General features: G+C 45.1%; 2 protein-coding genes across 3 annotated transcripts in view; both read left to right on the top strand.

Moving 5' to 3' along the window:
• Positions 1 to 16333, top strand: part of MOGAT2 (monoacylglycerol O-acyltransferase 2) — a 30022-nt gene extending 13689 nt beyond the window's left edge. The window contains exons 2-6 of the mRNA XM_015632220.2: positions 290 to 468; positions 10153 to 10357; positions 11779 to 11953; positions 12099 to 12298; positions 14251 to 16333. Of these exons, the coding sequence (XP_015487706.1) occupies positions 290 to 468; positions 10153 to 10357; positions 11779 to 11953; positions 12099 to 12298; positions 14251 to 14405 (914 nt within the window). The 3' untranslated portion in view covers positions 14406 to 16333. The remainder of the gene's footprint in view (positions 1 to 289; positions 469 to 10152; positions 10358 to 11778; positions 11954 to 12098; positions 12299 to 14250) is intronic.
• Positions 16334 to 33381: 17048 nt separating this feature from the next.
• Positions 33382 to 56957, top strand: DGAT2 (diacylglycerol O-acyltransferase 2). 2 transcript variants are annotated; one of them, XM_015643723.3, is made up of 8 exons: positions 33382 to 33490; positions 40901 to 41020; positions 42006 to 42113; positions 42882 to 42952; positions 50421 to 50625; positions 53748 to 53922; positions 54611 to 54813; positions 55531 to 56957. In XM_015643723.3, exons 1-8 carry the CDS (start codon positions 33451 to 33453, stop codon positions 55683 to 55685), a joined length of 1077 nt encoding a protein of 358 aa, XP_015499209.1. In that variant the 5' UTR covers positions 33382 to 33450; the 3' UTR covers positions 55686 to 56957. The 2 variants fall into 2 exon arrangements, with proteins under 2 accessions (XP_015499209.1, XP_033374070.1); XM_033518179.1 differs by lacking the exon at positions 33382 to 33490 and having other exon boundaries at positions 40792 to 41020.
• The last annotated feature ends 3991 nt before the right edge of the window (positions 56958 to 60948 follow it).

Genomic DNA, 60948 nt, shown 5'->3' on the forward strand with positions numbered 1-60948 from the left:
AGATGAAGAGCTGATCCATGAGAACACTGTGAATGGAATGAGATTTCATCAGTCTTTTGGGAAGAGGGGGACATGGTGGCTACAAGGGAGGTGACTGGTGTCTTTTCAGGTTCCTGGGGCAGGTAGAAAACAAACCAGTTCTGCATCAGAGGTGCCTTCACACTGATAAATTCAGCAGCAAGCCCAGTGGAGGCTCCATCCCAGGACCAAAATGCCTCTCCAAGTGAACCACTCCTCTCCCAAAGTCTACATAACCCAACTATCAAGTCACTGCTGGCTTTTCTTTCAGCACAGTGCTGTACAGTTGCCTTCATCGCCCTCCTCTTCACTCGTTTTTGGCTGGTCAGTGCCCTCTATGCTGCATGGTGGTTAATAGACAGGGAGAAACCCAGGAAGGGTGGGCGGCGGATCCACTTCTTCCGGAACAGCATCGTCTGGAGGTACATGAAGGACTATTTCCCTGTCACGGTAAGTGCCACCAATCCATTGGCTTTTCAGTGTCTCAGGGACCAGCTTTGTCCTTGGAGTCTAAATACAGTCTGGGGCCAGCAGTCATGGCATGGGGTGCTAGGAGTTTGGTGTTGAAGGATAATATTGCCAGCTCCCAGATTACTCAAAGACACAGTAAAAAATGAGGATTACCATTTTTAAAAACTGGGTCCTTCAATCAGCTGTCTATTCTGCACCTTTTTAACCTTGTTGCACTCCAGCTGTTAGGGAAATCTCACCTTTGTTTTCCATGTCTATATTACAACATTCCTGCCCTCCAGTGTTGGTCAGAATTTACCCAGTGGGCACAGGGCCAAGTTTTAACCAAAATCTAAGATATCCTGGGTGCCTTGCAATGTCAGTATCCCATTCTGCTGAGGATGGGCAGAGCTGGGGGTGCACTGGGAAGTCTCACAGAGCTGCTGTTCTCTTGAGAGGGACATCTGAGACATTCCCTGATTTACTTAATGTATGTGGCTGGCCATTGCCCTTACTTTGTTATCTGGTGTCCCTTTGGCATGGTATGGATGCATGCAGCAGCAGCAAGTCCTGCCTCAGAGCCATCACAAGTTGGTATAAATCTGAGCAAGGCAGCAGAAGAGCTCATGGGTTGTGCAAGGAAGCTTCAAGGGTAGATCAGGCAATGGGAATTTCTAAGGTAATTCCTTTAGGAATATATTAGATGGGATGCACCCAGCTGGCCAAAGATCACCTAGAGTCAGAAGCTGAGTGCTACAGTCCAGGATAATGAAGCTGGGAGCCCAAAAAGCCAAAGAACCTACCAGCCCAAAGGCAAAAACAACCCAGCCTGAGAGTCCATTCTGCATGGAGTAGGGGCTGGGATAAGGATTAAGGGGAGCCAGAGCAAAGTGAAGACCAGAGATGACATGCTCATCAGCTTTTGCTCAAACAGAAATAATCCTTTTCTCTGCTCTCATAAGATCACACCTGGAATACTGTGCACAGTTCTGGTGCCCCAATGTAAGAAGGTTGAATGGCACTTCTGGGGCAAGTCCAGAAGAGGCCACAAAGTTGATAAGGGGACTGGAGCACCTGCCATACAGAGATGGCTGAGAAAGTTGGGGCTGTTCATCCTGGAGAAGGTTGTGTGGACACCACACAGCACCTTCCAGTATCTGAAGAGGCCCTAGAGGGAAGATGGAGAGAGATTGTTCATCAGGAGCTATAGTGATGGAACAAGGGGGGATGGGTTCAAACTGTAAGAGAGTAGATTTAGATAGGATATTGGGAAGAAGTTCTTGGCTGTGAGGGTGGTGAAGCCATGGCACAGGTTGCCCAGAAAAGCTGTGGTTGCCCCATTCCTGGAAGTGTCCAAAGCCAGGTTGGGTGGGGCTTGGAGCAACCTGGTCTAGTGGAAGGTGTCCATTCCCATGGCAGGAAGTGGAATTTTAAGGTTCCTTTGATACTGAAATCAGTCAGAAAATAAACTTTCTAACACAATTTGAAGTGTTTGAAAGCAGGCATTCTTTATCTGTGTGGGACACATTGCAAGGATGTCTCCTTTAATCTAATGTGGTTGGTGAGGCTTTACAACATTATAATCATGTGTATTCGTTAAAGCGTGACTCTTAGCTAACACATAAACATCATATTTCCTAGAACTAATTTGCATGCACCTGCCTTCTATTGGAAATCACTATATGATCCTGGAGTGATCTCTGGTGGTCCTATTCAGTGAATAATTCAATTTTAAATGTGACCTTTCCTTGAACTTTTTCTTTGAGTATGTGCTGTTGGTTCTTGTTACCTAACTTGCAAAAAAAACCACTGTAGCCCTCTTTATCTGTTCCTCAACTGCTAAACTACATTTATCATCCAGTGTGCATACCTTTACATAATTTAATCTTTTTTTTGCTAGTTAATCTTTAAGCTCTTGCAACTTCAGCAACTTCAGGGGAACTGAAAATTTATATTCTCTATTATTTATCACATTCCAACCCAAACCATACAGAAATTCAATGATTTATGTGCCTGCAATAACTATATGCAAGATATATTCTGTAAATTATTTGTATTAGGCGAAAGCCACCACTTGTGAAGTGTTGGACCAATCTCTCTGCTGAAATTTAGCTGCCATCTCAGCCCAGCGACGACCTTTCTCCTCTCCCTTTCTAAAGAACATGGAACCCTGCTCCTGAATGCCTCACTGCGTTCTGTCTGTCCTTTCTTGTATCAGGACCACCAACACCAGCAGAGGGAGCATGGTGTGGGGTCTGGCTGCAGCTCCCTGGGTGAGGGACCAGGCGTCTCCACAGAACCTTTCTCTCCACTTTTGTGGGAAAACACAGAGGAAGTTTCACAAAAGGACAGCAGAAACATTTAAAAATATATAATATAGAGAGTATTATAACCAAGAAATCACATAATACTGTTTCTCCAAAATATTTTCTCAGTCATAGAATTGTAGCTTCAAAAAATGTTTTGGGTTGGAAGAGACCTCAATGATCATGCAGTTCTAACCCCCCTACCATGGGCAGAGACACCTTCCACTAGACCAGCTTGCTCCACTCCAAACCCTGACCAATTTGGTCTTGAAAACTTCCAGGGATGGGGCAGCCTCAGCTTCTCTGGGAAACCTGTGTCAGGGCCTCACCACTCCCACAGACAAGAATTTCTGCCCAATATCCCATCTAACCCTGCTCTCTGGCAGTGGGAAGCTATTCCCCCTTGTCCTGTCCCTCCAGGCCTTTGCCCAAAATCTCTCTCCAGCTCTCTTTGAGCTCCTTTAGCAGGAGACTAGAGCCACTGGCAGGGGCTCTAAGGTCTCAGCTTTTCTTCCTCAGGCTGAACAACCCCACTTACCCAAAGTGCAAGTGCAAGGGACACAAGGAAGAGAGATCTGGGGACACAGACTGGGTTGGCATCCAGGACTCTGGGTTGTATTTGTGTGTAGATGGAGTTTGTTAAGCCCTGGAGAATTAGGCTTTCTGGGAAGATTAAGTATGACTCCTAATCCTACCAGATCCCAGCAGCAAACTTAGTATGGTCAAGTGTTTGGGGGCAGCAAGTGCTGCCTGCTGTTTTATTTTAGGAAACAGCTTTAAACACTGCTTTTAAGGGATCCCTGTGCATGTTTGCTGTCTTGGAAGCAAAGGGAGGTTGGGATGAGCATCTGCTTTCCAGGAAGTGTGAATTTGTAGTGTGCTGCAGAACATGGAGCATGCCAGTGCTGAGCCAGGCCACCACAAGGTGTGCAAGGTGCACCTTCTGCACACTCTTCCACTTCACCACCCTTGCACAAGTACCACTTGTTGTTGGATTTATCCCCCTTGGAACTGACTGCATTTTAATTAATGATTTGAAAACGAGAGTCAGGCAGGACTTGAACAAGCTTGAGTGTTTTTAAAAGGGGGATAAGAAAAACTGCAGTGAGAAACCAAATCAGGGTCCAATGCATTGCCAAGGGAAGTTATTTCTGCTTAATTTCCCTGCATTTTAAACCTATTCTAGTCTGGATTTGTTTTGTTTATTAAAATTTATTTATTTTTCTTTTAACTAATTAATTTATTTTTGAAATATGCTCTCATTATAGCCCTTCAATTTGCCTGGAATTGTTTCAAAATTGTGTAGATGTGGCACTTGGGAACATGGTTTAGTGGTGGCCTTGGCAGTAATGGTTGGACTTGATGGTCTCAGAGGGCTCTTATGACCTAAATGGATCTATGATTCTTCATTTCCAATACATGGCTGAGCTCAGCTACATTATAATGTTGTGAAAAATACACCAAAAGGTTTTAAATTAATCTGTTTGAGCTAGAGTATGTCAGATAACCTGTGATGCCTGCTGTGTTGATCTTGCCTACAGAGTGATTTTGGATGCTGTCAACTGCTCTATCTATGCTATGTTCAGAAAGAAGTCAGTAATCTGTCTGCTGCTGCCCAAACCCTGTCTCCATTTTCATAATGCCTTCCTCATCATTTATCAGTGCATCTTTACGATGAAGGATACACCCAGACTAACAGTAAAAACAAATTCTGTCCCCATGCCAAGTGAATGGACATCGCTGCTTTTTCTCCCCAGCCCCATCCTGTCCTGTCACCATCCTCCCTCATACAGACAAGGTGCTGTGGTAACCTCAGATGAGGAAGGTGAAATGGGGAAAGTGTAAGCATAAGCTTGACAAAATCTATCTTTACCACAGTCATCAAACAGAAGTCACCATCTTTCTCACTGACTGAAAATTGGGGCTGGATGTTTGGCTTAGACAAGACATCTCACCTTTGGATCACACAACTTGAGTTATGAGTCCATTCTAGCAAATAAAGTTCTCAGATAATTTTGGGGACTGTTGTGGTTTTTTTAGGCTTATCAGTGGATTTCTTCCCGTTGTTATCAGGGAGACGCTGGAAGGGGGTGTCTTTTTGGGTGAATAGTTAGGGATCAAGACACAAGAAGAAGTCTCCTGGCATTCCAGTGGAGTTGTTGTGGGGTTGGGGAGTTTTTGGCTGGGGGAGTGGGTTTTTCTCTTCAGAGTTTTTTGGGATTTGTGGCGTGATGTCACCACAAGTTGTGAACTCGGACTGGAGTTGTGGTGGGGGTGAGGTCTTACCTTCCCTTCCTCCTTTCCTAAGGGGATTGAGGAGAGCGGTCGTGCCGTGCTGCAGAAGTTTGTGTACTCAGCTCCAGGACTTCGCTGCGCTGCAATTCGGCACTACCATCCAACCTGCCTGCTTCCCTTGCTTCTGCCACCTGCTCCTTGGTAGTGCCGAGTTTGAACGCTGCCCCTGAGTTTGCAAAAGGAGCAATTTCCTTCCTTCCCTCACGCCGCCAGCTGAGGAGATCGCTCTGCCTTGCTAGGGCGGCCAGCAGCCCCTGCCAGCTGTGGTCATAACTACACCATGAGGAAAAACTCCAGTTGGAGGGTTGGAAGCTTCTGTTACAGAATGACAGAATGACTAGGTTGGAAGAGACCTTCAACATCATCAAGTCCAGCCCATGCCCTAATACCTCAACTAAACCATGGCACCGAGTGCCACATCCAGTCTTTTTTTAAACACATCCAGGGATGGTGACTCCACCACCTCCCCATGCAGACCATTCCAGTATTTCATTACTCTTTCAGTGAAGAACTTTTTCCTAACATCCAACCTAAATTTCCCTTGGCGCAACTTGAGGCTGTGTCCTCTCGTTCTGTCACTTCTGTCAGTTGCTGTCTGGTGAAAGAGACTGATCCTCACCTGAGAATCACCTCTGAGTCTCCTTTTCTCCAGGCTAAACAACCTGAGCTGTTCCTCACAGGGTTTGTGTTCCCAGCCCCTCACCAGCCTCGTTGCCTCCTCTGGACACTCTCCAGCATCTCAACATCCTTCCTAAACTGAGGGGGCCAGAACTGGACACAGAACTCAAGGTGTGGCCTCACCAGTGCTGAGCACAGGGGAAGAATGACCTCCCTGCTCCTGCTGGCCACACTATTCCTGATCCAGGCCAGAATGCCATTGGCCCTCTTGGCCAGCAGGGCACAGGGCTGGCTCATGTTCAGTCGGGTGTCAACCAGAACCCCCAGATCCCTTTCTGCCTGGGCACTGTCCAGCCACACTGTCCAGCCACACTGTCCCCAGCCTGTAACGTTGCAGGGGATTATTGTGACCAAAATGCAGGACTCGGCACTTGGACTTATTAAATTTCATCCCATTGGACTTTTCCCATTCATCTAAACGTTCCAGGTCTCTCTGCAGAGCCCTCCTACCTTCCAACAGATTGACACACACTCACAGCTTAGTGTCATCTGCAAATTTGAAGGACTCAATATCCTCATCCATGTCGTCAGTAAAAAATATTGAACAGACCTGGCCCCAGCACAGCCCCCTGAGGGACACCACTGGTGACTGTCACCAGCTGGATGCAGCACCGTTCACCACCACTCTCTGGGCCATCCAGCCAGTTCCTAACCCAGCACAGAGTGCTCCTGCCCAAGCCGAGGGCTGACAGCTTTTCCAGGAGTGTGCTGTGGGGAACACTGTCAAAGGCCTTGCTGAAGTCCAAACAGACAATGTCCACAGCCTGTCCAATATCTACCTGGTCATAAAAGGAGACCAGGTTGGTAAACGTGACCTACCTCTCCTAAACCCCTGCTGGCTGGGTCTGATACCCTGGCCATGCTGTAAGTGCTGTGTGATGACACTCAGTATAAACTGTTCCATTACCTTACCAGGTACTGAGGTCAGGCTGAGTGGCCTATGATTATCAGGATCCTCCTTCCCACCCTTTTTGTGAATGGGTGTCACACTGGCCAGCTTCCAGTCATCTGGAACCTCCCCAGTGAGCCAGGACTGCTGGTAAATGATGGAGAGTGGCTCCACAAGCTCAGCTGCCAGCTCCTCCTCACCCTGGGATGGATCCCATCTGGTCCCATAGATTTATGAACATCCAAGTGGCTCAGCAGTTCTCTGTGTGCCTCCCCTTGGATAACGGGGGGACCATGCTGTCCCAGGAGGACAGTTGTCCTGAGGACAAGCTGTCTTCCCACTAAAGACTGAGGCAAAGAAGGCATTAAGTACTTCTGCCTTCTCCTCATCTGCAGTTACTAAGTTCCCTCCCTTATCCAATAAAGAACAAAGTTTGGTCTTCCCTTTTCTCTTGCTGTTAATATATTTGTAAAAACATTTTTTATTGTCCTTTACAGAAGTTGCCATTTTAAGTTCAAAGTGAGCTTTGGCCTCTCTATTTTTTTCCCTACATAATCTAGCAGCCCCCTTAAACATTTCCTGAGAGACCTGACCCTCCTTCCAAAGATGTCAGGATGGAGGATAGTCCCACTCCTTGACACCTCAAATCCAGTTCCATTAGGCAGTTTGGCTGGACAGCAGGAGGGGGAGGCTGTGCAGAGTCACATTATTAACTTTCCCAGAAGTTTGGGAATGGACCTCTGCCAGGTGGAGAGAGAAGGAGTGAGACAGTGAGAACAATCCAGAAGAGAAGATGGAGTTTCTGTGTTGAAGAGTTTCCAGAGGGAAAATGGTAGTGTAGGGTCTAGACCTATGGTTTAAGAGACTTTGCCCAAGTTTCTCCTCTGCTACAGATTTCCTTCTCAGTTTTGTACAAGCTCTGATTTCTCAGAGTTTTGGCCAAATCATCCAGATGTGAGAAGACTCTGTGATAAAATGAGGACTTTCTTTCCTAAGGCTACTGCAGGGAACAGCTCTTGCAGAAACATTATCCATATCCACCAAATCCTGAGGGACTCAACTATTACCCTCCAGCTGCATGGTTTAGAGCAGGGAGTCAAAAAACAAGATTCAAAGACAGGGTGACATTGGAAGAGAACTCTAGAGGTCAACATACCCAACCCACTGCTCAAGCAGGGCCATCCAGACCCAGGTGCCCAGGATCATGTCTTATCACAGAATCACAAAATGGTTTGGGTTGGAAGGGGCTCATCCTTGTTTGAATGAGGACACCTTCCACTAGGCCAGGTTTCTCTAAACCCTATCCAACCTGGCCATGAACACTTTCAAGAATGGGGAAGCCACAGCTTCTCTGGGCAACCTGTGCCAGGGCCTCACTATTCTTATCATAAAAATTTCCTCACAGATAGTCTCATTGAATATTCCTTGTAGCTTAATTTAAAAGCATTCTACCTCGTGTTATTACTCCAAGCACTATCCTTTGTTATTTCCTTTCTGCTCCTCCCTCTTCTTTCACTGGGATGAGCACCAAGATAGCATCTGGATGTTTCCTAGGGAGTGTTTTTACAGATGTGTGGTGTCTTATGAGAGGTGAACTCTCCCATCAAGGCAATCTGACCACTCAGTGGCTGCCTTCTTACACCGGCCTTCCCCCTTCTTGTCTCCCTGTACACACAGAGACAGAAATGTAGCAGTTTCCAACAGGCCTGAGAAAGGTTGTTTGGAAGCTGAAGATGAATGCAGGAAACATTGATGCAAGCTGAGATTACTCAAAAAAGAGCAAATGGTGGAAGGGGCCTTGGGCACTTAGTGATTCAGCCATCTGCCTCTCTTCCTGCCTGGAGACCTCTGCACCTGGGCAGCAGTGGGACTTTTGTTTGTCCATTCCCTTCATTAGGAGCAGGTGCTTGAATGGGCACATGTACAGTCAATAGTGCTTTCAGACAGGTGGAAAATGAGTCATGATGGAAGAAAGTAAAATATATTCTCATGGTTAACCTGCAGTTCTAGTTGCTTCTAGGAAAACACATGCACCATTTACTGCACCGAGTGCAGATGGAATCAGGGTATTTGGAGGGGTGACACCGAAATGCATAGGGCTTTGGTCTTGTGTTCTTGAGCACAAATGCCTTTGAGTCATCTGGAAAGGCGTGGTGGCTCTGTGATAACAGAATCACAGAATTGTTCAGGTTGGAAAAGCCCTCTAAGACCATTGAGTCCAACTGCTCCCCAGTACCATCACAAACACCACTTAATCATGTCCCCAAGTGCCACATCATATTTTTTGAACAATTTCAGGGATTGTGGTCCCACCACTTCCCCAGTCATCTTGTTTCAATGTCTGACCACCCTTTCAGTGAGGAAATGATGTGATGACTAACCTTGGAAAGGTTCATCCTTCCTTGCTACTGTGAGGGTCCTCAGCATCCACAGAAATGGTGCAGAGATGTCAGCACTCAGTTTTGCCTGCATCTGCCTGGGCTGTGCACATGCTGGCTCATTGCATGTTGGCATGCGAGGTCTTCTTGGTGCCAGAGCTGGAGGGTGGCTTTGTCACACCAGCTCCTCTCCCCTGGGCAGCCCATAACAAGTGTAATGGAGCTCAAATCCCAGTTGTCCCTTATCTCCCTTTAACCATTCCCTCTTCTTCTGTTTGGTGCCCATTCTCCCATGTAGTATATCTGAAGCTTCAATATCACTTTCAGATCGGCTGAGGGTTTTAACAAGCTGCTTAGCCAGCCCTCAAGGGCAGGCCATGAGCTGCACTGTATCTGCAATCCATGCTGCCCATCCCTAAAATGCTTGACATGGGCATTCCCCATTCCCTCCTGCTAAAGTCACAGCAGCCTTGGACAGACATCCATTGCTCTTTGATGGATCTGGGCACCCAACACAGGCACAAACAGCTGGCATCCTGCAGGCTTTCCCCAGTGGGAAGAAAACCATCAGCTTCTCAGTTAGATGTCTGGGAATTAGATTTCAATTTACCATGTGTGGAAACATCCTAGAATCACCTGGCACGTGCTTCTGGACAGGATAAACCTTTGATCCACACCAAATTGTTGGGTGGGACATGTGCTTGCACTGTGTAGTAGGTCTACCAGAGTGATTATGTACTCCCTCTACAGTTCTGGTTGTGGGATCAAGTGGTACTGTGTGAAAGAAATCACCCTTTTCTCACTTTTTTCCCCTTATTAGAAAATGTGTTGGAGGACATTTTAAACAAAGTTGGTTCCCAACAGCACCTAGACCAGTTCTAGGCTACATAAGGAACTCTGCCATTAGAAAAGTCATTTTAGGCCAATGGGTAGGAGGAGATGGAAATATGGGCAATGAAATACATCTCAGTTGAAAATGAGGGAATTGTTCCAGTTGACTTTTTCCAATAGAAAAGCATGGTGGGTGCAAGACACTGCCCTCCAGGAATGCCTTATCTGCTTTGCATAGCCAGTGTTCCACCCTGCTGAGATTACAGCACTAACTCTGGCCCCTTTTTGACTTCATCCCTGACTCTAGTTGGTGAAGACAGCAGAGCTGGACCCTCGGCAGAACTACCTGCTGGGATTTCATCCCCATGGAGTCCTGGCAGTTGGAGCCTTTATCAATTTCTGCACAGAGGCATCTGGCTTTTCCACACTCTTCCCAGGCATCACCCCCCACCTGATGATGCTTTCCCTGTGGTTTCGCTTCCCGTTCTTCAGGGATTATTTGATGAGTGGAGGTAAGGAACATGGGCAAGCAGTGGTATGTGTGGGTGCTTTTTTGAGGAACACAGAGTGAAGATGCATGGGGAAGAGGAGTCAAGGATCTGTTTTCCCCCATCTGGAGCCAACTGGATCCCATTCAGGGACACAGCTATTTGAGATGGCAACCCAAAACCTCTGAAGTTAAAAATTGCCCTCCTTGCTTTTATCTCTCTTGTTCAACTTCATAAATGGTCTCTGTGCTGAGGGCACCACTGTGCCAGGTGCTGTGTAACAGCAAAATGCAGAGCAAATTGTGAACACAATTTGTGAATTGTGAAATGCTGAGAGCTGCAGGCCAGGATGTTTCTGTATTTCTTTCCATAAAAATTATATTCAGGCTTGAAACTGTGAAGAGAAAACTCTTTTTCTGAAGCATCTGCTGCATCCAGGGAAGCAGTATCTAGGGACAGAGGATGAAAATAGTAGCTCATGCTGCTGCAATGGAATGTGGCGGTGGAGAAGATGTAGTGAAAAAGAATTCAAAAAGGGATAGGTAAAAATTAAACAGAGAGAGGTGAAAAGGGAGTTTTGAGAGAATTTTGGACACCAGCAGGATGATCTCCATCTCTCATCAGTGGGCTTGGCAATTCAGCTTCTCCAGCTGACTGTGGGCAGAATTCAATAGGCTAAACTTTGGCATCCAGTTCCATCTGATGTACCCCAAGGCATCCATTACCCTGTTTCCCACATAAACTCTTGTTCCTGCTGCTAGAGCATTTATGTGGAGAGTGAGAAATCCAAACAGTGTGATATATGAGAGACCTATGACCCAGGTGAAGGAAGGTTTAATTACTGTAATGTGGGAGTTGGGTGCATAATGCTCAGGTCAATTGAATCCATTTCACAGTGAGGTTTTAATATGCAAATTATTTTAGCCCCTGAAACAAGGGCTTTTCTTTAAAATAGTCAAAACAACATTGCTTGGTCATTTTGGAATTAAAGATTTCTATCTTATTCAAGTAAATAACACCAAAGGACCAAATCCATCATCAAATTCCATTTTTAATTAGTACCATCCACTGAAAAGTATGTATGTTTTGACCTAAAGCAAACGTTTCTCTGACTTTAGAATTATTCAGGATTGGACATGATCTCACTTGACAACAAATTGAAACAGATTTTACCTAGAGCTCAAGTGCAGCTAGTTCCCCATTTATTTTTTTTCCTAATTTTTTCCCTCACTTCTCACTTCTGAGCCAGACAGCAAATGGATTATTGTGTACTCATCCAGCAGAGCTGTAGGCAAATCTAGTACCTTTAAAGGGAATTGGGCTGGGGTTTTCAAGTCTGAATATGAAGTGTTCAGCATCTCTCCAGAGATGGGTTATGGGGAAAAAAGGTTCAGAGCAAACCACAGACAGGTGGGTTTTACTTTTAATTCCTCTCTGCTCTCCAGGCCTCATCCCCTCTGACAAGGAGAGTGCATCATACGTGCTGCAGAAGCCAGAGGGTGGGAACTTGCTGGCCATCATTGTTGGTGGGGCACAGGAGGCACTGGATGCCCATCCAGGATCCTTCACCTTGCTGCTGAAGAACAGGAAGGGATTTGTGCGCCTGGCCATCCAGCATGGGTAATGCAGGGTGTGGGGTCCAGGGGTGCTGAGGGAGACCTGCTCGGCTCTGTGGCTGGTTAATGGGGTGTTTTGGAGAAGAACAAAGGGGTTTTGGAGTGGGTTTTGCTAATCATGACACCCTATTGGTTTTGACTCCCTGCAGCACACCCCTGGTCCCTGCCTTTTCCTTTGGGGAGAACAACGTCTTTGATCAGGTGAAGAATCCTAAGGGCTCCTGGCTGAGGAGGATTCAGTACTGTCTCCAGCAGATCATGGGCATCTCCCTTCCCCTCTTCCATGCACGAGGCATCTTCCAGTACAGCTTTGGGCTGATACCCTACCGACAGCCCATCTGCACCGTGGGTGAGTCAATCCACAGAACTCTGACATGATGCCAGACACGCTTAGGCTGCCCACACTGGGTAAACAGGGACAGTCCCTGGGCTGTGTCATCCTCTGGCCAGGCTGAAGCATCATGCCAGAGAGCACAAACAGTGCTGGGCTAGAAAGGTGCTGCAAAGCAGTGTTCCAAATTGTTCATGTGTCACACTGGTTTGGTAATCTGGTTTGATCTCATGACAGATCCCAGGCCATCTGGGCTGTGTTGGGAAAAGCCCCAGAGCAAATGTGGCCAACCTCATCACTCCTGTGAGATGCAGATTACCCCAACACCACAAAAAAACTGGTGACAAAAAACACTGCAGTCAAGTTGTGTTAAACATCTTCCAAGGAAGTTTTACAAACAAAAGTAGGACCAGCAGGTCCAGGGAGAGTATTCTGCCCCTATTCTGACAACCAAGGGCTTGGAGCATTTGGGTGACAGGCTGGGAGAACTGGGTATGCTCTGCCTGGAGAAGAGAAGGCTCCAGGGAGACCTTAGAGCCCCTGCCAGGGCCTAAGTGGCCTCCAATAAAGGGGGAATTTGAAGGGCATATTTGAAGGGAATTTGAAGGGGGATTTTGGACAAGGGCATGGAGTAACAGGATAGCAGGGTTAGATGGATATTGGGAAGAAATTCTTGGCTGTGAGGCCCTGGCACAGGTTGCCAAGAGAAGCTGTGGCTGCCTCTCTTCTCTGAAAGTGTTCAAGGGCAGCTGGGACGGGGCTTAGAGCAACCTGGTCTAGTGAAGAGTGTCCCTATTCATGGAAGGGGGTTGGAATGAGATGATCTTTAAGGTCACTCCCAAGACAAATCATTCTGTGATTCTCTGAACATTCAAGCAGTTTGTAAGTTTGCTCACTGTCCTGTGCAGTCATATCTGCAAATCCAAACCTATTTGCATGTGAGGAAGATGAACCATATTGACCATGTCCATGGGAGACCAAATTTCAAGAAAATCTTTGGTTTTGAATAAGTTTTTCAACATCTCCATGCTTGGCCCACCAGTGTGGCTGATGCTCTGTGAATTAATGTAATTAAAAATGCTATTTGGAATGGCACCACTGATTAAGTTTGACAACCAGCAATTACTTCTAATTGTATTACAGCCTGTTTGGATTGTCTCAATGGTTTTATGAGCTGTGTGGTATCACATTGGCTCATCATTAATTGGATGAAGAGCAGCCTTATAAGATGTTGAAACCCTCCGCCACTTGACAAAAACAATTTGAGTATAAGACCAGAGCAAGAGAGGTACCTCATGGATTTTGTCTGTCCCCTGCCAGGTACCTGGTCCTGCTCCTGGTAGCTCTAGGAGATGGAAAGGCTCTTCTAGAGATAGGAATCAAAATAACTAGATTTTCTGTTGAATAAAACATGATTTTTAAAAGATAAGTAAGTACTTGGTTCCTAATAAAAATCAGTTATTTCACAGAATCTTTAATCTGATCAAAGTAGAAGCACCTTTACTGCAAATGTTTTTCAATAGTGTGAGGCTATCCCCTGTTCTTCACATTCTCCATTTGCAATGCAGATTCCCAGGGTCATGTGGAAACAACTTGGAAAGCCCAAACCAAGTATTATCCTGTCTTCATATTGTGTTTATCTGCAGCACATCTGAGATGTGAGAAGCACTCTTGGGACTGCACTGGGATACAGCACTTCCTACTTCAAAAGGCTACACAGAGGGTCTCTAACCAACTTTGCAGATGGGTAAACTGAGGCAAGGAGCAGTGTGATCCTGGAGACCAAGAGCTTGGTCAGGATCTGAGCCACCATCCCTCCTTGGTTGTGCTATCTCCCAGGCTCCAGGAAATAAGTGGTGATACGGATGTGTCCATCCTGGAGAGGCTGACCTCAGCTCTGTGCTAGCATGAGCAAGGTGTTCAGAGGTACCTGACTTTGGCTCCCCCTAACACCTGTGCTTCTTTTCCAGTTGGGAAGCCAATTCCAGTGCAGAAGAGGCACGAACCCTCGGAGGAAGAAGTTGATCAAGTCCATCAAAAATATCTAAATGAATTGTCCAACCTCTTTGAGAAGCACAAAGCTAAATATAATATCCCAGAAGAAAGCCACCTGGAATTTATATAGAGTGCCTCAAGCAAGGTGAAACCATGGAGATCAAGCTCCAAGTTTCTCCCTTCTCTGGAACTACTTCACAACTTCAATATAGTCACAGTTAACATGTAGTCTATATAGTGTAGGGAAAAGAGCTTGATTTTCCCAGTATTTGCATGGGTGTAGAGCCATGTTTTTATTTTTTTCTCCATGTAGAACACATAAAAGATATAAAAGAGAAGCAAAAAAAAAATCCCATCTGTGGTCAGCACAACTGAAACTCCCCAGCACAAAACTAGCACTTCTAGTCTGGCATGGATGCCAGTTTATACAGATATTTCCAGGCAGATCTGAATTACTGAAATTATTTCCTTTTCATTATTTTCATTTTGAAATGGGACAATGAGCCATAACTTGCATTGAAGGCATATGTTTTTAAAAATATAATTCATCTAGATCAACAAATGAACATTGTTTGTTTGGTGCACTTCATGCTTTTAATTACTCTAGGGTCTTTTCTCACCACCTCAAGTACAGTTTATCAGAAAGGTCATATGCCTAGCACAACACCAAGCACCCTCAGCAGCACAATGCCATAACCCACGGGTGCAAAAGAAATTAAAATCTTTCTAATTATTATAAAGAAATCAGGAGCCACTCTGGCAGCCAGACTCACACCACCTGAGCTGGAACTGAGGCCCCTTAGCAGCTCCACACTCCACACTCACTCAGACTGGCTCAGTTCCTTACTGGCTCAACCCCTGGTTTCCCATAGCACAGTCTCAGACATCTGGATACTTCAAATAATTTAATCATGCAAGAACAAAATAACAGCTTGGGGTGGGAGCCTCCAGAAGTGATAAGGAATCTCCAAAAATAAAAGAAACCCTCGGCTTATGTGCCCTTATTATCTGAGTGTGGGGGAAAGTCTGGGCTCTTCTCGCTGAGTCCTCGGCTCCTGCTGTGTTGGTACATCCATGTCCCTGGCTGTGCCAAAGGTCCCTGGGCCCTTTTGTTTTGCAAAGGCTTGGCAGCTGCCTCTTGCCTCCAGCTCTTGCCACCACAGCCCCATCTACACCTGGCACTGCAGCTATCCCTCAGCTGCCTGCTCTGAATACATTGTTTCATAATTAATTTAGAAATACAAATCAGAAATAAATTTATAATGTCCAGGGACTTATCCAAAGGGTTCACTGTACTGGGGCTCTGGGAGTCCTGCTTCCAGTTTGATTGGTTTATCCCAGACACCCCTGCATAGGAACATGCCCAATTATCAGCTATGGTAGCAGCTCACTGTGCATTTTGTTTTAGAAATGAGACCATTTCCTTAGGAAAGAGGAGCATGACCAGGATATGGGGGAAGGGAAAAGTGATTTGGGCCCAATAGAAATATCTATTGGGGTTTGGGGGAGCCACATTTGGCAGGTGATCGAGGCTTTAAATAGCTGTTTCTTTTTGATATCCAGCACTTCATTAAACTTTGCATTTAATGGGATTTTGCAGTGTGGAAGTTTCAGGTGGCAGGAAGTTAGCTGGGAAGTTCAGTCTTACAGAGCCCTGATACTTTTATCTTTTTCTTCTTTCTCCCTCCCTTCATTTCTTTCTCTTCCTCACATCATACTCCCCACTTGCAAGGAGCTGCTAAAAATCCTGCAGATCACAGGCACTTAATTTTTGTTCCTGAAACTGCAAGAAGTGCATTTAAGGAGAAAAATTTGTTAAAAAATCCAAAACTGTCTCGGCTGACAATACCAGGCCATCACTGAGGGTTGTTTCCTTTTCCTGCCTCCTGTCCTGACCAAGGCTGTAAAGATTTCACCACATTCTTAATCTGAAAATTAACCCCTGCAAATGCCTCCCATTCCCAGTAAAAAAGCAGCAGCAAGGAAGAATTTAATGGAGCCCTGCTCAATATTCTAAACACTCCTATAATCCCACACTTAATCCAATCCAATAAAACAGGTCACATGCTCTGATTTCTTGTTTGCTTTCTATTTTTCTTTTCCTTTGTTCTTAGTTAAGGACAGAGGTGCCCAAGGAGGAGGAAGATTTTCTGCACCAAAACAAACAAACAAAATATACATCTCCCACCCCTTTCTCTCGGAGTTCATTACCATCCAAGCTTTACCCTGGCTCCAGGTTATTTTCTCTATCCTTTCTTCTGCCATTCCTTTTACTTGGCCATCCACTCACAGACCTCAAGGATGTTGCCATGACCTTCTGGAAACATCCCAGTGGGGATCAGTGCCAGAGGAAAGTAAGTGATGGGGATGTCCCCAGCATCACAGGATGTTGTGGGGATGGGGGAGGTCTCCAGAGGTGAGGATGAGGAGCTGAGATCTTGATGCAAGGGGATAAAGAGTGAAGGTGCTGCTGTTGGGGTGAAAATCAGCAGTGAGGGGAGGAAGGGGATTTGTGGAGACGTGGCGATATTTTGGGGGTGTAGGAAATGGAGAGGGGCAGGATGCAAAGTCACAGAGAAGGACGGCAGACATCGGTACTGACAAGAGGGGTTTGGTCAGTAGGAGAGACTTCTACCTCAGTGAGGAGCCACATTAGAAGGTGTGTTTGCAATTGTCCACAGAGGCCTCAGTCTTATCCTTTTGGGGCTGTCACAGTGATGCCCCTGGTGTGGGAGACACGCCTGCTTGAGAGGTGGGCTGACCCCTCACCTTCCTGGCTTGTGTTACCATTCTGAGAGAGAAAAGGCAGCAAATGGGTGGTCAGGAAAAAATCTCAGGGAGGCAAGGGAAGGAGGATGCTGGAGCTGTCTGAAAGCTGTTGGGGTGGTCAGAGACATCCAAAGGTGAAGAAAGACCACAATGCTGGAGAGGAGGAGTCAGAGGAGAGTGTTGGCTGTACGTAACTGGCTTCCTTTCAAGGTCAGTTTTATCTCACAGACTGGAAAATACCCTTGATCCCTTGGGGACCTATATAACCCAGGAGGGAGAGGTAAGTGCCTGGGTTTGTGTTAAATACAACATTAAGAACAATAATTCATAGGCATCGTTGTAGCCTCAGGAGCTCAGGGAGCTCAGCACAATGAGAGGTCCCATCTCAAGAGGCCAGAGCTTCTCTCTGAGCTGTGTCTGAGTGAAACACTGTGAGACAAGAAGCTTTTGTGCTATTTCAGCCTCACACAGAGCTGTCTGGAGGATTAAAACTCTGATGCTACACAAGGCAGGAGAAGCCTAAAGGAACGAAAAGTGCTCAGATCAACCAAATCAAGCAATGTTTAGGTTTGACTCTTCAGCTTGAAACTGGCTCAATTGGAGGCACCATCAACAGAGGGAACTCCAAGCTGTCACCTCAAAATAAGGACCCCTCAAAGCTAAAACAAAACTATATTTCCTTCCAGCATGTCCACTCCCTACTTACTCAGCTGGTTGAGAGGCTCTAATCTGGATTTGCTTTACTTAGGTTCAGATCATGAGGCTCAGAAGAAAACCTCTGATGACTGATGAATACAAAATATGGACTAATTCTCCAAGAGGAGGAAAGCCAAGCAAAAAGATGCTTTTTTTCCCTTTTGCAGATCTAGAGCTGCAAAGTTGTTATACTGCCCTGAGAATGGGATTAAAAGACTGCCTGCTGTTGCAAACAAAATTAAAAGGTTTTCTGCTGAAAAACATGATTTTCTACTCAGGGAAAGATTTGCTGCCTTTAGTTCAATAAAGTCCCAAAATGTGGTATGCTAAACATCTCCCTCTTATGGCATACCTTTCAAGAAAGGAAATAAAACTGCAAGTCCATCTGAAACCCATCACTTTGCATTAGAAAAACAAACAAAGGAAGAAACACAAAACCAAATCCAAATCAAGAAATGGCATCTTTTTGTTTCCTTTTTAATTTAAACATTTTGAACAATAACATTTAAAACATTTAGAAAGCATGGGTCTCCTCATAAATAATGACACTTATATTTTGGGATAATCTGTTAGTTTTGTCTGACTTGTACCCAGGGAACTCTTTTCTGCATCTCCCATTATGTGAACTCACCTTTTGACACAACCTTTCTTGGAGGAAACATCTGATACAGGATTTTGGCAAACCACCTTGTTCAGGTTATAAAAACCCATCAGTGAAGGAATAATCTACAATGACCAACAAGGCAGGAGGGTATATATTGGATTTAAGGAATTATTTGGTATGATTCATCCATTTTTCAAGCTTGTGCTTGGCTTTACTAACACCCATGTCCTAACCCCAGCCCCCTTGGAGATGCTAAACCATTAACTTTGGGCTGGCAACCCACTGAGCCACCACATCTCTGGGACACAGGGATTTGTGTGCTTCAGGCAACAGGTAACCTTCAAAACAGAATGCATTTATCAGGAGGGAAAGCACCTGTAAAATCAGGTAGTTGTGAGCCAGCATCTTGGGTGTCAGGATACCAAATAATTCCTGTGAGCTAAAGGGATTAATATTTTATTAGATTATAAGAAGCCAACAAAATACAGACCAAACATGATTTAAATGAGCAATTCAAGACACAGAAAATTACATGCAGAAAACAGTACAGGAAGGATTTGAAATCACTTGGGTTCTTGAAAAGCTTGCAGAAAACCATGAATGCACAGAATATCATGCATTGTGCATGCACAGAAGAAAAATAATGCGAAGGAAAAGAAGTTCATGCTTAATTCTTGGTAAAAAAAGTTTTCTGATCCCCTAGAATTGAAAGGGAACAAGTGCTAGCAAGCAGTGCTTTTATCTTCACCACTGCCAGCAAGGACAGAACTTGGTTGCTTCATGGACAAGGGTGCATGTGGATGCTGAGGAGCTCACCTCCACATCAGAGTACTTTGAACTGGGAGAGCAGTGTTGCATCGTCAAGAGCATGTAAACAGGGCTGTGAGGTCAGGATTTTCAGAATTATTTACAAAGTGCTTAGCTTCTACCTTCTGAGAGGGAGATCCTCTAAGCTGCCATGTGGCACGATCTCCTAGGAAAGCTAAGCACCTCATTTTCTTCATCAGCACCCCAGAATCTAGAGATGCTTGTTTGCTAGAGTCAGTGTGTCTGTCAGAGGAGGGAATGAGCTGGGTGCCAGATTTTTCCATGCTGTGTTTTTGACATTATCTACAAGTCCCATAGTGTGCCTTGCTTCCAGGAACTGCCAAGCACTTTACAAGGAAATAGGATCCATAATCCCTAGAGAGGTAGAGGAGGAGCTTCTTTAACCCTTCTGTTGATGCTGGGCTACTGTCAGCCCAAGATCAGGAACGTCACGAGGCCAAAGAGCAAGAATAAGAATGACCTGTGGCCCAGATTACCCTATCATATAGATCCATGTGATTTGTGGCTGGTCAGAGGAAGACTGTAGCACAGTTGAGACCCAAATCCTCCTGAATCATAGCATAGCTTACCACCCTCATTGTAAAAAAACCTCTTCTTGATATCTAATCTGCATCAACCTTCTCTTCTGTGAATACTTACAGTTAAACATAGAGGGGGAGAAAGAAGAGTATCAGTCTAGGAAGAAATAGGCCAAACAAGTTGAAATTACAATTATTTTAAAGCAAGCAAAATGGCTAAATTCTTACATAAAAATTAGAAATAAAGAAGTGATGACCAGATTTGACAGGTATTTAGTACAAAAATTATTCCCTTCCTTGGAAAGTGCAAATGACACAGAAAAAGTCCTCTCCACATTAGCCCCATGGCTCAGGAGTCCCTACAGCCCCACCTCCTCTTTCAGTGGCCATCTCTGTTAGTCTCTATTTCCCCTCTCCTTCCTTCTTAGCTTGCCACTCTATTTGACCTCAGCTCCCTTGCAGAAACTCTTGCAATTGTGCTGTATCAGACCTCCTTGTGTCTGGGATGTCCACATCCTTTGGCCAAAGGTTGAGGTGGGATGGATTTCACATCTCCTGAGAGCATGTGCTGCAGCACAGAGGTCAGTGCAGCCCTGGCACACCACATTGATGATGATAGGATGTGCTGCTGGTTCCCCCTTGCCAAACTTTAGGGCTGGCCATGGCTGGAGCAGTAGGAAAGGTTAATCTTTGTTGAAAGCTTTATTTGGGTAAAGAGGCCTTCTACCACTTCACTTTCCTTTGCACTGACCAGTGCAGAGCATTAGGAGTGTTAGATGCATTAGAAGCAATGAAACCCAGTAACAAGCGAAGCCATTGGACACTGGTGTCTAAGAAGGAAGAAATATTCATCACTTCCTAGCAGGTCACGCTAAAACTGGCCTCACATAAGATCTTCTGAAGCCTATTAGCTAAGGCACATCCTGTGGGAAATCCTCTTAGAGCAGTGGAGGTGATAATGTAGCTGAAATTACTGTTCCCAGGACTGCTGTCATAGAGAAACAGGGCTGGGAAGGGGTATTAAGAGGTCAGTGGGGCCATGCCCTTTATCTCAAGGAAGGATCAAGTCCATCCATGTCATATGTCACCAGGCAGACATGGTGTTAATATGCTATTGAAGACTTTCTATGTGATAAACATGCCACAGCCTTCCCAGAGAATTTATACCTAACCCAAATTTTAACTCAAATTCTCAAGATTTACTTTGGCTCATGGCTTTTTTTCCCCATCCAGTATGGGAAGGAAGATAAGATTATTCCCTTCTCTGTCTTCATGTCATCACATATCATGTCTTCTCAATCCACAGGTTTTCAGGCTAAACCATGTTTATTTGATGAGTTGGATCCAGTAAAATCTCTATAATAATCTCTATCACAAGGGGTGCTTGAGTGTATACAGACAAGTGTATTTTGATGATCATCTCAACTTCTGGAGTTGGACAACACAGGGTTATAAGGATTTCCATGAGTCTGAAAGTACTGCAGCACAAAAGAGCTGATAGAAAATGATCTGTGAAAGGAGATATTCCCATTTATACTCCAAAGCCACTGGTCCATATTTGGCCAAGAAATTTCTCATGTGGCAGGTCACTGAAAAGACCTGCAACATGGTCTAGCTGAAAATGTCCCTGCCCATGGGAGAAGGGGGAGTTAGAATAGATGACATCTCAAGATCCCTTCCAAGCCAAACCATTCTCTGACTCTATGATAAACTTTTCTTAGAACACTCCAGAAATGTGGGACGAGATGAAGAGCAACTAAAAGGCTCTGTAGAGAGTAAAAACAACCTCAGGTGACCAGATTAGTTTTTTGTCCTTCAGCCTGTAGATAGCACCAAGAAGTACCACTCTTCTTCTGCATTTCCTGGCCTGTTCTTGCTGAAGTGGAGTGCACAGGGAGCATCTGCAGAAACAGTCTTGTTGAAGTCAGTGTGACTCCCTGGTGAATAAAGGGTTGCAAGACTGAGTCTGATGCCTACAGTCCAAATACACGTGTGGAACAATTCTACTGAGACCTGCAGGAGTTGTGAAATAAAGCTGGCACCCTCTTCCTGCAGACTTTGTTAACTCTTAGTTTTTATAGTTTTATATTTGATTGTGATGCAACCCACTAAATTTTACAGCATGGTGAACCCAGGCAACTCTAGTCCAACACATAATCACATCCCATGTAATCTCTACATCAATTCCTGCAGTAGAAGGGCTGAAAAAAATACTATATAAATTATATTTCCACATTTCAAGCTATTCTAACACAGTGGGAAGGCTCAGGTTATTGCTCAGATTGGCTGACCCAGGAGGAATTAAGATTCAGCCTCCCACAGGATGCCCACAAACCCTTTCTGCAAACATGCCAAGTGCAGTGGGGATGGTGTGTTAGCTGCCTTCCTGAGGGAAGGAGAGGAATTTCTATTGCAAGATCCTTCTCCACCCACAATGGGGAGGTACTTTCAGCCATGCCTGGTTTCTAGAGATGTGCTTTGAAATTCAAGAGCCAGCATAGAATATGCAACCATGCATGAGTCAAAGACCTAGAGAAAAAAGTGTTTTTGCACTACAGCCCTGCCAAGCAGGGTCTTTTGGGGTTTTTTTTAGTAGCAAGGGGTGCTGGAGGGTATCCAGGGAAGGAGAATGGAGCTGGAGAAGGGACTGGAAAACAAGTCCTATGAGAAGTGTATGAAGGTCCTAGGGGGGGCTTAACCTAGAGAAAAGGAGGCTGAGGTGGAACCATCTCACTCTCTACAACTCCCTGAAAGGAGGGTGGAGCCAGGTGGAGGTTGGGCTCTTCTCCCATGGGACAAGTAGCAGGACAAGGGAAAACAGTCTCAAGCTGTGGGGCTTTAGGTTGGATATCAGGGAAAATGTCTCCACCTAAAGGGTGGTCAGACATGGGAACAAGTGGTGGAATCACCATTCCTGAAACTGAAAGGTGTGTAGATGTGGCCCTTGGGAGACATGGTTTAGTCTCCCCTTGGCAGTGCTAGGGGAGTGGTTGGACCCAAAAATCCTTTCAAACCTAAAGGATTCTTTGACTCTATGACTTTAGGACTCTAAGTGCCTAAGAAGAAACCAGACTGCAGAAAGAATATCAGGAGAAGCTCAGGTAGGTCCTGACACTTTGCTCTGAGAGTTATATGCTTTTTCTCTTTGCATCTGCATTTCCAATTTTGTAACTAACATATAACTTTTTTTCTGTTCTAAATTAACCCTCAATTTTAATTGGTGTGGTAGCAACACTTGCTCTAAAACAGGAAACTATAGCATTGCAAACAAGCCCTAAAACTTTTCCCCATCCATTTCTGTAGCAGAGAGATGCAGGTTTTTATAACCAGAAGTACTTCAGGGCAAGAGCATTTGTGCCATTTGTATCTCCCAGACCACCAACAGTGATGCTGTCCTGCATTCAGAGGAGAGAGCTCTGGGACAGGGCAAAAGGAGGAAAAATTATCTTTGCAAGATTTAATTAGCAAGCAGTGGTTTGATTGCAGCTATTCTCAGAGGTGAAGGCTTCTAAATGAGCATCAGCAGCAGATTTGGGGCCTCTTTTGAATGTCCTGCTAAATTTCAGATGATTATTACTGATTTGTGTTGTGGTCCAAGGAGTATCACAGTAAGTTTTGATTTGGTACCCCAATCCTATCTTGTAGCTGGAAGTTGCAGCCAGACTTAGTCAAGGGGGAAAGTCCATGAAAATACAGGGGAAAAGGTTAAATCTCTGGTAAAAATGTTGAGATCAGACTTCCAACATTCCTGGGGAGGAAGAACATTCTTGGGAAGAAGACTCACTCAGTCTGAGACCCTCCTGAGTCCCCTTGTTTGGCTTCCAGCCTCTCATCAGTGGAAACACTTGGTTCAAGACTTCAGTGGCAGCTTGGACAGACTGATATCTGGGCCTCTGCATTACCCATAAAGCACAGGTAGGTGGGTGACAGTGTATTCCCAAGCCTGTGGGCAGACCCACATCTCACTCCATGGGGAAAGAGGTGCAGCAGATGGCCATGTATTTCTTCTCTTGCACCTTTTCCCCCACACAGAGCTCACAGAAGTTCTGGTCCCGCAGACCAAGGATGGGCCAGGGCAGCTCAGACTGAAGAAAGTTTCAGCCTTTACATTTCAGGGCCGGGATCAAAGAATCATGGTATTATAGAATAGTTTGGGTTGGAAGAGACATTAAATCTCATCTCATTCCACCCCCCTGCCATGGGCCTAGACACCTTCCACTAGACCAGGTTGCTACAAACCCCATCCAACCTGGCACTGAACACTTCCAGGGATGGGGCAGCCACAGCTTCTCTGGGCAACCTGTGCCAGGGCCTCACCACCCTCACCGCCAAGAATTTCCTCCCAATAGCCCATCTAGCCCTATTCTCTGGGAGTGAAAAGCCATTCTTCCTTGTCCTGCCACTCCAGGACCTTGGCCAAAGTCCCTCTCCAGCTCTCTTGTAGGTTCCTTTTAGTATTGGAAGGCTTCTGGAAGATGTCCCCTATCCCTGTGCTCTCATGCACATCCTCTTCTTTGAGATCCACATGCTGGGAGTCATCCATGTGCAGTCTTCACTTCCTCTCCTCCCACTGAGGCAAATCCTTAGAGGTAGGCATGAACTTAGTAACAAACCAATGTCTTTTGCCTCCAAACTACACCTCCCAGTTTGCAGTCCTAAGGAACCTTTCCTAATATCTTAAAAAGGCCACAGGCATCCTCCTGTAGGAGGGATGCATCCTCCCTTCCTAAAAACCTGCAGCTTTTCTCCAGTGAAGGGAAGAGACAAGCAGCCAACAGCATGGAACAGAGATACACCAGCTTAAGGCACACAGTCTCCTCAGAAACAACCTACAACTGCTTCTCAAGGAGCAGATGTACCCAGAACACGTCATGCTACAACCTTGAGAAGCCAAGTGCCTGTGCAGCAGAGGGGAATTTGTCTCTCTGACTTGTGGCAAGGCAGTCTCTTCTCACCAGGCTACTTTGCAAGGCTGGGGCACATCTTTCCTTCTTCCCTGCTTGAAGTCATCCTGCGCTCTGTGCATGGCTGAAACCTGCAGGGAGGATTGCAGGAATGTGGGGCAAAGGGAGGACCTCCCAACCTCTGCTTTTCTCTGCAATGGGTGCTGGTGCTGGAGGGACCCCAAAGGGTTCAGGAAGGTTTGCTGCAATTGGGAAAATCCTTGGAAGCTGGAAAGCACAGGATGGGCTAATTCCATGGGCCAGTTCTTGGATCTGTCCTTGCAAACTGCAGGTTATCTGTTGGGCAAATTTCTACTTCTTTAAATCAATCTTTCTTTATGATCTTGTGACTGATGAATCCTGCACAGGATTTGGGGCCATACCTGTCATGCCCAGGGTGGTGGAGAGCCCTTAAGAGGTCTGACTGGCTGAAAGGCTGTGGGAGAAGGACAACCTTGGCTAATAGCTTTAAAGCCTTGCTTATCAGCCCTTGCTGTGCCCAGGGGATGGAGCGTGTATGATGCTTTTGCTGGGAATTTGTCTGGCATGAGAGCTGTGATGGAGGCAGGGAGGTGCACAGGAACACTTGCCTTGACTTCATCAGAAACGCATGCTCTGTGTGTGTGGCTGGTCACCTTTCCAAGATTCGTGCCTCAGTTTCCCCACCTGTGTTTGGAGACCAGTGCTGTCCCATGGCTGTCTGGTTGCAAACACTGGAAAAACCACAGAGGTTTGAGCGTTTCTTGGGGAAGCCTTTAGAAAAATGCAGTCTTCATCATGGGCATGAACTGAAAGTGCTCATTTTCAAAGAAGTATAGCAAGATGCTTCCTAAAAGATCACAAAAGTTTCCCACCCTTCAATAATAACTTTTTTTTCCTATTATATTTAACCACTTTCCCATGTCTCATTCTCCCCCACACCTCTTAGCAAAGAAATCAAACCTATTTAAGAAATACACTAAAATCACCGTTTTTGGTCTGTGTGTGCCAATTCTTGTTTTACAAAACATCCTGTAATTGCATTAAATGTGGAGCTGGTCAACTGTCTGTTTAGTAACTCTCCTCCTGTTCTTTCTCCTGTGCTAAGTAGTGCTCATTCAGCACAGGGAACAAAGTTCTTTGGACATACAGTTAATTTTTAGGTGCTCTAATTTTAGACTGCAGCTAGGCAGCTCTACCATGACTTGCTGCTGACAGCCAAAATCTTTGCTTTCTGACTTGCATAAATCTTCTTATCTGTCTGCTGGGGAAAAGTGAGGGCGGGACTTAAAAAAAAAAAAAAGAAATAATGCCCTCTGGCACCAAGCTCAATGTGAAGTCTCTCTTGCAGTTTTGGCCTGGACTCTTCCACTTGTGAAAAAAAAGGAGGTGTAAGGGGAAGGGGAAGAAATAGCTACATTTCAAAACCTCTGTAAATGTTAAATAACTTAGCTACATGAACAAAAAAGGCAAGTGCTATGAAGGCAGCTGATGCCAGCTTTGGGTTTCGAAGTGGCTGTACCATTAACCAGTGAATTGCAGAGGAAATACTCTTTACTCCAATACTACAAAAACAGTGGCTGTGTACACAGAGCATGGGGGTTTGCAGTGTTGGTGCTCCTACTCCAGACAGTACCTAATAGGTGCTGAGGCATCAGAAAGGACACAGGACTAATATCCAGCAAGCAGAGAAGGAATGTGGCATTTCCCCCCGTGCTGGGCACTGCCAAGACACCTCCAGTCCTGAGGGCAGTTCTGGGCCCCTCACTCCAACAAAGGCACTGAGGGGCTGGAGTATGCCCAGGGAAGGGAACAGAGCTGGGAAAGGGTCTGGAGCACCAGGAGTGTCCGAGGGAGCTGGGGAGGCTCAGACTGGAGAAAAGGAGGCTCAGGGGGGACCTTTTCACTCTCCACAACTCCCTGACAGGTGGAGGTTGGGCTCTGCTCCCAGGGAAGAAGTGACAGGATGTTAGGAAGCAACTTTAATTTGCCCCAGGTGTGGTTCAGGTTGGATATAAGAGAAAATTTCTCCCCTGACAGAGTTGTCAGGCATTATAATAGGCTGCTCAGGGAAGTGGTGGAGTCACCATCTCTGGAAATGTTTGAAAGGCATGTGGATGTGGCACAAGGAATATGGTTTAGAGGTGGCCTTGGCAGTGCTGGTTTAACAGTTGGACACAATGATCTTAGAGGGCTTTTTCATCCCAAATGATTCTGTGATTCCATGCCCATTGGGGTTTTACCCTCTGCTTGTCCTTTGCTTGCATCAGTGGTCTGCTAATCATTCAAATTCGCTTTTAACACAGTCTGGATAAATCCAGGCTTTGCACCACCACCTAAATAAATGCTTGTTCTTTCTTAGTATCTTTCCTGGGGATGTCCCAGGATGCAAAAGTCACAGGGACGTGTGTTGGCAGGGGTTTTGAACAACTGGGTCTAGTGGAAGATGTCCCTGTCCACTGCAGAAGGTTGATCATTAAGGTCACTTCCAACCCAAACCATTCTGTGATTTTACATGTCAATGTACTCCTAAAGTGCCCATTGCTGCAGAAAGCCCTCTAGAAAATAGGGTTTGCAAAGCTCTGTCATGCAAACATCCCCTTCACAAGCAAATTCCTTGAACAAAGAACCTGATAAATAGCTGTGAGATAACAGCTGGATGTGATACCAACACATGGGAAGGGTGTAAAGCACAACTTGGCTGAAAATCAAGCCATGGGCTGGGGGCTTGGGCAATTTTTTTAGCCACGAAGTGGATTCTCCACATGCAAAGGTGAACCAGTTCAATTATCATGGTGGTGCTCAGCTGTCTGCATGGGCTCTGCTGAGGTCTCCTGGGGAGGGAGGCATTGCTCCCTGCTCATTTAGCTCTTTCTGGCTCTGGACATGGTAGAGGACATCTTTGCACCCTGGCAAAACATAAGCCAATGTCACTGGTCCATGCCAATGACCTGGACCAGAATGACTTCATGCATCTGTAACATGTTGACCTGTTTAGCTCTCGTTAGAAAGTGTATGATGGCTTTAAACTGAAAAAGAGTAGGTTTACAGATTAAGAAGAAATTCCCATGAGGCTCTGGAACAGGTTGCCAAGAGAAGTTGTGACTGCCTCATCACCTGGATGCGTTTAAAGCCAGGTTGGATGGGGCTTGGAACAACCTAAGAAGTTGCTCCTCTTCAGAGCAGGGGGGTTGGGACTAGAAGATCTTTAATGTCCCTTCTAACTGAAACCATTCTGTGTTTTTATGATCCTATAATTCTGTGATCAGTGGTTGATCAAAGAATGGGCCATGCACAATTTGCTAATGGGTTCAGAGATACCCTGGTTGACACTCAGCTTGCATGTCTGAAGTGTGGCTGGTCCCTCCTCATATGGCAGGCACTTCTCTGGTGGTAGAGCATTGGAAAGTACTGGTCTGGGCTCCTAAAATATAACACCTAGCTGAGAAGCATGGACAGAGAAGAGACATCCAGGCACTGATGTGAACCTGGGGTGGCAGAACAATTCCACCCACCCACAAGAGCAAACTGGATTTGAAGGATCCTACCAGAAGCCACAGCCAGAAGAAGGGGAGCTTTGAAGCTCATGAATTCAAGACTAAGGAAAGGGGTGAAGGACCGAGCATGAAATTCCTACAGTCACCCAAATCTGCATTGTTTCTTCAGAAGGATAGAACAGCTTAGCTCCCCAGTAAGCTTGTGCCTCAGTTTCCCTCTCCATACCCTGGGGTTACACAGCTTTTGGGTTTATTTGAAGTTCTGTAGAGAATGTATGGGGATGTGGGAACACGCCTCTTCTCCCTTAGCTCAAGATTTATCTCATTACCTGGGTGAGCCAACAGCACATTTCCATAAATATTACCTAGAATGTGAAGTGCTCCCATCGGGGCAGGAAAAACAATCAAAAAACAGATGAATCCTCCACTGATTTTCTGCTACCTCAGTACAAAATGCTAAAAATACTTGTAGGAAGCTGATGGATGGACCTCCAAAAAGGCAGGAGCAGATGTCCAGGAGTATAATTTTGTCAGCATTGATGTTTGTGAGAGCCTGAGCTGGGGTTCTTGTGGTGATGCTGTCCCTGTCTTCTGTTTCTTTCTCCCTCTCCCTTTTCCCCCTCTCTGCTTCTTTTGCTATTCCTCCCCTCCCACCTTAGTAGGAATACTTCCCCTTTTTTTCTATAAACAGTTATCAGATGTAATATTACTGCGTTTGCGCTTTATTTTCACTTGAGAAATCTATAAAATAATCCTCCCTGACTCCTCCTTTCATAGTGGAATGGATATCTTAGTAGGCTCAGGAGTCAAAACTGTGCAGAAAAGGCCCTTTTCAGATGCTGTGGTTGCAGCTTGTACAGAGAACACTGGAGTAATGAACAGTCCTGGTAGCTGTAAATCCTCTGTTTTTAAGACATATATCAACTCTTGAAACAAAAAAATTCTAAAAATACTACTGCTCTAAAAGAGAAAACTGAAAAATCCATAAGCACAGATTTAACTCATGCAGGTAAGTGATTCTATGGTTATAAATCAGAGAAGGTAATTACAAAGACACATAATCCCTACACTGGGGGGTGCAATGTGTTCTGACGAGCCAAATACAGGAAGTTTCCATACATCCAAGCTTCTGGGTGAAGACATTGAACACTGATTCTTTGAAAGCAGGGCATTTTCTGCCACTAAGTAGGCATACAGAGACGAAGCTACAGAGCTCTACACCCAAGTTCTGACTCAAAAGTACTGCAAATCCACCCCACACCTTGGAAACGATTTCTGTAGTCTCTGAATAGAAGTGGGAAGGGAAAATAAATGTGTTTTCAAAAGCTTTATTCAACAGGCATTGCCCTAAAAATTCAGTACATGTATTAAAAAAAAAAAAAAAAGTGACTGCATAAGGATTTTTTTGCTGTGAGATTTTGTTGCCATTAAAACCCAGAAATAAAGGTGTCTAAAGCTATTGTGAATTGTTCTTGGCTGCAGAGAGCTGGAGGATTGGCTTCTCTCAGTGTTTCTCTGTCCACAGCACATGTTTTTCAGACTCATGTGAAGTAATAGTAAGGTATTTGAACAGATGTTATTGCTGAAGAATAATCATGCCAGACACACAGGTTAATATCAGACAAAGTTGTGTATCTCCTGCATCAACCAAAACATCAAGAAAACGTCCTGGGCATTTCCAAAATCATCTATCAAACCACCACCCAGTGCATGGCTTCTTGTTGGAAAAAACATCCTTATGGGAACACTGCCAAGATATTTCTAATCTATTATTTGGGACTGCTGATTTTCAGTGAGTGGGAAAAAAAAGTTGCAGAACAAGTACTGGTAAAAGAAATGAGATATTGCACTGCTCTGCTCAAGAAGTGGGAGTCAAAGAATATGAGAATGGTTTGGTTTGTAAGGGTCCTTAAAGCCCATCTTGTTCCAACCCCCTGCCAAGGGCAGGGTCACCTTCCACGAGACCACATTGTTCCAAGCTTTATCCAGCCTGTGCTTAAAAACTTCCAGGCATGGTGCAGCCACAGCTGCTCTGGGCAACCTGGGCCTGGCCTCACCACCCTCACTGACAAGAATTGCTTCCCAAAATCCCATCTAAACCTGCCCTCTGTCAGGTTAAAGGGATTCCCTGACTGTGTCACTACATGCCCTTGTGAAGGGAGAGGCTGTTCTGGGGCCCAATTGTATCATCAGGTCAAGGTTTAATTTTTCCCTTCCTTACAAGAACTTTGGTGACATAATTTGCAACTTCAAGTCACAAATTAAAGCAGCGGCTTAGGCTATGTATGGTGGTTGCATTTTTACTCCTGACAGCTGTAATAATCCATTAAGCACTAAAGGATGTTATTATTATTATTATTATTATTAATTAATTTATTTAAATTTTAATGCATCCATCTAAGCTGGGATACCATTGCAGTATATGGAGCAGGAAAACCAGCCCAGAAAAACCCCATGTCCTGGGCCTGAGCTAATCCCACAGCATGGACAGGATGGGAGGGGGTGATTCTGCCGCTCTGCCCCACTCAGGTGAGACCCCACCTGCAGTGCTGCCTTCAACATCAGAAGGATATGGAGCTACCAGAAACCTTAAAGCCTGCCAGTGCCTAAAGGGGCTCCAAGACTGCTGGAGGGAGACTTTGGACAAGGGCACGGAGGGACAGGATAAGGGAGAATGGATTCCCACTGCCAGAGGGCAAGCTTAGATGGGATATTGGGAATGAAATTCTTGGCTGTGATGATGGTGAGGCCCTGGCACAGGTTTCCCAGTGGTTTCCCCACCCCTGGAAGTGTTCCAGGGAGGTAGGATGTGGCTACCTCCCTGCTCTAGTAGAAGGTGTCCCTGCCCATGGCAGGCGGGTGGAAATGGATGAGCTTTAGCTTCCTTACAACCCAGACCATTTTGTGATTGTATAATCAGGATTCAGAGAATCTGCACCAAAATATATAAAAGGTGAATATATAAATAGTAAGATGATGGATCTGGACAGAGTGATCCCAGCAATTCAGCTGTTTTCCATCTGCCTGTCTCATGCCTGTCATGACCTAGCAGTGTGATTCTTTTTTTTGCAGGCTTTTCTTTCAGTTACAATAAGAAGAGATACCTCAGCCTTTCTTTGCTTGCAGATAACTTTATTTAATTCTACAGGGAACATAGGCAGGCAGGAAGACATTATCTTTTCACTCAGCAGTATGCTAGAGTGATTTATTTCAGTTCTGCACTCCCTTTTGGAGGTCTTAGCCAAGACCTGTTGGTCAAGACTCCTTCTTCAGACAGACTCTTGCAATTTTACATTATTATGCAGATTTCCACAGGCTACTACAAGTGTTGGAACACAGCCTTATGGTCTAATGGGGAGCAAACAAGTCCTGTTGCTATTTTGACACATAAGGATGGGTGTGGGAATGCCTCAAGGGACTGAGAAGAAAAATGAACCATTCTTTCACCTCTGAATTGTATATTTAAGCTTTCCATGGCAGAAAATATTAATTTATTTTTTTTTCAATGAAACACACTGCTAGACATGTCTCTCTGGGCCAAAAAGTGGATATTGCAGCAGCATGTCCAAAGCAACTAGAAAAAACTGCTGACACAGCTAGGCATGATCCTGCTCCCACTAAAGAACTAGTCAAAAATTGAAGCATTTTCAGAGTTGTTTCAGTTGTGATTGCTGTCCTCTGCATGTAAGAAGTGCATTGCTTTCCCCAGGCTTTTCTCTGAGGGATGCTGAAGTGCTTCTTAAATACAGATTATTCCATTTTCTCCAAATTACAGAAGATGAAACTGAGATTAGGGAAGAGACAGCGGCCTGATTCTTTGTCCAGAGCTATATCAAAGTCCCTCCTTTACCATCTTATCCAGACATGATAAAGTTATAAAGAATCTGGTTTAATGTCGTGGGAGCTGGGACAGACCCATCTGTCCCCAGGAATCTCAAGTGGCAAGTGCAGCTACATTAAAACCTTGGTGCAAACCTAAATAACACCTTGTTTCTTATGGATCAGTTGAATAGGCCCTTAAATATGTTAGAAGAAAATGAGACTTGATCAGTGGTTTGGACATTACCTGCAGGTCATCTTAGTGAAAATGATACTTAATGAAACCATTAGAGCTTCTGTTAAGTTTTAAAGCTTTCATTAATTCCATTTTCATTAAAATTCCTTTAAAAAAATCATCAAAATGACAAAATTTTCCTCCTTTTTACCTTTTCTCTTAATTTCATGATTCTTTCAGGAACCCAGAACTCCCAAAGCCAAATGGGGAAGATAAAATCCGCCAAGAATGGGGTGGGAGAGCATTTGAGCAAGAAGAGGGCTATGGTTTCTTAAATAGCCCATCTCTAGTAGAGGAATGGGGTGATCCTCTCCCCACCAGTGAGGGGGGAGAATGGATTGAGAGCAGCTCTAAAAATGAGGACTTGGTGCTGGTGAACAAGAAACTGAAGATGCCCCAGCCATGTGCTCTGCCAGCCCAGAAGCCCCTGTGTGCTGTGCTGATCCCACAGTGTGGGGAGCAGGGGAGGGGGGTTCTGCCCCTCTGCCCCACTCAGGTGAGACCTCACCTGCAGAGAGAGCCGCCTCCAGCCCTGGGGTCCAACACCAGAACAACACGGAGCTTTTGGGAGTGTGTCCAGAGGGGACCATGGAGATGCTCGGGGGGCTGGAGTCCCCCTGCTCTGGAGATAGGCTGGGAGAGCTGGGGGTGTTCAGCCTGGGGAAAAGAAGGCTCTGGCAAGACCTCAGAGAGCCTGCCAGTGCCTAAAGCAGATACAAGAGAGCTGGAGAGGGACTTTGGACAGGGGCTTGGAGGGACAGGACAAACGGGTATGGTTTCCCACTGCCAGACGGCAGGTTAGATGGGATATCGGGCAGAAATTCTTGGCTGTGATGGTGTGAGGCCCTTGCACAGGTTACCCAGTGCAGCAGCAGTGGCTGCCCCGTGCCTGGAAGTGTTCAAGACCAGGCTGAAGGCGGCTTAAAACAACCTAGTCTAGTGGAAGGTGATCCTGCTCACAGCAGTGGCAATGGATGACTCTTAACGTGTGTGCCAATCCAAACTGTTCTGTGATTCTATAAAACAGGCCATGAAATACCCTGTTTCATGAGGGGGCGGCCTCTGCTTGCTCTCCCCGCTCCCAAATCCCGATCCCATGCAGAAAGCAGCATCGGCCGGGCTGCAGAGCCGCGGGCGCTCCGCCGGGCCGGGCCCGCCGCTCCGCCCTCCTTTCGTCTCCTCCTCCTTCCCGGGCTATATATGGATAGGCGGCCGGAGCCTCTCCTGCCAGCCGGGTGCCCTTCTCCATCCCATGGCCCTGCTCCAGTCCTAACCACGCCTCTCAGCATGAAGACCATCATCGCTGCCTACTCCGGGGTGCTCCGAGGTACGGCGGGGGGAGGGCTGGATGCGAGTCCCGCCGGCCGGAGGGGGATGCTGCGCTGCGGAGCAGCATGCCGGTGGTTCAGGGGTTTGGGGGGCGGCGTGGGGGATAGCACAGAAACACTCAGCTTTATGATGTTCCCCCCCCCCCCTTTTTTTTTGACCGCAGGAACATTGTTCAAGGGCACTAAGGAGGGGGAAGAGCGATGTGCAATGGCGGGGAGACAGCTGTAGCTTTTCTTGGGTTGAGGATTACAGGTCTCTGCGCAGGGTTGTTGTTTGAGCGGCTCGGGCTGCGCTCCTGGGGCTGCTGGAAACGGCTCTGGGTGGTCTCGCACATTTTGCCAAGGTGCAAAGCGTAGTGAGCTTGCAAAATGTGGGCGTGGGACACTTGAGTATAAAGGAGTCTTTTCGTCATGGTAGGAAGAGAAGTGGAGTAGTTTTATAGGCACCGTGTGGCCGAGTTCAGTCTCAGCTTTATTTTCGTAGAATCATGTAGCTTGGAAAAGGCCTCTTTAGCAAGTCAAACTGCTTCATAATTCTGTCTTCCCGACACCTACATCGAGGGGAGAGGGAAAAAATGGCAATATGTTGCTATTTTTGCTGTGTTACAATGAGGAGTTGAAGATTCAGCGCTCAGCAGGAGTTTGGTGGTAACCAGTCCTGCCGAGTTTGCTTTAACAGCCCTCGGTGCTGGTGTGGTGTGTGACTGTCTCAGAGAAGTGCCATGGGTGTCGGTGGCTGACACCCATCGTGGGCAGAGCTGCTGCAGACACCGAACACTTCCCTGCACGCTGGAACATGTTGGTTAAAGGCTTTGGAGACACACTATAGGAAATCCCAAATCACAAGCTACCTTGCCTGCTTGTAAAGGAATTTCAAAGGATCTTGCAGGAATAAATTCAGCAAGTCTGAATGTTTTGCTGGGTAGACTTTTGTATCTCTTCTGCTAGGGTGCTTGTCTAGAGAAAGATCAGGATTAGCAAACAGTGAGGGCTTTTCATGAAAACTGCAATGACAGTGATTTACCCTGCGGTTTGTGGAGGGTCTTTGAGAGATTGCTATGTGTTGGGAAAGGCTTTTTACCCTCAGAAAGCAATCTGGTAATACCTCCTGGGATTAAGAGACCTGTGAAATGGCTTATTGATTAAACAAATCATTAGCAGAGCTGAAAGGACATGAGCCTGGTGTATTAACCCCTGAGGTCTTGCTTTTGCACTGTGCTGCCCCTGGGTGTTGAGCTGCTGGTGCTCATCTCAGGCAGAAGGATATTAGAGATTGATCTGAAGGATCAGTTGTGAACCGACTGAGGAGAAGACCTGCATGTGTTTCCTGTATTCGAATCTGTTTCTTAAAATAACTTTGCTTGCTTGCATGACTAACAGAGGAGAAGTTATGTTTTCAGTTGAGAGAAGTCATTTGAATTAGCAGTATCTGAACCATAAAATTGAGAGTTAACTGCAAACTAAGTGCAGAGAATAAATAATTCAGGAAACCTATAAAATATGTAGGGTTGACCTGAAACCTCAGCAGCCTCCTTGTTAGAACGGGCATGTTAATGATGGATCTAGGACACATGGATAATTCAAAATGGAGTGTAGTTTAGGGACAGTGATTGGCCTCATCTCTAGATAATTCTGATTAGTGATGGAAAGATGTCTTAACTCTCCTCAGGTCAGTTTTCCTCTGAGGAACCTGGTGGGGATGTTGCAGTAATATTTGTGCTTTTTAACTTAATGTAACTTTTTTCTGCCTGGGGAGACGGGATGTTGCCTTGGTGAGTGCAACATCCACCAACCCCTCGCCAGTGCTGTAGCCTGCCTGGGCAGGAGAGCACAGGACTGGCTTCAAAGCTGAACCCAGGTGCCTCCCAGAGGAGCTCTGACTTGTGCTGGGTTTTGAGGATAGTGATGTGGGATCCTGCAGGTCAAAACTGGCAGCAGTCATGTGGTGTAGAGGTTCATTCATGAGATCTGATGTACTGCTTGATCACTTTGGACAACTTCTCCCACTACAGAGGATGTGTAGAACAAACACACTAGCTTTCTTTTTTTTTCCTCCCTCCCTGAATGTTTTTTTCCTAGTATCATGCTTGTGCAAAGAGCTGACTTTAGGGTGGGCATCTGAATGGCTCATACTGTCCTTTAGTCTCATTGCTTTCCTGGCATCTGATTTTGTCTTGGTGCTTGTAAATTTGGCTGAATTAAGTCTGGTCCTATTTAAAAGCAAGCAGAAAAAGAAAGAGCTGCAGGCATCTGCCTCTATATTCATCCCTGTATACGTGCAGAGGAATATCCTTGGATATCAACTCAGTATTGTAAAAATCAGAGCAGATCTTGGACCAATGCCTAGGGTTTGATGATGCTCTAAAACTCCTGGTTGGGTAGGAGGGGTTGTGGTCTCCTCATCTTGACCTGCCCCGCTTTGGCCATAGGATGCCCAGGAAGTCTCTTTCTTGTGTTTGGCAGAGCAGCAAGGAGATTTCTCATCCCTCTCTCCTGAGGAAAGATGGCAGTGTGGCTGGAACATTGAAAGGTGTCCTGTGCTGAAGTGTCCTCCAGTGTTGCTTCATCAGTCAGAAGTTTGGGATAAGGAAGGTGATTTTGCTTAGCTTTACCTTGGAGTTAGTCTTACACAGCATGTGAAGTTTGCCAGAGATCAGTTCTGCTCTGGGATGGGCAGCCTGGGAGCTCCTATTTTAGGAAAACAGGATCACAGCTGGCTGTAATGAGGTGTTTTCTCTTGACGGAGTTGCTTGGGAGGTTGCTCACATGAAACTCCTCTTTCAGAGCTCTCATGTCCTCTGGACACACTGATGAGCTGTAGTAGGATGGACCATGTTCTCTTTTCTAGACCTGTTCAGTCTTGCTAACTTAAATCTAAGCTTGTTGGCTGGTCTGGGACAGTGGTGTCCTGTGGTTACATCACTTTAACCTACATACAGCTGTGAGTGTGGAGACTGAGGGATGAGTTTTGTGCTGTGAGTAAATGCAGAACTAACGAGAAGTGTCAGGACTGATTTGTTTACTGGGTCTGGAGAATCCCAGCTCCTTTCCAGAAGAGCTGATACAAATTTTATTTGCAAGTCCCTGCTAACAATATTGTTGATCTCCAGTTATAGACACACCATGGTGCAGATAATACGGGATTGAGTAGCTTCCTGGGACAGGAGCAAATTCTTCTAAAGCTGTGTACAGGGCAGGATAACTATTCTCTGCTCTGGTTACTCATTATTTTCTTAACAAATTTTTTACTCTATAGTGAATATGCTTTTACTTGGGGCACCCAAGTAAACCCAGGACAAAAGAACTTGTATTGCTCAAGGGGTTTTATAGCTGTACCAGCATGCTGTGTCTGCTCCTGCTCTTGCATGGGAGTCTGAATCCTTCTGAGTATTGGTCTGTTTATCTTATCTATCTTTCCTATGCCTCCAATTTCAGCTTCTCTCCAAATACATAGCTCAGAATGTCCATTTGCAGCTTATGTTTTGATGGATCTAACATGATCTTCCTCTAAATAACCTGTGTAAAGCAGTTTAATTCTTGGACAAGAATTAACATGCTAATTGTCTAGAAAAGGTGGCAGATAAGTTTGGCTTTAACAAGGTTTTGGTGTATTTTTAACTATATGTAACACTTGTACTACCTCTCAGTTAATTTCTTTGTCTGACTTGTATTTAAGTCCTGTCAGTTGGGTTTTTCTGGTGTCCACATGTGAAGTCCTGTTTACTTCCACTCTTGGGATCTTTGATTCTACTTCCCTGCCCAGATAAACGTTGTTTGTGTAATTTATGTGAAATAAACTGTGTTAGAAGAGCACCAGATGCTGAGTCCGTATTGCAGGAGTCAAATACTTGGCCAAACTGCTGACTCCAGGATCTTCTTGGTAGCAACTCCTGCACTTGATGTTAAACGGAATTAAATGATTAAAGTATGGTGAGCCCATCATCAGTTGCAGGATAGCTGGCTGATGTTCCTGAGTTTCCTTGGAAGGCTGCAGGTGACTGCCATCTCTGAGCAGCAGGGAGGTCTCCTGGAGAAGCTTTTTCTGTCCATTGTTACAAGGAACATCCTTGAGAGCCTTGCATGGCTGAGTGCAGGGAGTATCCCATTGGTACTCCAGAGAACGGGCTGCAGTATGAGCTGGGGTGCTCAGGATCTCATCTGGGACTAGGAAAGCTGTTGGAAAAGTATGTGTTGTGTAAATGTGGTTTGCTAAGGCTGACCCCAGCAGTCATGGAGTGGCTTGGGTTAGAAAGGATTTAATCATTATCTAGTTAAGGCTCCCCAGTCAGGTTTTCCAGCTCTGGGACAGGTACCCTGGAAAATTCTCCAGAGTCTGCGCTGTGTGACCAGCACAGGACAAGCTACTGTCTTCAGTGGTAGAAGATGGAGGTTTGGGTTTCTTCGGGATTCAGAATATTTCCTTGGGAAAAGACTGGTAAAAATGGATACAAAATATAGTTCTGTCTACTGGGCTCTTTTAAACTAGGTTATTAGGATAATCTGTTTTCTGAAAGTTACAGAGAACGCCTTGGGTTTTTAAATATGTGAAGGGTGCTTGGAGTGGGCCCACATGTGAGCCCTTAGAGGAAGTACCTTCTCTAATGGACTGAACTCAAGTGTCAGTGTTGGGTTATTCTTCTGTGGCTGAGTTCCAACTCCCCTTCCCTCCCTTTTCTGTTGAATTTTCAAAGCTCTTCTGCTGTGTCACTAGTCACTAGAACTGGCCTGGTTCTCCAAAGCATAGAGAATCTTTCAAAAAATGCCTCCCAGCTACTGAAGCTGAAATGAGACAAGGCTTGCATGGGAGATTTAATACACAGTGTCATGATATGATGAACAGGGATCTCAGGACTATCTGGAAAGGGTTATCTTGGCTCTAAAATCTGTAAATGCCTGGTTAATGAAATGGGTTCATCTGGAGTCTGCAGGTTAGGTGCAAAGGTAGACCTTGATGGACTTGCCAGGTTGATTGACCATTGCCACAGTCCTTTCCTTTGCTACTGGGCATCTTTCATTTCTTAACTGGGAATTAAATGTTAATATTCAGGCCATGGTAACTGCAGAGCTTTTTGGTGTGGAGAATCTTGTTCTCTTTGAGGGGTGTCTTTGCTTTCAGCAAATAAGTGACCCAGGACACTTGTCCAAGGGCAGGTGCTTAGAGCTGTCTGCCAAACCACTGCCTCCCCTCTGTCTGCAGCAGTTGAATGTTTCGTGTGGTTTGAAAAACAAGTTGACTTGAGCTACCCAGTACTGGTCTATTTACAGGGCTGGCAATACCTACAATTTGTTCAAACATCTAGAAAATGCTGAAGTACAAATTCTCATCTAGAGGGATCAACAGTTGTTCTCTTTGGGAAGAGGTTAGGGATTTAGCTGATCCAAGGCTGAAGTGTTGGGTTTATGAAGCTGTAGAGGTTTGGTAGAGTAAATGCAGGTGCTGAGAGAGGAAACTTAGATGGGGCTGGGCTTTTATTGTGAGTCACAAATTATCTCTAAGAGTTTTGGCTTCTTTTGAGGTGACACCACTATTGCCAAATGTTTTTTTTAAACTTGTATCTGGTAATCCTCAGTCTACATCAAGTCTGTCCACATGCAATTTGGTAAGGTTTTTGGGATAGCAAGTTCCTGGAGTTGTGGCCCTGCGGCAAGAGTTGAGCAGCCTGGTGTAGTGGAATGTATTCCTGCCCATGGCAGGGCATTGGATTGAGATGAGTTTTAAAGGTCATAAAGGGTAAAGTTTATCTGTCAACCCAAATTTGGGGATTTACTGCTAGATTTTACAGCATGGGATTTCTGAATCTGACTGCTTAGATACTCTAGTGTGGCAAATCAATGCATGGTGACAGTTTAACTCAACATACTCTGTCTCACCTCACAAACAGGAGAATTACTTGCTGGTTTCATTCTTAATACTGTACTATATTGTCTTGTAAAGAACTGCCCCCAGCTCTAGCTGCTGCTTCAACCTGGATTAGTGCTGTAGGTTTCACTTTACTGGCAGTTGTAGTGGTGTGATCTATCCCAGCCTAAAACTTGGTCTGCTTAGAGTCATTAATGCCCAATGCACTACTGGGATTGTCCATGTAACATGGACAAAGCAGAACCAAGGGTCTGAACTGGGTGGTCTGGCTCTAAATTTAGACTGCAGCCTTTGGTGTGACTCCCCCCTGAGTGTTGCCAGGGATGAGGCATCTCTGGGTAACCTGTGCCAGTGCTTCACCACCCTCATAGTATAAAACGTCTTCCTTATCTAATCTAAATTGACTCTTATTCCTATGAAACAGCTGCTTTACATATTTAAAGGATGTGCCAGTGAGAGTGTCTTTGTAGAAATGACCAAAAATCCTAGTGCCTGCTTATGCCTAGAGAAGCTATTTTCAATCATTTTCATTTGACTGAGTGTGAATACTTGCTATGCTATTCCCACTAGCAGGCTCATATCTTGTCAGCTAGAACTGAACCTATTCAGTGTAATTGCTTCTTTCATAGTCCTAATAACAGGCTAATCCTTAAATACAAAAGGAAATATGTAAATACACATGAACGTGATTTGTATTTTGGCCAGTTATTATGGTGCTTGTAAAAAAAGCAATGAAGAAAAGTGAAGGAAAACCCACTTGCAAGTGTTTCTTTCTGAAGGTTGGGCATATTGCCAAAAGCTGCAGTGGGTTGTTCTTCATATAGAAAGCAAGTGTTTTAAGCACTTGTGGTTTTTTCCCCCCACTTGAATATCTTAAGCTTCTACAAGAGTGGCTTTCAGCTCCTTCCTTCTTATTTTACTGCTTTAGGAATGCTGAGAGCTGTGGATCCTCTGGGTTGTATGTTGAAGTGTTGCTCAACCAGCCCTTGGGCTGTGCTGAGTAAGGCTGGAGCACAGAGCTTTCCTTGAACAGCACTGGGAGTTGTGCAACAGGTCTTGCCAAGGGTGGATGAGAATAGCTCAGACCACAGCCTGGTGTCTGCTTGCCTGTGGTTTGAGGCAGCTGATCTTTATCTTCCTGTGAGCTCATGGGGCTCCCTCTTATCAAACACCACTTCAAGGAGCTGGCAGTTTGAGGTGAGGGTATGTGTTAGGAGCACGTGTTAACATCCTCTGTATTTTTATGGTCAAGTGAACAGGGCCTTGCTCAGGTGGGTACTGATGGTTGCCATTAATCCCCTCTAGTCATCTGAAAAAAGTTGGATGTTGGCAGATGGCAATCCTTCCTCTTCTAGGATGCCCAAACTCTGTGGAAAATACTAGCCTTTAGCAAGCCTTGCTCTAAAAGCAAACTGCACATTCATCTGAAACCTCTTACTAAATAAGTTGGACTTGATGACTCTTCCTTCTATGATTCTATTTCAAAGGAAAAATATTGTTCTCTTTGCTCAGTGTGCAAATGTAACTTCTTTTATTTTTCTTTCTTTAGGTACAGGATCGAACATTCTTTCTGCTCTGCAGGATTTGTTCTGGCTATTGAAATCCAAAGTAGAGAAACAACTCCAAATTATCTCTGTGCTGCAATGGGTTCTCACTTTCCTTATCATGGGTAATGCCTTTTGGCCTAAAGCAAAGGGGTTTTGGCTGTAATTCTGAAAGAATTTTAATGCAAAAATGTTGACTTTTGCATAAGTGTTGATTACTGGATGTGTACTGCAGCAGTGTAGTTCCTGGGGTGTGTGGGTATTGTAAACCAGTTACACTGATATTTTCAACCATAAATGACTTTTCCTGGCTCTAGAAAGTCATAAGAGCTGTGGAAAGACTGGCTGATGTTTAGCTCATGGCTGTGTCCACTGTGCAAATGAGGCTGAAACAATTGGAAATGTCTTACTTGGCTCGCTCATGGGAATATCCACAGGGGTTTCTTAGAAGCAGCTGGTAACTGGTGCAAGTGATTGCAACAGGAATGCCTTCCTCTTGGCTTGGTGTCCTACCAGGAGGTACCTGAGATGGGCAACAAGTGTTTGTGTTAGACCAGTAAAAGGGTGAAGCCTGTTTGTCCCTGAGTGCTTGGATTTTGTAAAACATCCGGCTGTTCTGCTCCATTGGATTGTTAATAATTAAACTGGAGAATGACTGCTCTCAGCATCTGTCTCAATCTACTTTCCCAATGCAGTTTGTGCTAAAATAACAGTGTAATCTGTGGGTGGGATCCTTGGCACCCTGGTTGGGATGGCTGATGTAGAGCTGGTGTAACCTGTGGAAGATGTGTGTAGCTGTGGGGAAAAAACCCTTGGTGTGGACCAAAAAAGAAACCTTGGTGCTCATCAAGTCTGGTGAGGCAGCTGCCCCACCTGGAGGTGTGAGAAATGCCTGGAGGCACCATTAAGGTGAGGTTGAGGTTCTCCAGAGCTCTAGAGGTAGCTGCCTCAGCCCTACATTAAGGGGTTTTTAGCCAAATCCAATTTGATTTAGGATTAATGACAACAGACTGAGACTAAGATTTCAGCATATTTGTCAAAAGGCAAGGAGTGTAAATAGAGACCAAAACCTCATGCAACCTTGTTTTCTTCTTTCTTGCACCTCTCCAGGTATTGCTTGCACTTTAATCCTCATGTACATACTGTGCACAGATTGCTGGGCAATTGCTGCTCTATATTTAGCCTGGCTGGTATTTGACTGGAACACACCAAAAAAAGGTAAATATTGCAGAACACATCCTTGTTGTTAAAGCGTCCCTGTCTTGATACTTGGACAAAGAAGCATTTCCTTGTAATGCATGACTTCTCTTCTTAGTGGGACTGGCTGAATCACTGACCAAAAGCATTATTCAGTGAAGCATTTAAATGTCAGCCCTCAGCATGAGCAGTGACTGCAGGTTTCATTGATGCTGAAGGCAATATAAAATTAACATTCACTACTATCATAGGCTCTTTCTGTAGTTCAGAAAGGTCTAAAGATTCAAGACCTTGCTGTCCTCTCCACCTCTTGCAAGGTTCAGATTATGATGTGATTATTGAGATGTGGCTCCTCTATGGAGCCAGTGTTGCTTCAAATTAAGCAGAAAACTATTTAAAAAAAAACCAAACAAACAACCTGTAGAAGCCAGCTCTGGGAACCAGCAGTGGTAACAAGCTTTGGCAACTACTTTCATAGCCAGATGAGCACAGTTCTCCATTGCTTCAAGATGGCTGAAATAATCCAGGATTTTGGCCTTTCCCAAAGGTTGAATCTTAGTGTTTCTAGTTTGAATTGTAAAGTTGTCTACTGTGAATTTGCAGCCAGTCTGTAATTTGCTTGAAGTACCTTGTATTCCAGAGCGTGCACTGATTTCAGTGAATGACCCAAGTGCCCCACTTGGAGGAATCAAAGTGTTGATTCCTGCAGTGAGACAGGAAATGCTGGAGTCCTTTAGGCTTTTTGATGGACAGACATGCTTTAAAAAAATGATTCATTTTTCTCAACAGGGGGAAGAAGATCCCAGTGGGTGAGAAACTGGGCTATATGGAGGTACTTCAGGGATTATTTTCCAATAAGAGTAAGTGGAAGTTTAACTCTATACCCTGGGATTTAACTGATTTAGTGTCTTGTACTGGCTCTAGTCTGTCTGTGACACTCAACTGTAAGCAGGACATGGCTGAGTTAGCATTGTCATACCACTGCTTGTCGCAGCTGTGGTTAGAAAATCTGAAATGTTTCACCAGTGGTGGCAATGTGATTGCCAGAAGCTGCTGTTTCTAGTGGTCTTACTGGATTTCTGGAGGCAATCTGCAATCCTCATTCATCTCTCCAGTTTCTGGAAACACTGGCACAGGTTATCCAGCAAGTGGTGGCTGCCTCATCCCTTGAAGTGTCCAAAACCAGGCTGAGTGAGGCTTGGAGCAGCCTGGTCTAGTGGAAGGTGTCCCTGCCCATGGGAGGGAATTGGAAGTGGGTGATCTTTAAGGCTCCTTACAATGCACGTCACTCTGTGATGCTCTTCTGTGCTGCAGCAGTCCTATGTAGTGCCTGACCCTAACTGTTCCCCTCTCCTAAATCATAAAATCTAGCTCAGTTTCTGCCCATTTTCCAGTAACACTTCTTCTCTGGGATGTATTGGGCCAGAATATCTCGGACCCCTGTGCACCAGAAGTCTAAGCACTTCACAGGGAGCAGTGAGATTTATTTTCATGTCTATTTGCTTTGGAGAAGTGGATTTTCTAACACTTGGGAATAGCTGTAGTTCTCCAGCTTGTAACTTGCTCACCACATACTTGTATTTTTCCTGCTGGTTCAGATGTTGCAGAGAGAGGACAGGGCTGCCAGACTGCTCTGGGACCGCAGAATTAGCTGGATGACTTGGAAGGGAGCAGGGGTCAAATTCGGCTAGGAGGGAACTTGATCCTCTTTGGAAGGGCACACAGCTGAAAGGACTATTATGTAAGATTGCTGGCAAGTTTTATTCAGCTTGAGTGTGAGGGAGGGACCTTGATATGGCTTTTGAGCTACCTATCCCCAAGATAGTCCAGCCTCAGAAAGGAACAGCGAATCTAATTCCATCAGAATGCCAAAGCAGCTTAGACTGGATTCTTCCTTTGCAAAGTGACTTGAACTCTCAGGGTGCCTGAACGTGCTGCTGGTAAATAAGCCTTTTGCTGTACTCTTGGAAACATAGAACCATTTAGGTTGGAAAAGACCTTTAAGAGCAAATCTGACCATTAACCCAGCACTGCCAAGTTCACCATGAAACTTGCTGTTGTTAACAGGTAATTCTTGGCAAGTATAAGCATACATGGAAAAATTCACTATGCCTGCACAGGCTGGAAGTCAGTCTGGATCTCGTGGCTGACAGAGAACTGAGCAGGATCTGCTGTTGAAGATGTGTCTCAGATGTGTTCTGTTACAGTACCAAGTCCTCAGTGCTGCACTAAACACTGCTGCCTTGGATATTGCTGTATAATATTGCATACTCTGTTATGCTGGGGACTTCATTCCAAAGGATCACCTGTAGTGCTGGCTCTGCTGTTCCATCATTCTTTTGATGACACATTTATCCTTGTCTTCATGGAAATACGCTCTGTAGAAGCCCTGCAGGTCAGATTCACTGTGGATATTAAAAGTTTGTCAAAGAGCTGGGCTATTTAATTAGGTTTAGAGATGAGATGGGGTAGATAAACTAAACTTTGCAGCAGTTTTTAAATAAACACTTGCTAGTTCACATAGCCCATTTATGAGAGCTCCTTATGGGTGTAATTCCTTTACCACTAAAGGGGGAGTAGTTGTGCAAGGTTTATGGAGTCCACTGGTAATTCACATGCAAAGGGCAGAACAGGAGGGCTGACAGCTCAGAGATGAATCCTGCTTGTTACATATTTTGGGGAACAGACAGCTGGCTGCAGGGTTGGTAAAAGCTGCTACAGGCATCTTAGGATAGAGAGGTGCTAGAAGTGTTTTTTTACAGTTACAGGACCGATGCATTAACAATGCATCAGCATGAAGAATAAATAATATCTCTGGATATTAGGAATGGTACCAAGAACCAGAATGCCTTGGGCCTGCTAAGAGCATGGGAACAGTTACCTGTTCTTGGCCGAGAGAGACAGGTTTACAGAGGATCACTTGTTTAAATGTTCTCTCTGCAAAAATCCCTTTTACTGGATCCTGATCTCTGTAATGGCTCAGTAGGGCTTGGTTTGTGTCCCAGGCTTATGGTTTGTCAGGGCAGTCCTCTGCTGCATCTCATCCTGTGCTGTGTGTCAGCTGAGCACTGCAAGGACAGATTACACCAGTGACAGTCACACTGGTGGTACTTGTAATGCTGAACTTGGTTCCAGCAAAGTCTGCATATAGAGCTGTGGTAGCTGCATTCATACCTGCACAGGTACCAGCTGTGTTGGGCTGTCAGCTCAGATTTAATTAACAGAATCATGGTACAGTTGGAAGGGACCTTAAAGCTCATTTCATTCTACCCCTCTGCCATGGTCAGGGACACTTTCTATTAGACCAGGTTGCTCCAAGCCCTTTTTAGCCTGACCTCGGACACTTACAGGGATGGGGCAGCTACAGCTTCTTTGGGCAACCTGTGCCAGGGCCTCACCATCCTCACAGGGAAGAATTTCTTCCTATTTGTCTTGCTGTATTAGAGCAGCTGCATGAGAATCAAGCTCTGCTCCAATGTTTATGCTGATCAGGCTGGTCTTACTGGAGTCAGCAGTGCCTCCCAGCCTGAAACACCAGGACTATTGTACCCATACCTGAGATATGAGGTCATGTTTTGTAATTCCAGGTGGATTTGGAAAGCAGCCTGAATCTGGTCAGTTGCTCACCATGAGCAGTCGCTGACCACGTTCTCTGGGACTTCATGCAGCTGCTCTGACAGTAATAAGCTATTTTAGGACACTAGAAACTTGTCTGCTGGTTAATGGCTGGCCTTGTAAATAGTGCTTTAAGCTAAGCAGCTCATGAAGTGGCTGAGGAATGTCCCAGTGAACTGAGTCCTGGACCTGAAGTGGCAGGTGAAGCCCAAGCCCTTGCCAGGTGTATGCATGGGGCTGGACTGGAGCAGACATCACCTGCATACACCATCTCCATCTCATGGTGTTGCTCCCAGCAGCCTCCTGGCATATACTGCTGATCTGATGATGTCATGCTGCGAGTGCCATGATCTAAAGGTTTTGTTTAGGTAAAGAAGCTGTCACTGAGCATGTGAACATCTCCATGTGCAACAGGACTCCAGGTAGCCAGAGTTTCGGACCTTTGGCTCACCTTTGTCAGACTGTGAGCGCTTCAGGTGTGTGCAGGGAGACCCGCTCACTGCATCTGGCCAGAGCAGGAATTGCTGCCAAGTGTCATTTTTGGTTTTTGTTTTTTTTTCCTTCTCAATATGTCTTGTGTTCTGTGTCTTGGCTAGCTTCCTGGCAAAGCTCCTCCTTAACTGTTGTACATGAGCTACAGAATGGAAATAGAAGGGTTTGATTGCTATGTCCTAACCTAGTGTAGTGGAAGGCATTCCAGCCCGTGACAGGGGGTTAGAACAAGCTGTGCTTTAATGTCCCTTCCAAACTAAGCCATTCTGTGAATTTGTGACATATATAATACTGTGAGCCTGGCAGGGGAGCTTCAGGTCTTGGCTTGCACTGCTGGGAAGGTAAGATAATTTCTTCCGTAGTGTTGCTGGGTGTGATGCGGCTAAGTGCAGTTCTTGGGTTGTTTTGCAAGTTTACATGCTCATGAGATCTGCTGCTTGCATCCTGTAGGATGAGCTCTGGTTTTCTGCTCTCTGCATGCTTCCATAGGCAGTGCTGCTCAGCTCCCACACAAAAAACTGATTATTTTCCTGCTCTTTGGCTCCTGGTGCTGAGCAGCAGTGGTTCTGCAGTCCCCTTTCTCCACTACTGAATGTACCGCTGTTCCTAAAAATAAAATTGGCAATATGGTTCTTTAGCTGTATCTGGCACACAAATATTAACACTGATTTTCTTTACACTATTGGATTGGCTTACTGCTTCTATAGGCTGGCTTAGTTCTGTGTAAAGAAATCTGTTATTATTAGACAGGTGGATGGACTTTGCTCTCAGAGAAACAGGTTTGGTTTCTAGCAGCAACTGGAAAGGGTGTGTTAGTGCAGTGGGGTGAAGGTTCAGCTTCACTCCCAGTACTGATTGTCCAGCTGAGATGCAGCAGGACAATGTGCTGACTCTGCCTCATTATAGGAGCGCCAAGGCCCTAAAGAGCTGTGTGGGACTGGAGAAGCCCTTGAAGGCAGAAGGAAAAACCAGTTGGAGGTTCAGAACAGAGTTGCAATAGTGCTGTTCAGTGACAGCTACAGCAGTTCCTTGGGGCAACCTGCTAACACTGTTTGCTTCTCAAGGGGAGGGGTTCAAACAATCAGCAGATGACCAGCCTCCTGAAGAGAGACATGGAATCAGAGGATGGTTTAGGCTGGAAGGGACCTTTAAATGTGTTCTAATTCCAAAGCCCCATCTTGTGCACTTTACTGTCTTCACTCTTGCTTGAGTCTAGAAATACATGATCTATAGTACTTCAAAAATTCCTGCTTCTAAATTAAATTTAGGGAGAGATGAAGGTGTTGGCAGGTCAGACCCTCCCAGGGCTGAGTTTGTGCTTTAGCAGATTCAAGACCTCCACTTGCAGAGAAGTGCCCAACCCTGTCTGATGTCTGTTGGTCTTAGGTTCCCTGGCTTGACTTGGGTGGAAGAACACATAGAATCCCTAAGGTTGGAAAGGACCTTGAAGATTGAGTCCAACTATTCCAGTGCCTTTTGGGTAATTTTTCCCTAATACCTAATCTAAACCTCCCTTGGTGCTACTTGAGGCTGTGTCCTCTTGTCCTATCACTTCTTACCTGGGAGAATAGACTGACCCTCACCTGCAACCTCTGTGTTTACCTTCTGTGAGCCCCTGTGTTGTGGCACAGGTGTAAGGGCAGTGGCAGCCTGCACAGGACAAACATATGTATGAATGCCAGGCTAAATCTCAGCCCTTCTCTCTTGCTGTTGGTGAGTTGGATCCCTGCACACCTCTTGCCCAGCTCCTGCAGTGCTGTGGATGATTGATTGTCATGGGTATTGCCAACTCTATGGCTCTGTAACAGGAGCTCTTGGAAAGCAACCACAGCAATAAGGCTGCAGCTTGGCTGAGGCTCCTATGAGGTATCCAAGCAATGGGCTCCACTGGGATCTGGGTGTTCTTGCATGTGGTGGAGGAGCTGGAGCAGGAGAACAGCATGTCTTTCATATGTGTGTCTCTGCCAAGCTCAACATGCAGGTGTCTCGTGGTCCAGAATGACGAGGACAAATGCTCTTTCAGATGTCTTTCCTATAAAAGGAGCTGTGCTTGGTGCAGGTGAGGGGTGAGGCTTGGAAATCACCACCTTGCTCTGGCAGGAGCTTTAAGGAGTGTCTGCTGCTTGTCCAGCCTAGCCATGTGTCTGTACCTACCAGGCCTGGAATCAAAAAGTCAAAATATTGTCTAGGTTGGAAAAGTCCCCTAAGATCATCAAGTCCAACCATTCTGCCAGAAGTGCCAAGGCCACCACTAAACCCGGTGCCACATCCACAAAATTTTTAACTCACCCCAGGGATGGGGAGTCTACCACTGCCCTGTTTTAGAAGTCTCTATACAGCTAAGCAAGAATTGATAGATGGAGGGGTTATTTACCATATCACTGCTTTTTTTCCTGAAGATTGGTTTTTGGTCTTTAGTCTGTGGTTGCTGTTTCTTGTAACTGATCAAGGGGACAGCCCTTCTACCCTGCAAAGTGAAAGCAAATTATCTACTAATTGGGAAAGAAGGGAAAGGGGATGAAAGGATGACTTGGTGTGATCTAGGCAATGGGGCCCTGAAGAGCTGTTGCAACCACAAGCCTCTGTGCCCTCTTCCTGGAGCTCTACATGACCTCACAGCCAGAGGAAATTCTGAAGAGGGCCAGTCAACTTGCAGGACCTGCTGCTGCATCATGCCTATATCACAGACACTGTTTTGAATAGCACAGGAGCTGTAGCTTCATCTGGGGTCAAGGCTGAGAATGGGAGGAGGAAATCAAGTTTCTGGGCATGCTGCTTTAGTGTGTCACAATGGTACTTCAGTTCCCTGTAGCACGATCCAACAGAATGAACTTGCATAGTGCCAAAACACTTCTTGTCCAAGGCAGCAGGGTGAGTAATGCTGGTGTGACATCTTGAAAAATCTGTGGGATTATTTTTTTTCCTATGGGAACTGATGCAGAGTGGCCTTTGCATGTACAGTTTGAGGGATGGGGTGTCAAAGCTTCAGCTTGTAGGTCTGAGAGCTGCTGGGATGTTGCAGCTGGCAAAAAGTGGCACTGTTGCAGCCTAAAAAAAGATGTTTAGATTAGATATTAGGAAGAGATTATTGACTCTTAAGGTAGTGAGATCCTGGCACAGGTTTCCCACAGAAGCTGTGTCTCTGGAAGTGTTCAGGGCCAGGATGGACAGGGCTTTAGAGCATCTTGGTCTAGAGGAAGGTATCTCTGTCCATGGCAGAGGTTTGGAACTGGATGATCCATAAGGTCTCTTCCAACATCAATTATTCTAACATACAGAAAAAAATTAAATTTGATCTCTATTTTTGTAGGATGGTGCAGCAGCCCTGCTGTGTTTTGTGCTGTGTACTTGCTCAGACTGCATGTGTACTGCCTGGGGAAGATGCTCTGACACATGGGGTGATGCTGCTACCTATAGCATCAAAAAATCCTGGCAGTAGTGGTGCCAGAGAATGGGTTGTTCCATGCTATCTAAGACAGCTGTGGAGAGTCCATGCTGAGCAAGCAGAGGAGTAAGTGGTTAGGAATGTTGCGGAGCCTGAGAACAATATGATCACAGCTCTAGAGCATTCCCTGAAGGAATCAGAGATGGGTTGAGGTGTCTTGTTGACCCTTTGGCATATAGGCCAGGGCAGAACCTCTTAAAAGGAGGGATAGTTTCCAGTGGTTACCACCCTTCTGCACATTTTCCCACTTGGAGGGTGGCCAACAGACCCATTAACTGGTTGGCTCTTTTTTTCAGGCATTAAGTGAACTTGCTTCTGCTATGAGACAGTGATGTTTATGTTCCTTCCCCCTCATACTGGGATGTGAGCCACTAATGTGCTGAGAGAGGGCCTGGAAGGAGGTGTAGCTGTGGCTACAGGACTGAAGATCTTGATTGGTTTGGGCAAGAGGTGTGTAAGAATTCCTTAGGAAGGAGTAGAAACGCAAAAGGCCCAGGCTGCAGGAACCCATGCCCTATTCCTTGGCTGGCAGGCTTCTTGTGTCTGAGATCAGCCTGTTTATCCTGCTCCCTCTGCTTGGGAAACTGAAGTCTAAATGGCTGCTCCTACCAGAGCCTCTGAAATCCAGGAGAGCTCATACATGAGTTCTTAGGCTGTTTTCCCTGGTGGGAAGAGAGACAAAACCTGGGGGATGTGACTTTTTTTACTTCTCCCATTTTTATTTACAACCTGAAAATATCCATCTTCAATTGAGTTGTTTTTTTTTTCTTTCCTAGCTGGTTAAAACCCATAATCTGCTGACCACCAGGAATTACATTTTTGGGTACCATCCACATGGCATCATGGGCTTGGGTGCCTTTTGCAACTTCAGCACAGAGGCCACGGGTGTCAGCCAGAAATTTCCTGGGATCCGACCGTACCTTGCTACCCTGGCTGGGAACTTCAGGATGCCCATATTGAGGGACTACTTAATGTCTGGTGGTAAGCACAATTACACCGTGCCATTTCTGCTCTTGCTCTTGGCTCTAAGCTGTCTTCACCTCTCAAGTGGAAAACTGTAACCTTTTGTAACCTGCAAGTTCACCTAACCACTTCATGCTTGTAGCATCACCCAAACATTGATTTCACGTAGCTGTCAAGAGGAAACTGTGAATAAACGTGAGAAATCCTGTCTAGTGTGAGGTGTCCCTGTCTCTGGCAAAGGGTTGGAACTGGGTGATGTTTAAGGTCTCTTCCAACCCAAACCATTCTGTGATTCTGTAAATATAACTAGTTTGGGCTGCAGGAAATTCTACTCCTCTGTGTTCCTTCATAACTCTGGGATACTCTTGTCCAAAAGCATAGTAAAGATATATGACAACCGTAGTTGTGGAAGGTGGAGATATGGAACCAAGCTTTTCCTAGTTATTGTGAGAAGGTACAGGAAGAAGTTGCACTGACTGAGAATACTGAGTAACCATGGCCAGCTCAGCTCCTGGGCTCACTACCACATAAGTTGTCACACATGTGTGTTTCATGGTGGTGGTGGATGCTGTCTCCACCCAACTGCACTGCTGGGTGCCTGCCAGGTGTAAAGAGTCTGGGGTATTGCATGATTCCAGCTGTTCAGAGAGCCCCTTCCCTGAATGTGTTCCTGTAGATGGATCACATGGATTATGCAGTGATCTAAATGTGCTGAATTACATTAATAGGTCTGTTTTAATGGAGTCCAGGATTTTAATGTGGACTCTTTCAAGTTATGACCGGGCAGAGGAAGCAGTGCTTAAAATACCAATAAAGTGTTCTTGTATGGCCCGAGCTTCCTTTTTGGAGTGAGGACACCTGTGAATTAGATAGAGGTGAGGGAGTAATACTTCAAGACTGTGAATTGAGCAATCCAGTAACCTGTTTGCTGTTTCTGGAACTGATTCATCAATAAATAAAACAGATACCTTTATAAGTGCCATGGCTGGAAAGACAGTAGGAGTAGCTGTACCTGACTGATTTCTTAGAATTGACTATTTCTGAGATTGCTGTCTTAATTGAGGGAGAGAAATACTGGATCTGGTGCAGAAAAGGTGTTTGTCCCTATTTAGAAAGAGCAGTATCTCAAGCTGGTTTTTTATCTTCATGTACTGATGCTAGTTGCTGTGTGAAGTCCATAATTTGGGAATTCATGGGACAGTGGCATATGAGAAGTTGGGATCTGCTTTCCAGTCTGTTATAGCTGTAAATTTAGTTGTGTTTCTTAAGTTTCCATGAAGCCTTTTTATATTTTAAAAAAGCATTTTCAGTCTGTTCAGTATGACTGGCTGACAAGTCTTGTGGCCAGCCAGAGCTTTCTCCTTTTTGGAAGGAATGTTGGGAGTAGTCATTAGCAACATCCTTACTGGCTTGGCTATCCCTGAACACTGTGGTTAAACCAGAGGAAACTTGTGCTTCCTCTGTTCCTAGCATCTAAGCAAGACTACAGGTGTGATGAAGTTAACCTTCTGAAAGCCATAATTTGTCTTCACTTTCCTATACTAGAACTTAAGGGTGCTGTTACAAAGGCCTTAACATCACTTGGAAAGTGCTGATAATACCATCTTTTTTTTTTTTTCTTTTGGCCAACCCCTTTTCGGTTGGATTTTTAACAAATCCTAACACTGTGCTAATAAACAGTTGGTTTACAACTCATACAAATTCTTAATTTTACAGCCTGCTAGAGGTTAAGGTACAACAGGGATCCTGTAAAGCATGAGGGGATGACCAGAAAACCCTATATACTGTGTGAATGGGTTAAAGAGCAGAATTTATCTCTTGCCACTTGTCTCCATGTCTCATTGCACTTTCTGAAGGAACTATTTGGTGCTGTGAGCAGCAGTAGTCTCCTGCTAACAAGTGTGGAAAAGTTGAACATAAATCTGTTGCCAGGCCCATGTAGCCAGTATGAGCCTTGGTGTGGAGAATGGGAGAAAGCTGGAGCAGTGAGTATAGCCTGAGCCTTTCAGAGGAAAAAGTCAGAGAAATGTAGCTGTGCTGAAAGACACTAATTCATCTTCAATTCCAGCTGATCTGTCTCAAGAGTGGTCTGCTCTGTTCTTACCTGGAGCTGGGATAGGTGATGACCCTGATGCCCAGATAGACCTCAAGGCTGGCAGACTTGTCCAGCCTAAGTCCCCAGGACCTGTCCATCATTTAGTTCTTGGCTCAAGCAATCAATACCATGCGATGTGCAAAATTAGCTTCTAAGATTAAATAGTGTAATAGGGCAATGACCTGAAGTACTCAGATGAGATGTGTTGTGTGATGGGAATGTAAGTGATGGCATCCCACTTCTCCTTGGCTTGTTCTGGCCAAAGACTTGAGGCAGGAGCAAGCTTGGACACCAACTGTAGAATAAAAGTAAGTGTACAAAGAGCAGGCAATCCATTTTCTTCACATTTTTAAAGCAATAGAGAGGAAATTAAAGGTGCTGTCTTTGGGTTTTCATTTTCCTGGAGGGGGGACTGGTGCTTTAGGACAGATTACTTACTAAAGGTGAAGAGAGGTCCTGCTCTTTCCAGTGTGGAATAGCAGGAAAGACCTTCACAGACACTTTCCTCAGAATACGGTCTTAGGTAAACACTCTGTCCCATACATTGCAAGAGCTTCATATCACAGATCTGTCTTAAAGGTTTGTCCATTTATTCTTTTTATATCACTAAAAAATTCTCCCATGTATATTCCACTATCTAGTTTTGCTGAGGAATTGGTCAAAATCAGACTCTCATCCATCAAAATAAAAACTGCTTTCTTCCTCACTAAAGGTAAACCAAATCCTTCTGTAAAGTTTACATGGAGGAAGAATGCCTTTGATACCACTAGGTATAGAAAATCGTTGCTGAAGTCTTTTGATAAAGGAAAATTTTTGAGAGCTGATGTTTGTGGAGTTTGACCAAGTCTAGTGCTGCCAGGCCTATGAACTGCTTATTCAGTTGAGGAACAGGTTGCCTGCTAATACCACTCTATCTGATCACAGAGAGGTTGGGACAACTCAACTTGCAGTTGAGGTATAAACTTTGTGCTGTGAGTATGAGAAGATCCTGAAGTCACCAGCCCATCTCATAGCATGACCCTTGTGTCTGTCTTCCTTAATCCAGGTATATGTCCTGTGAACCGTGACAGCATAGACTACATCTTGTCCGAGAATGGCAGTGGCAATGCCATCATTATTGTGGTTGGAGGAGCAGCAGAGTCCCTGAACTGCACCCCAGGGAAGAATTCTGTGACACTGAAGAACCGGAAAGGATTTGTGAAACTGGCTCTACGGCATGGGTAAGGGGCAAGCTCAGTGCTGCACAGTACTGCTACCTTGTGGAAGGTGCTTTTATTTGAACAGCTTGATCAGGTGAAGATGTCCCTGCTTAATGTAAGGTGATAGGAATAGATGGCCTTTAAAGGTCCCCTTCAGCCCAAACTATTCTGTGATTGTTCCCTGAAGTAGCTGATACCTTGGAGGAATTCTCCTTTCTGCAGTTGTGAAACTTGTGCATTTGTGTTGTGCAGATGTTTGCCCAGAGCATCAGACATGAGTGTCCTTTGGCTTCTGCCCCTGAGCAAGGTAGGGGCAGAGGGATCCCTGGGACAGCGGGAGGCTTCCAGGGCAAGGAGAGGCAGTGTCAGTATGGGGTGATGACCTGTGTAGTCCCCCTGATCCCCATGTGTCTGAAAGGAGATGGCCATCAAAAATAGGAGTTGAGTATATATGGAAGCATGGCCACTGCCTGACTGAGCAATGTTCCACAGGACCATTGTCAGTACAATTCTCTTGTATGCCTTCAAAGTATATCTATTATGTCATGCCAAGTCTGGCTGGCTTATGTCAGTACCTTGTGGTGCAATAAAAGTTCTGGGCAATGGTACAAGCAACTATGCAGTCTGGCAGAATACACAGCAGCAAGTGTGGGGCTGTCATATGAACTGTAGTCCAGGGGTGGGGTCCTGAATCTTTCTGTCTTTCCAGAGCGGACTTGGTTCCTGTCTACTCCTTTGGGGAGAATGAAGTATACAAGCAGGTGATCTTTGAAGAGGGTTCCTGGGGAAGATGGGTTCAGAAGAAGTTCCAGAAGCACATTGGCTTTGCTCCATGCATCTTTCATGGCCGTGGCCTCTTCTCCTCCAACACCTGGGGGCTAATACCTTACTCCAAGCCCATCACTACTGTTGGTAAGGTTTTGGTATAAACGTGCTGTGTGCCTCTCTAGGTAGCAGAATACTTGAGTCTATGCTGAGAATATGCTGAGTCTAAACTGAGAACAAGCTAGAAGTGTTTCCAGAGGTTACAAGCCCTCATTGAATGTTCTGCTTCCAGGCAGTTTTGCAAGAGAGCTCTTTTTTTGGGGAAAAGGCTGTAGCTCTACTTTCTTTGTCTTTGGATAACTAAAGTCAGAAGCAACCTGACCCCCATGCTCCAGAGGGATGCATGTCTGACAGTTGAATATTAAAGCCAACCCTGAAACTTGCATTTGAGTCTTCTAACCCAAAGCAGTGAGGCTTTGAGGGAAGGAGAAAAAGGTCAGCTTTGCTTTTGTGATGTGTACAGGGGTATACATCAAGAACTGACTCTTGGCTGCTGTTAACTGAGGAGGGATTTATCAGTCTGCTGTAAACAGAAGGGTGACTTCCCAGCCACCTTAAATAGTAGAGGCATTTGTGTAGCTGAAGCAAATCTGTTATTGCTGCAGGTGGGATGTGTGTCCTTGTGGGAAACTTGTGCTTCAGAGCCTGGTAAAACTGGGAGGAATCAGACAAACCTCTGCTATAATGGCAGACTGTGTTGTGCCAGAATGGATGTGCTGAACTACTATAGCTTTGTCCATAGAAGACAAATATCCAGGTTGTAGGAGCATTTAAGCTAACGTGGATATGTCCCTTTTTTGTCAGTTGGAGAGCCCATCACCATCCCCAAAATCGATAATCCATCCCAGAAGGATGTGGACTTCTACCATAGCATGTATGTGGACTCCCTGATCAAGCTCTTTGACAAATACAAGAGCAGATTTGGCCTGCCGGAGACTGAAGTCTTGGAAGTCAACTGAAGGCACTGGCTCCACAGCACCTCCTTCTTTCAGAACCAACACATCTTTTCCAGGAGTCCAAGTTGTCATTGTGTACTTGAAAGCATGTGTGGGTGTATGTATCCTTCAAAGCAAGTGTTTGAAGTATTGCTAGACCACTCTAAAAAATAATAAAGAAAGGCTTTGCTTTAGAGAAATCCCATTACAAACATCTTTTAAAACAAAAAAAAAACCCCACAACTCTGCACTGCTGTGAGGATTTAGATGACTTAAATTATTGCCTTTGTAATCTGCTATATAATGCTCTTGGACCACCAGCAATGGATTAGAAAAAATTCTACAGCTACTGTACCCACTAGCACAAATGATTCTGGGAGAATAGAATCCATGTGGTTTTCAATCTAAAAAGGAGCAGGTTGATTTGAGCAGCATGGCAGTTTTACAAGTGTGTTGCACAAGACCCCTGTTGGGACATGCTTATGTAGTGCAAGGGTATTTCTGCTTTGGGAAAACCCTTTCTGGAAGTACAGTTGGGCTGCCAACCCCCCTGGTGTGGCATCTGTGCTGGATGGTGCAGGAAGCCAAGTGGAAAGAGTCAGGTGAACCTTGATCCATAGTGTAGTGAATGCTTTTGTGGCTGTAAATTCACCACTGTATTTGAAGTGTCAGTTTAGAAGCAGATGTGTCCCAGGTGCTGCTTGTACAGAGGCTTGTAGCTGGAAACATGGGACTTCTTCACAGCCACAAAACTCCAAGGATAAGCTCCAGGAGCAGTGGATGGTGCAGTTGTGTAGCCCTGGTGTTGCAGAACTTTGGGGTAGCCCATAGGGAAAAAATGCAGTTGGACTGTTGATGCAAGTGCTTTGGATGCCCAAAGTATTTGGGGAATCTAGAAGTTACTTCTGGCCTGGAGCTGGCTTCTAATTACTCCATCCAGTGAATGTAAAGGAGTAGCCTTTGCACATAGAATCTAAAGTGAGCTACTTTTAAAAGTATTTATAAAATGTTTACGTGGATATTAACACGCTTGTAGTGAGATTTCTTGAGAGTACAATTGATGTATAAACCTGAAACACTGCACTACTTGCATGTCTGACCTGCCTTTTCAACCATTCAATTGAGTGTATCTTGAGCTCTAAAATGTGCCTTTCTTCCATGCAAGAGGATGGTATTTCACATCTCTGGAATCTTGCCTCTAAAGACAAATGTTCATCTGTCATATTTGATAGATTATTGTATTACAGAGTATCAATTTTTGTACAAATTTCTAGAAATAAACTTGGGCAAAAATAGTGGGCTGCTTTGGTCCCTTTGATGTGTTGCAGGGTTTGTGGCTGGTATTAGTTTGTATGATTGCAGTTGTGCCTTTTTTCCTGTGGGGAAAAAAATGGTTTGTCTCTACAGAAGCAGACTCACACCAAAATCAACATCTTTGGAAGTGTGTAGTGGTAGACCTGGAAGAGTTAGGTTAAGGGTTGGACTTGATCTTAGAAATCTTTTCCAACCTTAATGATTCTGTTCTGCCATCTGCTTTCTCCCTGCATGGGGCAGCCAGGATAGTTTAAGCAAATCTTCACGGTTTAAGGTTGGGATTTTGCCTGGGAGTGTACAAGGAGCTGAGGCAGCCTCCATCTGTGGATCTCCTTCACTGAACAGGTACAGAATGAGCATGCTCTATTGCTCCTTATAGCAGATTACATTGGGTTTTGTTGCTGCCTAGAACAGAAAATGTTGGATTGCATCCCTGATGCCCAGGTGAAGAAATCCTTCCAGCCCTTTTCAGTACTTAAAAGGGAGCTTCATAAAAAAAGTGACTTTCTAAACAGAGCGCTTAGTGATAGGACAAGGCCCAAATAATAACTTCTCTAACTTCTAGGCAATAAACCTAATAGAGGAGAGCTTTAGATTGGATATTGGGAAGAAATTCTTCATTGTGAGGGTGGTGAGATCCTGGCACAGGCTGCCCAAGGAAGCTCTTCCTTCCTCATCCTTGGAAGAGCTGCAGGCCAGCAGCCTGGTTTAGTGGATGATGTCCCTGCCCCATGGCATGGGAGCTGGAACTAGATGAGCTTTAAGGTCGCTTCCAACTCAAACCACTCTGTGATTGTTCTTGTCAGAGCTCCCAGGCTTCTACTGGAGGTGCAAAGTGCTCCAGAAATAGCTCACAGTGCTGAAAAGTTCATGTGGACTCTTCTAGTAACAAGGGAGAATTTAACCTGGTTTTTTTTGGTCTGGGTCTGGCCTGTGAACCATGGCAGTGATCAATCAGTGCTGGCTGATTGACTTTCACAGCCTGACTGCTGTTCTCCAAGGTGAAAGCTAAACTTACTCTTTGCCCTTTTCAAGCTTGGCCAATGGAATTTGAAAGCCTTCTGCTCAGGAAGATAAACCTGGTTGTGTTGCTTGCTTCCCCTTTTCCTCACCCCCAGTGGAATTGATTTGTAACTCTGTTTTCTGCTAGCTGGTAGTAAGGTTGTGTTTCCAGTGACTTCTCTGGAAATGTGTAGCAAGCAAAGCTCTGCCCAAAGTACTCATAACTACTCGTGACAATTCACTGGATCTACCTTTGAGGATTCCAGAACTGGACCAAGTCAGTTCTTGCAGAGCTTTTTTCCAAGCAAAGTTTTTGATTGTCAAGTTTTAGATCAAAGAATAGCTGCAGACTGAAAATCCCCCTAACACAGAGGAGGGAGAGAGTTATTTCAAACAAGGCTCTGTTCCTACAAAAAGTGATATACTAATGAATATCCTGTGATTTTCCATACTGCAAGACCAGCTCTGACTAATTTTTGTCAGGGTGGAATTGCTATGCTCTTGCTGCCTTATCTAGGTCATTTCCCTTGGCTGAAATAGGCTGCTGGCCACAATAGACCAGCTCTGATAAAGCTGTTCTTAAAATCTCTGTTGAGAAATGGGCATCTTTGCTTTCCTGTGGGCCTGTCTTTCCTTTAGCTCAGCACCTGCCTCTTTCTCTGCTTTTGTTTAGCTTGATATATGAAGTAGATTTGCACTTCTCTGGTTCTTTAAGATTGCCCTGTCCTCCTAACATTCCTCATTATACCTGCAAGAATCCTGATGAATCTGTCCCTCACTACAGGCTGGAAGAGGGGACTTTCCACTTTCACCACTTTTTCCTCATGTGTTTAGACATAGTTGCTGTCCTATTTTGTTGCCTTTCTCTCAAATCAAGGCTCTCTCCGGCAAATAGAACAAAAGGGTACGTGACTCAGTTTATGGAAAAGGCATGGCAGCTGGATGCAGGCCCACCTGCAGTGATTTATCCTTTCCTTGACTGCCAGCCATAGGGCATCCTGAGCATGTTACATGAATCCTGGGTTCAGTTTTGAGCCCATCATGACAAGAAGGACATCGAGGGGCAGGAGTATGTCCACAGAAGAGAATGGAGCAGGGGAAGAGGCTGGAGTGCCAGAAGTGGCTGAGGGAGCTGGTGGGGCTCGGTGTGGAGGAAAGGAAGGCTAGGGGAGACTTTCTCACTCTACAACAGCCTGATAGGAGAGTGAAGTCAGGTGAGGACTGGGCTCTGCTCCCAGGGGACTAGGGACAGAACAAGAGGAAACAGCCTTAAGCTGCACCAGGGAAGGTTTACATGGTATATTAGGGGAAATTTCATCACTGAAAAGGCAGTCAGGCATTGGAACAGACTGCCCAGGGCAGTGGCAGAGTCTCCATCCCTGGAGGGATTTTCAAGATGTGTGGATAAGGCACTTGGGGACATGGGTTAGTAGTGGGCTTGGTTTGGAATGGTTGGACACAATGGTCTTAGGGGGCTTTTCCAAACTATGATTCTGGGGGTTTGCTCAGCTGTTTTTTCCCTCTCTGTGAAGCAGGGCAACATTATCTCCTACAGCACCAGCTATAAAGGTGGGATGTCACCAGCTTTCTTTGAGCCCTTTGTTAATTAACATAGCATAAGCAAAATAATGCTGTTTGTATTGTGTACACCGCTTTTTTTTATTCAATGTGGAAGCAGAGCTGGGTCTAATGAAGGAGATGAGAAAAAGAAAGAGGACATGCTGCCCTCACGAGGTGCCTGTCAGTAACTCCATGATAATGTAACAAAGTCCCCAAGCAATTTGGGGAAATGCCAAGAAATCACTTATCCAGACTGGAACGGCTTTCTCTGAGGAGGAGGCAGAGACCAGAAATGGATGCATTACGCTCTGAAAAAATTTTTTGTTAATTTATCCCAAGCAGCAGTACCACAAGGAGTAACAAATTATTTTTCTACATTGTCAAAAAGTGCACATTCTCAAAGCTTTGTGCTGTAAAATGATCCCCTTGAAAGTGGTTCTGTTTGGCAACAGCTTAGATAAATAAAGTTTTTCCATTTAAAGAAAAATCCATACTATCACAAAAATAGGCATTTTCTTGCCTAGTTCTGCCAGGGATTCAAGGGACCACGTTAGGCAGCTGAAAGAGCACGGGAAAATTGCTAATGTAGGGATTTCTCTATTTTGCTTTATGGTTATCTTTTTTTTTCTTTCAGATGGGGTTTATGGGGGTGAGGATGTTTTAACAGGCTGTAAAAGGCTGTAACATAAGCCTGGTGGGAATTTGAACTCCATCCATGGTCTGGTTATTTACTGGTTCCTATTTGATCTGATCCACACTCCTAGCTAATCATACACTGGGAGTTTCCCCTCCCCATTAGTTTTTGGTTTGCTGTGTGCTTTCTGCTGTGCTTTGATCAAGGTGGAACAGTGCAGGCAGGAGTACCCTCCTGCCACATTTGACTGAGACAATATTATCCTGTGTGCCAAAATCTCATACTGCCATAGTGTGAAATCTTGGGAATGGTTGAGCTTGATGATCTGAGAGGTCTTTTCCAACTTAAATGATTCTGTGATTCTATACCTTTATGCAAATAGGCTGTATAGTATCAGCAACCATAGTACCCATCCTTCCTTGTCACATCAGAAGGTCTGGATATCCCAAATTATTTCTAAATGGATGTAAAGGTTTCATCAGTGAAGAGTCAGTCAGAATATTATGACCTATAGATGATACCTTGTAAATAGCAAAGACCAAGAGAGTCTTGATGGTTTGGTATAATGGCATTACATTGTCTGGGAGATGCTTATAGCCAATGAAAGTACAAAGTTTTAGTGCAAATGCTGTCCTGTGGTGGCTTAACAGCCAGTAGGCTCCAATTCAATGGGTATACTGATTTTTTGTCTTCTTATGTATGTCACACTACATTAGGAATGGTGAGGAGTATGACACTGACTCCCTTAGCTGCATTGTCCAAGAGAGCAATATTTAT

Source organism: Parus major, chromosome 1, assembly GCF_001522545.3.
Source record: "Parus major isolate Abel chromosome 1, Parus_major1.1, whole genome shotgun sequence".
Classification (NCBI taxonomy): Eukaryota; Metazoa; Chordata; class Aves; order Passeriformes; family Paridae; genus Parus; species Parus major.

Bases quoted from the DNA above. Each gene is read 5' to 3' on its own strand.
- DGAT2 (XM_033518179.1), top strand. From the start codon at position 40,807: ATGACTCTTCCTTCTATGATTCTATTTCAAAGGAAAAATATTGTTCTC. The intron at 42,114-42,881 runs GTAAATATTGCA...TTTTCTCAACAG, and splicing joins CTGGAACACACCAAAAAAAG to GGGGAAGAAGATCCCAGTGG. The intron at 50,626-53,747 runs GTAAGCACAATT...TCCTTAATCCAG, and splicing joins GGACTACTTAATGTCTGGTG to GTATATGTCCTGTGAACCGT.